Source organism: Quercus lobata, chromosome 5 (assembly GCF_001633185.2).
Source record: "Quercus lobata isolate SW786 chromosome 5, ValleyOak3.0 Primary Assembly, whole genome shotgun sequence".
Classification (NCBI taxonomy): domain Eukaryota; kingdom Viridiplantae; phylum Streptophyta; class Magnoliopsida; order Fagales; family Fagaceae; genus Quercus; species Quercus lobata.
Window position 1 is genome coordinate 61,111,871 of NC_044908.1, and position 72,089 is coordinate 61,183,959.

The following is a 72,089-nucleotide window of genomic DNA, read 5'->3' on the forward strand; positions in this document are numbered from 1 at the left end:
AGGAACAGCTCGGTCAAACTGAGGACACCGAGAAGGAGACTTCATAGTAATTACAGAAACCCCAGGGGGAAACTGGGGCGGACGTTGCCGAGGAGGTGTTGAAGGTAAGAATTCTTCCAGATACTGATAGATATTTCCAGATAGGTACAAGCATGAATGACCGGGAAAGGGTAGAGATGTTGTTGTTCCTGCTGCAAAACATAGATGTTTTCGCATGGAGCCCGTATGAAGTGCTCGGCGTAGATCCCGAGTTCATTGTCCACAGACTCAACGTGGATCCATTATTCCCCCCGAAAAAGCAGAAACCGAGAAGAGCGTCAAAAGAACACGTCGATGCAGTAGACCTGGAGGTACAGCGGCTGAAGGAGGCCGGAGTCATAAAGGAGATATTCTTCCCGAAGTGGTTGGCAAACACTGTCGTGGTGAAGAAGAAAAACGGCAAATGGAGAGTTTGTGTGGACTTCACAGACTTGAACAAGGCATGTCCCAAGGACCCATTCCCGATGCCCAAGATTGATCAGCTAGTAGATGCAACATACGGGCACCCGAGGATGAGCTTCCTAGATGCCTTCCAGGGCTACCACCAGATTGCCTTGGAGCCCGAAGATCGAGAAAAGATAGCATTTATCTCCCCGAATGCAAACTATCACTACGAGGTCATGCCGTTTGGATTGAAGAACGCCGGGGCTACGTATCAGCGAATGATGACGAGAATGTTCCGAGAAAAAATTGGATGCACGGTTGAAGTTTATATCGACGACATGGTGGTAAAAAGTAGAATTGAGTCACAGCACACCGAAGACCTCTGAGGAGTATTTGAGATACTACGTCGGCACAAATTGCGCCTAAATGCTGAGAAGTGCACTTTCGGAGTGAGGGCTGGTAAGTTCCTGGGATATCTGATCTCTACTCGGGGAATAGAAGCTAACCCCGACCAAATAGAGGCCGTGAACCGCCTCAAACCACCAAGCATTCCCAAAGAGGTGCAAGTGCTCACTGGAATGTTAGCTGCCCTGAACCGATTTATCTCCAAGTTTGCCGATCGCTGCCAGCCGTTTTATCAACTTCTGAAAAAGTGGAAGGGGTTTCGATGGGACGAGAGCTGTGATGAAGCTTTTCGAGAACTAAAGGAATATTTGGCAAAGGCGCCGAGGTTGATGGCCCCGGAGCCCGGGGAGGATCTGTTTATGTACCTTGTAGTCACCGAACATGCCGTAAGTGCTGTGTTGCAAAGGGATCGGGGAGTGCAAATGCCAGTGTATTACGTGAGCAAAACCTTAGTCGATGCCGAGACAAGGTACCTGCCCCTTGAGAAGTTAGTTTTGGCCCTGGTGCACGCCACGAGGAAGTTACCACATTACTTCCAGGCACACACGGTGTTCGTCCTCACCGAGTATCCATTGCAGTCACTGTTAAAGAGATCTGACTTCACAGGGCGGATTGCCAAATGGGGGACTCGGTTGGGATCGTTTGACATAAGATACCGACCTAGAAGCTCGGTGAAGGGACAGGTTCTCGCTGATTTCATCGCAGAATTCACACCCAAGAATGAAGGCAAGGTAATCTGTAGTGCGGAGATTCGCCCGTGGAGGGTATTTGTGGACGGCGCATCAAATGCTATGGGGGCCGGAGCTGGTATTGTCATAATCACCCCTGAGGGTATATGACTGGAACACTCCTTTAGATTGGGGTTCAAAGCCTCGAACAACGAAGCCGAGTATGAAGCCCTATTGGCCGGGTTGAGGGCCGTATTGCATCTGGGCGCAAAGGATGTAGAGATCTACTCGGACTCTCGACTGGTTGTTTATCAGATCACTGGGGACTTCGAGGCTCGGGACCCTCGAATGAAAGCTTATCTAAGTACGGCAAAGCAGATTATCAGTCAGTTTGGAACGGTAAAGATATCCCAGGTAGCCCGATCACAAAACAAGCACGCTGACTCTCTTGCCACGTTAGCCTCATCGGCCACCGAGGACACGCCATGGCTTATCACGATAGAACTTATAAGGGAGCCAAGCATTTATGTGAAGAGTGATCCTGACCAAGCCGGAGTAGAGGTTGCGCAGGTGGCAGTGGCTGGTCTATGTTGGATGAACCTGATCATAGACTTCCTTGCCGAAGATAAAGTTCCAGAGGATGAGGCCGAGGCCAACAAGATTTGCCGGATGGCTCCCCGGTACTGGCTGTCTTCGGACCGAAAGTTGTACCGAAGGTCCTTCGCAGGCCCTTACCTCTTGTGCCTACATCCCGAAAAAGTCAAAGAGCTTCTGACTGAGCTGCATGAGGGAGTGTGTGGCGGGCATGCTGGGGGACGATCTTTAGCACATAGAGTGATGACACAAGGGTTTTGGTGGCCACAGATGCAAAAGGATGCTGCCGAATACGTTCGGAGCTGCGAATAGTGTCAAAAGCACGCCCCAATGATCCATCAGCCTGCAGGACGTCTAAATCCTGTCAGTAGCCCGTGGCCATTCGTACAATGGGGGCTTGATATCCTCGGGCCATTCTCCCGAGCAACGGGGAACCGCCGTTTTGTATTAGTGGCTGTAGATTACTTCACAAAGTGGGCTGAAGCTGAAGCCTTGGCTAATATCCGGGATACTGACGTGAAAAAGTTTGTATGGAAAAATATAGTTACAAGGTTTGGGGTGCCGAATTCACTAGTAACCGACAATGGGCTACAGTTCGACAGCAACGCTTTTCGGACCTTCTGCAGCGAGCTCGGCATTAGGAGCAAGTATTCAACCCCGGCATACCCACAAAGCAACGGCTAAGCTGAAGCAGTAAACAAGACTATTTTGAACGGGCTCAAGAGAAGGCTGGATGGAGCGAAAGGAAGATGGGTAGAAGAGCTACCCAGTGTATTATGGGCCTACCGCACGACCCCAGGAGATCCACTGGGGAAACCCCGTTTTCTCTGACATACGGAGCAGAAGCAGTGATACCAACAAAGGTGAGCTTGTGCAGTGCACGAGTCACCGGGTTTGACCCCGTCCAGAACGCCGACCTGATGATGGAGCATTTGGATTGGCTAGAAGAATGCAGGGAAGCCGCGACCGTACGACTCGCCGAGTATCAGCAGAAGCTGGCCCAAAGATACAACCGACATGTAAAGGGGAGGGAATTCAGTGCCGGGGAACTAGTGTTAAGAAAGGTAGTAGGGAACATGCGAGACATGGCTGCAGGGAAGCTTGCGCAAACCTGGGAGGGACCATACAGAGTCACAGCCATCGCGGGTGCAGGGGCCTACTACTTGGAAGACCTTGACGAGAGGCCGCTCCTCCGACCATGGAACGCCAACAACTTGAAGAAATTCTACGCATAATCATCCGTGTAAGACAGAACTTGTATTCCATTGAAATTAAGAGCATGATGAACTTTTTTGTAAATGCTATTTTCGACTACGTGACCGCGCACCAAGAGAATTTCGAATAAATCTCTAAGGACAGAAACCTGACCCTCGGCTCGATCAAAATCGCCGAGCAGGTGGAAACCTTACAAATAAATCTAAGGACAGAAACCTGACCCTCGGCTCGATCAAAATCGCCAAGCAGGTGGAAACCTTACGAATAAATCTCTAAGGACAGAAACCTGACCCTCGGCTCGATCAAAATCGCCGAGCAGGTTTAAACCTTACCAATAAATGCTCTAAGGATGAAAAACCTAGTTCTCGGTCAAGCTAAAATCACCAAGCAGGTTTAAACCTTACAAATAAATGCTCTGAGGACGAAAACATGATTCCCGGCTAATCTAAAATCATTAAGCCGGATGAAAACCTAACCCTTTACAAATGCAAAGTCCATTAGCGCTCTCGGATCCCCCAAGGCACCGCACAACAGGTTTTGGTGGTATCATTCCATTAAGCGGCAAGAGCGCTAGCATGATTCAAGCAAACCATACGAATAGATATAAATTCATTCAACAGATTGAAGCGGAAAAAGAAAACGGGCTAACAATTAAACAAGTTAAGGCAATTGTTCAGTCACCACAACCCGGTGACATAGGCAAATAAAACCAACAAATTAAAAATAAGATAATAACTAAAAGTAAAATCAGCTGGGTGGTTGGGTCGGCGGTGTCATTTCCTGCTGGACGGCCACGGGGAAAGACGGGTCTTCGCCGAGAAGTTCCTGCACAGTTGGGACGCTGGTGGCTTCCATTTCCTCGGGCTCGGCGTGGGCGTCAATTTGTTCGACCAGCTCCCTCATACTGGCCGTCTCCTCCTCATCAATAGCAACCGGGGCTTCCTGGGCGGCAGGTGCAGGGCTCGGATACGGAATTTGGCCGGGGTCTCTCAGATGCGAATCTTCGGGAACTCCCATTGCTTGGAGAGCGGCAAACCATCCGGCCTCAAAACCCATATTCCGAGCCCGAGCCACCACCGGCTCTGCAGAATTCTCGGCATCAGCGAAACCTACGTCGTACCACTTTTGCTCTGCGGCCGCCAAGCCTGCCCTGAGGTCGGTTATCTCATCGGCGTTGGAAGTGTTAAGACTGATGGCTTCGGCTAACTTGACCTCCGTCTCATTTTGCTTGGTCAGGAGCTCCGCATACCTCTTTTCGGCCAATGCCCGGTTCTTCTCCGCGGCAGCAGCTTTCTTCTCAGCAGACTCGGCAGCTTTCAGCTTTTCCTTAGCCGATTTCACCGCTGACTCCCGCGCCCCCTTCTCGCGCTCGTTTTCCTCGGCAAGATCCTGTGCCCGGACAGCCACAATGTGAGCCAGTTGAGCGGCCTAGCAAGCACAAAGATTAGAAATGAAGCAAAAGGAGATCTGTATGAAGGAGTAGATAGACAAAAGAATTACCGCAATGGCGTGCCACTCTAACCGGCGCCCCACAGATTCCTCGGATCCATCCTCGAAGGCGTGCACATCATTGGGGAGTAGAAGACCCTCGGCCAGCGTCTGGGCAATCCGGCCACCCTTACCCTTCTCCCACATCCGCACGCAGGCGGTAGAAGGCAAAGGTTTGCCGTCCAGCAGGAACTTGGGTTTCCACGCTGGGGCCACCTGGGAGAAGGACGCAACCCCCGTTCCAGCCTGGGTTTCCGGCTCGCGAATAACAATTCCCCCTGCTGGTTGGGGAGGAGTATGCACGGCAGAATCCCCTGGGCCGGTTGAGGGTTGATCGGTGACTTTTTGTTTCTTTTTGGCTCGCCCTGCCTGGGAAGATGGTGGAGGATGAGACACCTGACCCCGACCCTGAGAAGGTGGTGGTTAGTTGGGTTGCCGGGCACCGGGCACGAACCGGTCTATTGTCATGACCTTCCTAGATACCATCCTTCCACCAGGTTGGATAGCTTCAGCTAGCAAGGCAGCCGCTTCTATCACTTGTTGTTGAGGCACGACGGCTGGATTCTCGGGATCGGGTTGCTGTTGGACTTGGTCTTCTTGCTGTATGGCTTCGTGGGCTATCTCCCTGAGGCGCCGGGATGCCCGTTCTGCGGACTCGTCTCGCAAAGGGGCTAGCTCGTCCGAGCAATAAACCGCCGACCAAATTCTCTTGCTTTCCCAGTTGTAAGCTTCGGCGGCAAAAAGTTTACATACCGGACGTCTATATACGATAGCAGGGGGCTGTCAACTATTAGTGCCTGCTTGAAAGGCTGCCAGGTAGAATAAACCGGCTCCACTCCAAGGATCAAGTGCGAGGTCCGGAGTTGTCCGTCCCAATGCACGTATATCTCGGAACGGAGGACGAAGTTTAAATCCTTGACGGGGACGGCTTTGAGGTCTTGAACGAACACTTTGCCGTCTGCAGAAAAGTAAGTGACGCATTAGTCTCTAACAATAAGGAGAAAGGAAAAAGTGGAGGAAAGCGATTATAGCAAGGGGATGGTACGAACCCACTTCACGCTTTGAAAGGGGGCAAGGGATGTCCCCGGCAAACCAGTTGCCGCTCACCCGAACGAACTCCCCGGCGGAGTTCCTGTTCGAATCAGGCAGGCATGATATCAGCCGTACTCGGGTATCTTTTGTCTTTAAGTAATAGTTGGAGGATTTGTTTCCACAGAGGCTGTACATTTGGTTAATGTCATGGTGGTTTAACTGTAAGTTAAAGGTGTGGTTCAACTTACTGACGCAGCTAACTACCTGGTAAAAGTTGGGGGGAAGCTGGTCAGGACACAGGCCGTAGTAAGTAAGTGTGTTTATCAAGAGGGGATCCACGGGGAATCTAACCCCACCTTCTAAAATTGTCATCAAAGGAAAGAAGGCTGTACCCCGCCCTCGGTGGAGTTCAATATCACTCTCATGGCAGTAAGCCACATCCACGTCATCGGGAATATTAAATTTACTCCTAAAGGAGGTCAAAGCAGCCGGGGATTCTAAAAGGTAAGAGTAACCCATCTACAACGCCTAAAACTACAAAAGGGAACTTAAAGAAATAACGCTGAAGGAACAGGAAGAGGAAGAAAAACTTACTTTGGGTTCTAAGGAGGAAAAGAACACTGGGCAAGCGAGTAAGCGCACAGAAATGTGGTCGGCAGAGAGTAAGCACAAAGAAATCTGAGGTGAAGGAAAAATGAAATGATGTTCAGAGGGGGACTATTTATAGAGCCAAAAAGAAATAGGGGAAGAAGAAACGCTTAATCAAGCAATAAATGGGCACGATTTACGAGTGACCCAGCGAATGTCAAACGTAACCGATTCGCACGCCCTTCGGTTCACGAACCGTCAGGTAATAATGACGACTACGCCTGGCACCGTGAAACGGCGCGTCTTTTGAGATGAGTATTAATGAGAAGTCACAGTCATAAGTCCCAGGCTATAAGACTCTCAAGGTCAAAAGGCCCAGACAGCTCCTTGATTCTTCTCGGTAACCGAGTATGAATCAAGGGGGGGCTATTGTACGGCACCGAGATCCCAGGACCATGCAGGCCCTGGGCCCAGGCCCATGCAGGCCCCGGGCCCAGGCCCATATCGGCCTTGGGCACAGGCCCAGCAGAAAGGTCCAGTTACCCTGCGCCCTTCTTGAAACTGCCTTAGTGTACAAACAAGTTTAGGGTATTGAATTCCAAGAGGTGATCGGTTAACCGTTCCCGATCAAGTATATGAGCCGTGCCCGGGAAAATGGGATATGCACGGGAAACTGAGTTGCCGAACATAATCGGTCAAGATGGAACCAAGTTCCAAGATCATAAATGCTGCACCGCCCTCTCACCTAAACATCCACTTTAACCAGATAATATTGGACCTTCAGTAGCACTAACGGTGACTGTAATCATAATCCCCCCACTAACCTTGGCTATAAATAGAAGAAAGTTGGGAGAAGGAGGGGTTCAGAAAAATTGAGAGAAAACAGTCAAGGAGAGAATATCAACTGAGTGTTGCTTTGAGTCTCTCTGCCGAGAACGACCCATAGTAGGAAATCCTTAAACCCACTACAAATAAATTGTGAGCCCAAGTGATCTAAGGCCCAGAAGTCTTATACTTGGTTCCTACAATTTCCATTCAATACTCTGCACTTGATAGAGCCATGCTCTTCAGCTTTTACAACCACCCCCAACCACTCTAGGTATGGACTGACAGGACAGGTCTTAAGTTCTAGGAAAGTGAGCTTATACGTGGACGCTGGTGAGAGGATAAATGCCCGTATAAAAGGATAAGAGAGGTAGTGTGAAAGGGGGGGGGGGGGGACAACCCGTCCTCCCAACCATGGTGTCCTAGAAACAAGGAGAATAAGAAGAGCATAGAGCTCCCTGACTCCTCGGACAAGATTCACTGACCGGAGCTAACCCAAACTACCGTCCGGTGAGTAAGGCCTAGCCTTTCAAATCCACGCTCTATAAGTGATATTGTTTGGGCCTTTTTACGTGCGAACCCAACATTATTATGGGTCGTTCCAAATTGTGTCCTTACACTAAGTATTTTTAACACACACGGGGAGAGGGGAAAATGTTAAGTTGGAACTTAAAATCACATTTTTAGTAATGTTTGTGTGTAGCATAATTTTTTCATTTAATTATTGGGGAATGTATATTACACACAATTACACAAACTTTGAAATCTTGACTTGAAGTAACTCAAGATTTTTTTTTTTTTTTTTTTTTTTTATTAATTTCATGCTCCTGTTAATGAGAGAGAGAATTAAATCACCAAATGCTGCTTCAAGTAAACAACTTCAATCAAGATAATAAAATATATCAGGGGCTATGTAAGAATAAGGAACTCGGCAAACGTAGAGCTTCAAAAACAACAGTATAGTTGCAAAACACATCAAATTTACAAGTCAATAGAAAAGTTCAGACATTCGGGCAGTAGGAAATTAAATGATTCATATAAAAGAAAATAGAGAAGGTGAAGGCAGAGGCAAGATAAAGTTGGAGATTCACTTTGACAAAATATTCCAAATGAAGTGCAGCATAAAAGGCTGCACAAGACTTAATCAACAGAAAGTATGCTAATTGAACTCATAACATCTTTATCCACATAAATTTGGTAAAAAGAAATTATATGCCCAATCAAAACTTGCAACCTGGCACCTGAAATTTAAAAATAGTTTCATGCCAACACACACAAATCTTCATAGGCTTTGAACATATGCGGGTCCTTTCCTAGAGAAGAATGAATATATAACTGGAAGCTTAAAGTTCTTTTAAATTATCAAGCTGCCACAATTTGTTTTCATGGTATTTAATTCCAATTTCAAGCACAAATGCACATATCCAGTACACATGGGTATTCAAGACACCAAGCAAACCAATTGATTTCAGCCAATTTCCTTATTTATCATGGTTCAGTACAATGTTTATTCAGGGGGGGTTGGGGGAACACCTATGATATCAATTCAGTAGTAGGTTCATGTACATCAATCTATGAATACTGTGTAGCATCCATCACCGCGAAAACTTCAAACTACATTTCAACATAAAAATATAACAGAACTAAAAAATCAGATCCATTTCCCAGTTCTATTCCTAAAGCAGTGCAAAAACTACTCAGCCACTGTGCTCTCGTTTTGGTTACTCCTAAATTGAAATGGAGAGGAGCATCCCTATCCTTGGAAATGTGATTTTGATAATTGATTGTGGTTAATCATTGGCCGTTTGGGTTTTGGATGGAGATGTCCAAGGACAATTCAGCTGATGTGGTGCTATTCCAATCCGAAATAGATTCCTTTGGCTCAAGCAGAGAAGCACTAAAGGTGTATTCAAGAACGGGATAGTTATATTGATCACTACCAGGATCCATATCCTTTCTCGCAGCATCTGCGCTCTCTTGCAACTCCATGCCTTTTCAAGGATTACCTCTACTTCACCCATTGTGGGACGATCTTTACCTTCAAATCGCAGACAAGAAGTGGCAATGTCCATGTATATCTTGAAACACTCTGGGGCTATCTTCCCCACCAGATACGGATCAATTATCTGACTGAAGGTCCCTTCTTGTACGCATATTTGGGGCCAGAAAGCTCGATCAATCTGATCCCTCTCCGATTCATGTTCCACTTCTTTTCTTCCACAGAGCACTTGCAACAATACCACACCAAAAGAGTAGACATCAGATTTATCTGTCAGCACCTTGTTGAGGAGACAATCGGGATCCAGCTATCCTAAAGTACCCACCACCTCCTCAGACTCTATCCTAAGTAAATCCTTTGACAAACTCGGAGGAACCATCTTGAAATACCCGAAATCGATCAACTTGGCCTCCAATTTCTCGTCCAACAGAATGTTGCTAATCTTCACGTTACGGTGGATGATACTATGCTTCACCCCGGAGTGAAGATAGTGTAATGCGCGTGCCACTCCAATGCCACTCCATGGTGGTTAGTGCCGCAGAGGTGGTCCCCCAGGTTTCCATTGACTATGAATTCAAAGACAAGAAACCCTTTGTCATCATCCTCGACACAATATCCGATGAGACGGACGACATTAGGGTGGCTTAGCTGGCAAAGCAACACCACCTCCTTCATTAACCCATCCAAACCCGACCATGACTTGATATTCACAGTCCTTATTGCAACGCTTATGGTACGGTTATCAATAAACCCCTCGTATACTTTCCCATAACCATAAGCCCCCTCACCTTTTAGTAAATTACTGTCCAAGTTATTGGTAGCAGTCTTGATCTCAGGGAGTGAAAATCGACGGCACGGAAGAACTGAATAAGATTCGTCTGATCTTCTATTCCAGGACTTCCTTAATAACTTTGATATAGATTCTGAAATAACTTTCATACCAACGAGCTTGAAATGATGCAGTAGGGGAGTAGATTGTGGCTGCTTGCCCCGGCGATCACAGGTAAGATGCCCTTCCAGAAAGAGACAAACTAACAAGTGGAGGAGAACAACGAAATATAGATAACTCACAGTCAATAAATGAGAATAAAACCGGGAGGCGAATTGGTGTGCTGACAAGCTGGCTGGGATAGGAGCTAACCAATCCTTAGATTTTATTATTTTCCAAAGTCCGCCTGTGGACATTTTAACTTCCCTTGAGGAAGAGGCTTCTGGTTTGTACCGCTCCAGGTTGTGTCCTGAGAGCTCTGTTTCTTAGTTTATGATAATCCTCTGTTTTACCAAAAAAAAAAAAAAAAAATGAGAATAAAAAGCTGTCTTTTACGCCATCCAAATCCCGCATTTCTAAGAGCATTTTTAGCTGTCTTTTTAAATATTTTTTAGTTTTTTGAAGTAGAGTTAGTTTATTTTTCAAATACAATTTTCCATAAATTCTCTATCTCTTATTTATTCTATTTAAATTTTATTTTTTTTCTTTATTTTTTTCATCTTCATTCATTTAATTCTAATGACTATATTTTTTTAAATACCCAACAACCATATTTTTGAATTTCCAATGGTAATATTTTTAAATTTATCCTAATGAGTGAGTTGTAGGTCATCTAATTTTAACTAATAATTTTTAAAAAAAATTTAATTACAAATGCTACATTTATAACATTTTTTAAATACTTTCACAATAAATTTTACTAGGTGATAAATTATTACTAGTTTTAATTTAAACTCACCAATCACCACTGAAATTAAGTTTTTCTCATCAATAATAATCGGTAACAACTTACCACTTAAAATTTATTTTGAAAATATTGTAATAACATTTCTTAATTTTAATTTTTTATTCCTTTTTTTCCCTTATTTTTTTTATCCATACGATTTCTTCTTTTCTTTTCTTTTTCTCTCTTTTTCTCCTCCACACACATATCCTTACTCTTTTCCTTTTTCCCTCATTTCCTCTTTTGTCCCCTACCACTTCATGCAAACTCCAGAACATACTAGAGCTCTCTCTCTTTCTTTCTCTTTTTTTTTTTTTTTTCCTCCTTTCCTTTTTTTTCTCCTACCACTTCGTCCAAACATGAGAGAATACCAGAGCTCTCTCTTTCTTTCTTTGTCTTACAAACAGAGATCGTGAGTGGATAACTCGTCTTCTCCACCACCACTCGTCCTTCTCTCCATAGTAGTTCAGATGGGTTAGACTTTTCTCATTTTTTTTTTTTTTTTCATTTTTTTGTTCTGATTTGATTAGTTTTAAGATTGTGATTTGAGTTTGTATTTTAATTGTGATAGAGTTTAGAGATGTTCGAGAGAGAAAAGATTTGGAATGGTTGAGTTGTAACCATTGTGATTGTTGAGTAAAAATTGAATATTTTAATGGGTGTGTTGAATTTTTTATTCCCATTAATTTTTTTTGCTAATGAACAGTAGGTCATTAGACCAAGAGAGCTACTGTTCATTAGCAAAATGAACAATTTTTTGCTAATGAACAATGAATTAGAGAGACTGCTGGAGCAAGCATTTGTGGGTTTTACTTTCCAAATTTTGGATTTAGAGGGCTTGTTGGAGACGCTCTTAAAACAAGATAAGGATAGGAAGGTAGCTCTGCGGTATACCACTATGCCACAATGAAATATATAGAACTCTTAATTAACTAAATTCCAGTGGGTGGGCCCCAAACTAAGATACACAATATAAATTTCAATAAATATTTATAACAATTAAAATATTATAATAATAATAATATTATTATTATTATTATTATTATTTGGTTTTATATCATAATTTTTCATTCATTCATCTATTTTTTTGCACTGAAAATGTGTAGTAAATTTGAGTTCAAAATGAAAGAGAACGTATAAAAAGCAAGAAAAAAAAATAATGTTTTTGCTTAAATTTAAAAAAGAATAAGAGATGAGGAGGAAAATAGAGTGCTTATGATTAAATTTCAAAAGGATAAGAAATAAGAAAATGGGTAAATTGCAAAGTACACCCCTAATGTTTAGGGGTGATTGGATTTTACACCCCAACGTTTCGGAACTTTGATTTTACACCCAATGTTTTGTTCCGTTAGCAAATCACCCCCCAGTTAGTTTCTACTGTTAACTGCCATGTCATATTGCTGATGTGTGTTTTTTTTTTTGCCAAATAAGCCCCAAAATGTCACAGTTTCAGCTAATAATAAAAACTTACCTGTCACAGTAAAAACGGTGGCGCTCTCCGCAATGCTAAAACACAAAAAATCTAAACATAAACTACACCGTTTCATCTATTTCTAAAATCCCAAACCAAAACTGAAAACCACGAAGGAAGCAGCTCCCTCCCAGCTCGCAGGGCAGAGACCCATCGTGAATCTACAACGGCGGCAGCCACAGTGAGACTCTTTTTCTTCTCTCCAGCTCTATTTCTCTCTTTTTTAGATTTCACTTATTCTTGTCATTGTTGGATTTGGATTTGTTGGGGATTCATAGCTGTGGTTTGCTTTCTCTTTCTTTGACAAATTTTTGGGGTTTCTATGTTCATTGTTGTAGTTTTTTCTGTCATTCTGTGCATCCAGAAACAAAAACTCAAACAAAAAAAAATTGAACAAAAACCTCAACAAACCCAAACAACAAAAGCCCCAGCAAACCCAATAAAAAACCCAAAATTCCAATCCAGCAATGGCAAGGAAAATCCAAAAAGAGAGGGAGAAAATGTCGATCATCTGGGTTTGTATCATGTGTATAACAAAATGGCTGCAAGGGAGGTGAGAATGTTAGTAATGGTAGTAGTAATGGTTGTAGCAATACCAGTAGTGGTAGTTCGGTGGTGAAGGAGATTTTTGGAGGTACGCTGCAGAGCCAGGTGAAGTGTCTTTCTTGTGGTAATGAGTCGAATAAGGTGGACGAGATAATGGACATTAGTCTTGATGTTTTGCTTAGTAATTCGCTTAGAGACGCGTTTCAAAAGTTCTTTCAGTTCGAAGTTTTGGATGGAAACAATAAGTACAAGTGTGATAAGTAAGTTCTTGTTGTTATTTTGTTGAATTCCTTATTATTCAAGTGGTTCTTGTTGTGTCTTTAATTGAGGAAATCATGGTTGTTTTAGTTGTAAGAAATTGGTAGCGGCAAGGAAGCAAATGTCAATACGTCAAGCGCCCAATGTCCTTGTAATCCAGCTCAAGGTGTTATTATTTTGTAATTGTTGTTTAAGTTTGTAGTTTTTCTGTCATTACCATAGAGAATTTTTGGCCTTACCCGTCGCCGCCGCTGCCGCCGCCTTGGAGCTAACTTGGAGCCTTCGATGAACTTAGGTCTGCTTCCTTCGTGGGTTTTCAGTTTCGGTTTGGGATTTTAGAAATAGATGAAACAGTGTAGTTTATGTTTAGATTTTTTGTGTTTTAGCATTGTGGAAAACGCCACCGTTTTTACTGTGACAGGTAAGCTTTTATTATTAGTTGAAACTGTGACGTTTTGGGGCTTATTTGGCAAAACAAAAAAAAAAACACATCAGCAATATGACATGGCAGTTAACAGTAGAAACTAACCGGGGGGTGATTTGCTAACGGAACAAAATGTTGGGGTGTAAAATTAAAGTTCCAAAACGTTGGGGTGTAAAATCCAATCACTCCCAAACGTTAGGGGTGTACTTTGCAATTTACCCTAAGAAAATTGTAAACTGTTGAGAATGTTGATCTAGTGGAGGGTTTTAAATTGAAAGCTTTTATTTTACGAATTTTTCCCCTTTAATTGAAAACCTGTAAATGAGTAGGGAGATGATATTTTTGTATATCCAGGAGTTAGAGTCCATCTTAATGGCTTAAAACCCCCTTAAATAGTAATAGCATAAATAAATTAATAAAAAATAAATATTGATGGGGACGCAAAAATCAGCCATTGTTGATAAGTGTCATCTAGAAGATAACGAGTAAACAACGTCCAAAGAAGAGTAGTTTGCCTAAGCAAGATAAATACTTAGCAAAATTTGGGAAAACTCCCACCATCCAAGAAGTTGGTTACATCACGATCACCTAGTATAGGACGTAGGGTGAATTTCCTAAAATTTGCTCTACACTCACCACTAAGTCCACCCATCTCTCACGATGGCAGCAGCACCTAACAAGTAGGTCCACTCAAAATCCTCTATATAAAGAACTAGACCTCACCATACTAAGGTATGCACAACAAAGCTTCTCATTTTTTGTACTTGAGTTCTTGAAAGAAATTCTGACGTAATTGTCGAAGGGTCTTTTGCTGGTACTACACAAGTACACCATGATTGTTTTTATTTATTATTTATATTTTTATGCTATTTATGGTATTTGGACTCTATAGCACATGCTTTCTTGGAGCAACAAGGGCGCTAAAAGTCACAACACAAGATCAAGGGGGGTGCTAATATAGGCCATTAGGGCAATGATGTCAGAAGTGCTTGAAATTTGATAGGTTAAAGGGAAACGACATTCTAATCCAAACTCAAGATTTCTCAAGCGTCACCTAAATTTAGGCAAATTTCTTTGTTAAGGCCCCGAAAACAGTGTTTTTGCTATTTATAGTAATATTTATTTTTTCTTAATAACTTTTAATTTAAAAGTTAGAATAAGGTCCCATATATTTTAGGACGTCTCTTAGAGATAGAATTTTTGATTTCCGCAATTGTTTCAATTTTGCTATTTTTGGCAAAAATCACTATTTTGCCGCTAATTACGTGATTAGCATGAATTAGGGGTTCTGAGCATTGCCCTAGCCTCCTTAGGGTTTCTTTTACTATTTAAACATATTGTAACTTTCAAGGCAATGGATTTTTTCAGATTTATAAAAATACAGACTTTGTCTATTTCTCTCTAATAGATTCTAGAACCCTATCACTTTATGGATTCAAGGAACCTCTCGTGGATTCAAGGTTTTCATTCAAAAGCTAATGTGTTTAGTTTATTTTTCCATTCAGAAGCAATGTGTTTATCTTCTTGTAGCTTCTGTGACATCACTATGACACTTTCATTTAAGGACCTAGCAATTTTATTTTTATTTTTATTGTAGGTGATGTGATATATTGTGATTCAATCAACATTATTTATACTTGGATAATTAACGCTATTTTAATTATGCACAAATCATATTATTTTACATAAAAATATATAAATTTACAAATGTATTTGTTAGTGTAGTTTAGAAAATTTATTATGTTTTCTATGTTTGGTTCTAGTTGCCCTTCATCAAATTTTGATTTTTGGAACCATCCTGTTGACTCTTTTGTCTCATCCAATAATGTATAATATCCTGGGCAGTGTAACTCATTATCTATTATTTCAATATTTTTTAGATTATTTACACAGTCCAGCTAACAATGCCCATAGGGGAATTAGTTAATGGAAATTAGTTATGGAAAATATAAAAAAATTTCAAAAAACAGTTATTTTTTCACATAAAAATTTTCTACAAATATACCTTAAATCAATGCACTTAGGCATCCATTAATTTTTCCCACGGTTTTATAGGCATAAGATATTGCTAAGGTGTGATAATTTTTGCCTTGATACTACTAGACTATAACTAAGTTTTTAAGCACACATTTTTTGTTTTTACGTAATTGAGATTCAAATATTATTTTGGGAGTGTACTTTGTCTTGAAAACAGTCTAGATTTTTTGGTCATTTTGGAGACTGCTAGATTATTGAGAGAATGATTCAATTAGGAGCCTCATTCTGCAATTTAAATTTTGGGAATAAAATACGGGAGCGTTATATTTAGGCTTTGTAAATCATTGGTCCAATGTCAAGTTAGGGGAGAAGAGTGCACATTTTGCCTACATGATTGGTAGTCTTATTGAGAACTTGCTTCATGCTTCTTTGAAGCCTTATTGTTTCATATGATGAAGTACCCAAGGAAACTCGTTCATATTGGCCCTAACCTTGCAGCTTTCACTAGAGCTGCACTTCAAATGCATTAGCGTGGAGATAGATGTGATAGATTATTAAGATGAAACTGGAATGCCCATCTCTGACGTCAATATGAGTGAGAACTTGAAAGCCGCTCTTGGGATAAGTGATGCATCTGCTTTTTGTGACAAAATAACTAAAACTCAGAGAAACAATGGTTCCTTCTACAAACTACCAGCATGCAAATGTGAATACATGTCAATAAATTTTATAAGCACCAGCAGCCTTAGCTACACGGAGAGGTCTTTGATATAATCTGCCAATCTGCATCATATCCTATTTTCTGATGAACTGAACTCCACTGCCACTAAAAATTGAAAGCAATGTGGAGAAGCAAGGTTTCTGTGAGCAAAATCCTAAGCCAGTTGCAAACTGGAATGGATTAATTATACCATTCAGAAAGCCCCTGATCAATTAATTTACCTTCCTTTGCCTAATGACAGTTCACACCACTTCACGGATGTAGATTTTCATAACTTTTGACTAAGGACATTGCCCTGGCTAATTAAAAGCATTGATCTTGCAGCCTTTGCCCAGCATATAGAATCTTAGGGAGCTGAATCAAAGTAAAAGTTCCAGCGTACATTCAAGACAATTGGAAAATTTTAAGCAATGGAAAAGATGCCATGGAATCTTGCTTCAAATCAATATGAGTACAAAAGCTTTCACCTAAAATTAAAAGCTTCATCATAGAGTTGGACAGATAAGGTTTCCATTTCATTCATCTCTGATAGAAATTTTTTTGTACTTCCACCAAAATATAATTAAGCAATCCCAATAATCATTCAATGATCTGATTTTAAGCTTCATGCGTACTCAAGCTCTCAAAGTCCATGCAATGATGAGCTTGAATCACTTAATTAGAAAGAGAAAATGTTCAAGAAGAATTGGCACTTAAGTCTTTTAATTATATGCTGCTAGTATTATCGATGAAAATAGTAAATGATATATATGTCCGTAGAGCACAAATTATAAACCGAAGGGGGGTTTTTTTTTTGGGGGGGGGGGGGGGGAGAGGGCGGGGAGATTCTTTACCTACATTGTGTTTACCAAGTGGTACCCATGATACATGTTGCAATTTGTGAACAGCTTGACTAATGTTAGGCATTTCAAGGTCCGGTCTCCTGTCAACTACTTCTCCAGTTGAATCCGCTGGAAATGCAACTGGATAGGTAGTTAAAATCCTTGATTTCATGCTCCTGCTAATGAGAGAGAGAGAGAGAGAATTAAATCACCAAACGGCACTAAAATCTGGATAGCCAAGAGACAACAACCAGTAGTTTAAACTTTCAAGTTAACAACTTCAATCAAGATAATAAAATAGATCTGGGACGATGTAAGAATGAGGAACTTGGCATATGCAGAGCTTCATAATCAACAGTATACTTGCAAAACACATCAACTTTACAAGTCAAATAAAAGAAAAGTTCAGACATTCGGGCAGTAGGAGATGATTCATCTAAAAGAAAATAGAGGAGGTGGAGGCAGGGCAAGATAAAGTTGGAGATTCACCCTGACAAAATATTTCTAAATGAAGTGCAGCATAAAAGGTTGTACAACTGAACTCATAACATCTTAATCCAAAGGAATTTGGATAAAAAAATAAAATAAAATTATTGCCCAATAAAAACTTGCAACCTGCCACCTGAAATTTAAAAATAGTTTTATACAAATACACACAAATCTTCATAGGTTTTGAACATATACAGGTCCTTCCCAAGAGAAGAATGAATATATGAATGGAAAGCTTAAAGTTCTCTTAAATTATCAAGATGCCACACACCTTGATTTCATTGTCTTGAATTTGGTTTTTTGATTATTGACTCCATGTGTGCCTGAAAGACATTCAATCCAATTTCAAGCATGAATGCACACATGCAGTACATATGGGTGTTTTAGACACCAAGCAAACCGATTGATTTCAGCCAATTTCCTCATTTATCATGGTTCAGTACAATGTTTACTCAGGGGGAGTGGGGGAACACCTATGATATAGATTCAGTAGTAGGTTCAAAGGTCTAAAGGACAAGTTTAAACCAAGAGAACCAATCAAATTATCTACTAATTCCTTATGATATGACTGTATAAGGGTGATATAAAAAAAATCTTGGGAATATGATCACACCTAATAAATTCTTTTATTTTAATTTTACATCCCAAACAGTCAAACCTCCTAATCTCTTGCTGGGAGCATATCACCTGCAGTTGGTGAATGTGCAATCCCTGCAATCATAGCTTGGAATTTTAGTTCAAGTTGTCTTCTATTACCTATCAAAATTATTATTTAAAAAAAAAAAAAAAACTTGTTTTTTATTACTTTACAGGCTTTTTAGTTTACCAGTCTAATTAAGGGTTTGTTTATTGTCAAAATAGGAGTTCTAGTTTTATTAGTAAAAGTTAAGATCTGGAGTCTATATCAATTTATGACTATCTTAAGTATTTTGCAGCATAAAAGCTATAACTTAGTGTTGGTCCTGCCAAAGTGGGCTCATTGGAGGAAAAAGGCACTTATCTCTTACAACTCAAGACCATCACCATTGCAACAAACAAAAGGCCCCTAACCTATCTTGCATCATAAATGTTGAAATGATCTAGTGGCAACTTGTGATTATTTCAAGTGTTCAACTTCCCCATCAGGAAACTCGAGAATACATTGTCATTGAAACAAGTGGCTCTTTAACAAAGAAAAATCAATCATTTAAAAGCAAGTGAATAAGACTGACCAACCTTCTCCAAGTTATCTTATGATGTTTTACCAAAACAAAAAAAAGTTTTGACAATGTTGAGATTGTTGTGGTTGTTAATTCAGGCATACAAAATAGTGAAATACAAACAAAGTTATGTACATCAATCTATGAATACTGTGTAGCATTCATCACCATGAAAACTTCAAACTATAATTCAACATAAAAAATCTAACAAAACTAAAATGAGATCCACTTCCCCAAAACAAGAGCACACCTTAAAAATTTTCCCATATCGTGGCAGTGATATCTGAATCTGAAACAGATTCCTCTAGCTCAGACTCAGGTGGAGAAGCACTACAGGTATATTCAACGATGGGATAGTTATAATGATCACCACCAGGATCCACATCCTTCATCGCAGCATCAGCACTCTCTTGTAACTCCATTGCGTGTTCAAGTATTACCTCTACCTCACCAATCGTGGGACGATTCTTTCCCTTTTTTTGCACACAAGAAGTGGCAATGTCGACGTATTTCTTGAAACACTCTGGTGCTATCTTCCCCATCAGGTACGGATCAACTATTTCATTGATGGTCCCTTCTCGTTTGCATTTTCTGACCCACTCAAGAAGATGCCGCTTCTCTAATGTTTTTCTGCCACAGAGTAGTTGCAGTAGTACCAACCCAAAAGAATAGACATCGGATTTATCGATCAGCTTCCCGCATACGAAATACTCGGGATCCAAGTGTTCTAAAGTACTACTCACTCCAATGTAAGCACTAATCAAAGCCTTTGACAAACTCGGCAGACCCATCTTGTACTACACGAAATCTGCCAACTTGGGCTCCCATTTTTCGTCCAACAGAATGTTGCTCAGCTTCACGTTACTGTGGATGATAGTATGCTTCAGCCCAGTGTGAAAGTAATGCAGAACACGCGCCACTCCAATGGAAATCCGGAGTCTTTGTTTCCATGGGAGGGGATTATCGTGGTTAGTGACGTAGAGGTGGTCGCCGAGGTTTCCATTGAACATGAATTGGTAGACTAGGATCATCTGTTGATCATCGAGACAATATCCAATGAGAGGGACGAGGTTAGAGTGGCGTAGCTGGCATAGCAACAGCAACTCAGTCGTTAACTCGTGAAAACCCGCCCTTGAATCGATATTAACACGCTTTATTGCAACGCTTATTGTAGTAGGGTCATCGATAAACCCCTTGTACACTTTCCCATAATCCCCCTAACCAATTATGAAGTATTCATCGAAGTTATTGGTAGCTGTCTTGATCTCAGCTAGTGAAAATCGACCACATAATCCCTCAGGAAGAACTAAATCAGATTGTTTTTTTTCGTCTGACCTTCTCTTCCTGGACGGCCTAAATAACTCTGAAATTCCATTCATTTGAGGCCTCGGTCACTGCCTTTTTTCTTGTTTTTTGAAAAAAAAAAAAAAAAAAAAAACCATATACACAGTGTGTTTTTAATTTTTATAATTGAAAATGTGAACAACACCCCTTTTTTACATTTTTGGTTGTTTTCTTTTTTTTTGATGAAACATTTTTGGTTGTTTTCATGAGCATATCCATTACCAATTGCATTGAATTTAATCAATGCAAGGAATTTGAACAAGAAGTAGCGCCATGTCGGTGTCATATGTACATGATTGGGCACGGGTCAAATTTGATGTGCTGCTCTTTCCAATTTGAACTCTACGTACCACTAGTATTTTGTCTTGTTATTTTATATTTTATATAGTTAGTAATTAGTAATTGATGTGAGTTCTAATTAGTTTAAATTAGTAAGTTGCCCATACGATGCATGGATAATGTTATAATGTTTTATGTAAGATGATTTTGAAGAATGTTGTATAAATATTATAACATAACTATTATAGAGCTTTATTTTTAATGAGTTTATTATAAAAAGTAACAATTATAAATTGTACACATATATTCATTATAATTATTCAATTGAAGTAGTGAAAAAAAAAAAAAAAAAAAAAAAAAAAAAAAAAAAAACTTTGGAGGAATATTATAGAATAAAAGTTAATATAGAATGTGGCTTTTTCTTTCTCTTTAATTCTAAAAACAAATACACATCCTAAACACTCACGGTCAATCACACCATTTACAAAACCTACAAATTCACAACGTTCGACCTTAGCGTCAAAATAGTAATTGCTGTTGTCATTCAATATAAAATGCAAGCCACCTTTCATTGGTTGTAGCCAACTCATACGGGTTAGGATAAGATGAAACAACAATGTTAGAGCTAGGTAGATGTCGTCGAAAGATTGAAGGTAAATGACATCGTTTTTTGTCTGTGTGTAATGTGTATTTGACATAAGATAAAATGAAGGGCTATAGGTAGGTATATATAAAGACGTAGAAGTAGAAGAGGTGAAAATGATGAATTAAAATGTAAAGAGGTTGTGTGTATGTATATCAAATGAAAATTCTTGAAACATTAAATCAAATGATATAAATAATATTTATTTTTTAATTAGAAAAGTCTTGAAACATTGAATCAAATGAAACAAAAAGTTAATATTTAATTTTTTCTTATTTTGAGAATATTTCAACTTTTTTTTTTTGCATAGAATGCGCTACTTGGTAGAATTTCATGCTTTCCACTATTATTTTTAGTCACAGTTAATCTATGAAGTTTTCTACTAAAACTAAATTTAAACTAAATACATTGTGGGAAAATTCATCTAATTCATGCAACCAAGAAATTTCATCAAATTACAGTTCATATTGTCACCTACAAACTTGTTGGTTCCTAAGTGTTTTTCTTGTATGATTTATGCTTTATATATCAACTAGCTATAGAAACTTCTAGAATTTCATGATAAAACAATAGAAAAAATAATGTCATAGTGATGCAATAATATCACAATTTAATTTCCAAATTTTAATTGAACTAAAAGTAGCCAAAAACAAATCCTTACCAAGTATATGCATCATACAAAAAACCAAAAATATAAATTGACACATAATATGAAAAACTAAGCCTAAATACATTACAATACTACATAAGTAAAAACATATACATAAAATCTAAGAAAAATATTTAAAACGAACATAATATTTTGAAAATTAACATACCTCATAGAAAAAAAACCAAAGATACTATGAGAAAAATTATGGAAGTTTAACCTCACAAAAAGAAAACCAAAGATACTATCAGAAAAATTATGGAAGTTTAATTTTTAAGTCCAATGGTAATGAGATTTAATTATATTAGACAAATAATATTTACCTAATTCATTGAATCTGACTCTTGCAATTCTGCATTGCAGTTAGTCTTATGCATAAAAATTGAAAAGTTTTCTTAATTCCTACATTTCTAATGACTTTTAAGATCCATCCATATCCATTCAAAGCAATAAGTTATAAATATATACAATTTTTTTTTTCCTTTTTCCATAAAAAAAAAAAAAATTGAAATAAATACATTTGCCATTAGTTAATACTTTGACATAAATGCTAAATGTAAATGAGATGGAAGCCTAAATGAAAAAAATGCAATACAATATGCTATTTGGCAGAATCTCATACTTTCCTATATAAGGTCTCTTCTTATATAAATATATATTGATGATTGTAAAATTTCTTAAATTTATTGAATCTATAAAATATAAAAAGTAATAAAAAAAAATTTTGGATTTTGATTTTTTTTTTGGGGGAACCATCCTTCTGACTTCTCATTAATGTCTCATCCAATGGTGTATAACATCCTACTTTATTGGGTTATTTAACTTATTTCAATATTTTTCATTTTATTTACCCTAGATAGTTTTATTGGTACCGTATATTATTAAGGAGTGATCATTTTTGCCTTCAAGTGCACTATAACTGAATTTTCAAACACACATTTTTGTTTTTTACATAACTGATATTCAAATATTGTTTTGGGAGTTTACTTTGTCTTAAAAGAAGTCTAGATGATTTGATCTTTTGGAGATTGTAGATTATTGAGTGACCGACTCAATTATTAAATATATTCAATTAGGAGACCTTATTTTGTATTTTAAATTTTCGAGATTAAAATATTGGAATGTTACGTTTAGGCTATGCAAATTATTGCCCCATGAGTCATGTCAAATTAAGGGAAAATGGGGCACATTTTGCCAACATGATTGGAGGGCTTATTGAGAACGTGCTTGATGCTTCTTTGAAGCGTCATTTTCTAGCCAGTCTTGGCCCTCATGGGCTAAACTTTGACGACCATATTACTGTTATTGGGGATTAGAATTGAGCTATCAGCACATATCCTGTAATTAGAATGTCTTTGAGCAACTACAAATAGAGGTATTGGTTTTTAGGAGCTCATATGGTGAAGCTCCCTGAAGATGTAGACTTTGAAAGGTAGCCAAGGAAACTCGTGCGTGTTGGAGCTAACCTTGCAACTTGCACAGAACCTGAACTAAAAATGCATTAGGGAGAAGATAGATGTGATAGATTATGAAAATGAAACTAGGATTCCCCATCTCTGATGTCAATATGGTTATATGGGTGAGAACTCGAATGCTACTCTAAGTACTCTTGGGACTAGTAATGCATCTGCTTCTGCTCTTTGTGAGAAAATAACTAAAACTTCGAAAGACAATGGTGGGCTTGAGATTTTTAAGAAGGGAGCATCAAGAAATCGTTATACAATGGCGCCTTCTACATAGTAGGAGAATTATCCTTTGTCACCTTCAAGATAATTTCTATGGTACCATGATAGTTGGAAAACTCTTCTTAGGAATGCAAATGTAAATGGATGTCAATAATTTTATAAGTATCAGCAGGCTTAGCTACTCACAAGAAGTTCGGAGAGAGAGAGAGAGGACAATGTGAGAGGTTTTGAGATGGTCCACAAAGAACCAATCTGCATCATATCCTTTTTCTTGAAGAACTAAACTCCTCTGCAACTTGAGAGTGAAAGTAGTGTGGGGAAACTTGGGTGCTGCTGACAAAATTCTGAGCCAGTTGCAAACTAAAATGGAATAATTACCATTCAGCTGGCCTCAAATTGGTTAATTTACCTTCCTTTGCTTGGTGATAGTTCAGGAATACAGACTTTCATAACTTTTGACTGAGGACATCGCCCTAATCAAAAACATTGATCTTGCAGCCCTTGCCAAGCATTCAAAATCTTAGGGGGAGTGAATGAAAGTACATATTCCAGATTGCATTCATCACAATTGAAGAGTATTTAAGCTATGGAAAAGATGCCATGGACACTTTGCTTAAAAAAAATATGACAATAAAAGCTTTAGCCAGAAAACAAAAGCTTCATCATAGAGTTGGAAAGATCAGGTTTCATTTCATTCATCTCTGATAGTAACGTTTTTATATACATTCATCTCTGGAATTACTTCCACAAAGACATAATTAAGCAATCCCAATAATCATTCAATGATCTGAAATTTTCTATGACAACCAATTAAGCTTCATGTCTTCTCAAGCTCTCCAACTCCATGAAGTGGTGATCTTAAATCACTTAGAAAGAGAAAAATGTTCATAAAGTACTGGTTACAGGCTTTTCCTTTTCCATATTTCTTTTTTAATTTATTCTCAATGCACTATGCATTTGCTATTTTATTGGTTTCATTTTGAATATGGATATTCAAAGTATCTTTTATAATTGTAAACTATTCCTGCATATTTCTACGTTTAAAAATGTTGTTAAGTTGAGATTCTATAATTTTCTGTTTCGATTAAATACATTCTGTTATTCAGTTTTGTTTTAGCCCCCTTTTGGATTATAATAGACATGGGGTAGGTATTCGGTTGGATGATGACTTTTGTGCTACCTTATTACAATTTCCAATTTGGCATCCGTGTTTGATAGTATCAAATTCCCTTGGTGAAACTAATCCTTGTACGGCAGATAAATGCACTCAAATCAATTTAACTGATAAATGTAAAAGACCTTGAGCAGTTTGATGAATAATCGAGCAGGGATCCCCATAGTAAAATACAGAGAACCAATTTATGACCGTCTTAATTATTTTGCAGCATAAAGGCTATTACTTAGTGTTGCACCATAAATGTGGAAATGATCTAAAGGCAACTTGTGATTATTTCAAGGGCTCAACTTCTCCATCAGGAAACAGAGAATACCTCAATAGCGAGGCAAACAGTCCAGTTTTGTTCCTAAAGCAGTGCAAAAACGATTCAGCCACCATGCTCTCATTTTGGTTACTTGGAGCATCCCTATTTGCATGCCAGTGTCCAAGGAAAATTAAGCTCATGTGGTCGTGCTATATATATATCCAAAATAGATTCCTCAGGAGAAGCAGTACCGGAAATATATTCAACAATGGTATAATTATGTCGATCCACACCATCCTTTCTCTCAGCATCTGCGCTCTGTTGCAGCTGCAGAGCATGTTCAAGGCCTACCTCCACTTCACCAATTGTTTTCGCACACAAGATGTCGCAATGTCGACGTATATTTTGAAACACTCTGGAGCTATCTTCCCTATCAGATACGGATCAATAATCTTATTGATAGTCCCTTCTCGTTTGCATTTTCGGGTCCAAAAAAGGACATAGGTACCAATCCGGTCCGGTTATGCCTACTACAAACTTTAAAAAAAGCAAGTTTAACCAGAATCTGTCATTCACCACAAAAAAACAAAGAACCGGTCCGGTTCAACCGTTCAAGAGAACGTACGAAAACTACGCCGTTTTGGCTCAAACGACGTGGTTTTTCTCTCTCTCAGGTCTTCTACGGTTTACTCTGTCTTTGCTGAAGGTTCTCGGTCTCTTTGTCAGTTGTCACCACTCACCGTTGCGGCATTGCCGGTTTGATTTCAATCCTTCAGTCCACTCACCACTAATTATAGAGAAATTAAATTTATAAAAATTTAATAGATTATGCTCTCTCTCTCTCTCTCTCTGCTGAACGGTCAAACCGCCATGGCCGTCCGTACTTCTGAGCTCCATCTAGAACCTTCCCAACATTCATAAAAGCTAAAGCCTTGCCGTAATAAACCACTTATTTCCATTCCAGGTACTACTCTCTCTCCCTTTGTTTGGTTGCTCGGAAACCGTGGTGATTTAAGCTTGTGAGTGGCTTTGTTTAGGCTTTGATTGCTGAGTTGATGGTTGGATTCACCAAAGATTCTGTGATTTTTAGGTTGGGCTTTGGCTGGTTGGGGTTTGGTCTTTTGTTTCAGAGGTATTTTGGGATAGGGTTTTTGCTTGAATTGGAGCTTGTGACATCCAATTTAGGACCTTGAACTGAAAATTGATAACCTTAATCTCAATCTTTTTCTGGGTCATAGTGATTTTAGGAATTTTCTCATGAATATCTTGAATGTATTTATTGGGGTTTATGATTTGATGTATTTGAAATGAACCAACTGTAGTGTCTGCTTTTATAAGCTAAAAGGGTGCACTTCGTTTTGGGCTTTGAAATAAATTTGGGGACTTTTTGTATTGAATTATATTCTTTGAATTTTATGACTTATTGTATTGTATGAGGGAGTTAATTGAGCATGTTACTTTCTAAGTATTCTGTTTGAGACATTGGTGTGGTTAGAAGTAGGCAGTGCCTTTTCTGTTTGATGAAATTCTTCAAAGAGGTAGAAAATACTTTACTTTTTTCTATTTTGGGGTCTCATGCCTCGCCAATACTGAGATGAACTTGTCCCTACGAAACAGAATTCCAATCCCACCAAATCCTTGTTCCTTGAAACGTATGCTTGGGCATGGCTGTGTAAAAGCCAGGAATGAGATATAGTTGAATGTTTGTTGTTACACTCTTTAGTGTCGCTGAAGTATCTGTGTGTGTATATATATCATTGTAGTATCTGTATGTATCAATATGTATATTTTTGATAATTCTGGACCTGCATTTGACGGATATTTTCTTTGGTTGATTATGGTCTTTTGTGTAGATCCCAAATTTGCAGTAGTTTCAATAAATTTGGCTACATGTTCTGTTATATTTTCTGCATCATTAGTACGGGACTGACACTATATGTCAACGATTTTCAGAAGTCCTTAATGTCAGATTCGGGTGAAAATCAACAGCCTGAACAAGGTATAATTCTTCTGCTGCAATCCCTTCTCTTTCATTGTGTATTTACCATTTGGATACTATTCTTACCTTTTGTTTTTGTGTTTATTTGCTATTTTCATCCCAAGATATGTCTAATCTTTTTGTCTTTTCAGTCTGCAACTTTTTCAGAAAGCCGTCAAGGAATAAAAACATCAGAAAACGAACAGTTGATGAAGATGAAAAAGAGGATGCAAAAACAGAAGGCTCATTCTTACACAGTCAGAAGAAAACCATAAAACCCGACAATAAGCTATTTTTTTCTACTGGATCCTCTAAGAACAAAATGTCTACTGAAGCAAAAGAAGAATCTGAGAAGCCAATTTTTCAGTTCGAGTCTTCAAAGGAAATTCAAGTTGAACATGATAGCAGAGCAACAGCAACTCTAGAAACTGAGACCGAGTTCTCAAGAGATGCTCGTGCATTGCGTGAGAGATCTCTTAAGCAAGCAGAGGAGGCTTTGAAGGGGAGAGGAAAAAGCTCTGGGGATGAAAAGTTGTATAAAGGCATTCATGGATATACCGATTACAAGGCTGGTTTCCGAAGAGAGCAAACATTTGCTAGTGAGAAAGCTGGTGGGGCACATGGGCCTTTGAGGGCTTCTGCTCACATACGAGTTTCTGCGAGATTTGATTATCAACCGGACATATGTAAGGATTACAAAGAGACTGGTTACTGTGGGTATGGAGATTCCTGTAAGTTTATGCATGATCGAGGGGATTACAAGTTTGGATGGCAAATGGAGAAGGAGTGGGATGAAGCAGAGAAAGCAAGGAAGAGAAATCTAGCTTTGGGATTAGATGATGAGGATGATGGCGGTGTAGATCCTGGTGAGGAAGATGACAATGATGATTCGTTGTCCTTTGCATGTTTCATTTGCAGGCAGCCTTTTGTCGATGCTGTTGTAACCAAGTGCAAGCATTATTTCTGTGAGCATTGCGCATTAAAGGTATCCCTTCTATACCAACTTAAATTATGGAGCATAATCAGTCTACTATTTGTGGATTTTTATGATGGAATTTTTTACACATTTGAAGAAGAAAATCAGATCACACATTTTAAAAAATAAACCTTTTTAAATTTTAAAAAAGAAGCTGGAAATGGATTAAATTGTAGACTTGCAGTGTATGAAACATGACAAAAGTGTAGGCTTGTTATAAAGGTTTATTACCTGTGCCGTCCCCACCCCAATACTAGATACTAGTAGCGCATACTTTCACATTTATGTACATATGTAAACTCGTTAAATTTCTAGATGAGGAGCTCTGCCATGAAAATTAACTATGCAATCAAATGCTATGAGTGACTTATACAGCAAGATGCTGACAATGGGTTTCAAATACACTAACAAAGAAAACTTAGAGCTGGTTTAAGTTTGAGATAAAATTCAGGTATCATAATTATTCTCAGAGTTTTGATGGTTGCATATCTGTCAAGACATATTTTGCCTAGGTCTGGAAGTGGGTTCTTATAATGGGCTTAGGTTTTGTGCATGGATCAAAGACATAAGGTTGTTATATGGGTGTAAATAACTTGATGATTATGGTTTATAAAATTATTTCTCAGTGAAGTCTTTCAAAACATGTGTTTTCTGTATAAGTAGTTTGAAGTCTTATTTATTAGAGAATTGAGTTATGCTTGTTTTTTTTTTTCTTTGTGGTTTCAATTTTGAGCCCAATTACTTGTGAAATTTTAGCCAACTGTTGAGTCTGCAATTTTAGGCATTCAATCCAAGTTTCTGTTGGGTCCATCAAATCAATGTAGTCATCAGATCCAGGATTTCCTTTTGATTGATGCCATAAAATCTTTCACTATGAACTTTCTAGCAAGATTTATTATGCAGCTGATGCCATGAGCTTTCAGCAAATTGCATTGTCAAAACAACTTAGTTAAAAATAAATATCATGTTGTCTTTTTTATTTGCTTTTGTTTGGTGCTTAAGCATGACCAAAGGTTTCCTACAAAACATATCAGTCTGATTTCTTTGTTGCCCATCTCTCCTTTATTTGAAAGTGTATTCTAACTGGAGGTTCTCTTTTTCAGCATCATGCGAAGAACAAGAAATGCTTTGTTTGCAACAAACCTACTCTTGGCATTTTCAATTCAGCTCATGAGATACGCAAAAGGATTGCTGCAGAGGGTAAATAATGGTTGCTCGGATGTTTGTCGTGCTCTTTGGTTTGTAACTTATTGGAATGAATATTTGTATTTTTGTTTTTGCTTTTGTTAGCATTTGAAAGAGGAAGTTTCCTTATCAGTCTCTCTTTTTCCCGGAAAATTGTAAACTGTCTGGGGAAATTCTCTTTAAATAGAGATCTTACTAAAGGAAAGTAATTTAAGTATGGAGTAATATTGTAGGCTTCTACAGAATTTAATTAGTATTGGGTATCCAAGAAAGCAAATAGATTTGCTCAGTTTAAGCCTATTTGGAACAATTTTGATGAACAACCAGCTATGGGATATGTTTATGATGGCATGTATAGAGCAATTGATGGAATAAAAAAATTTCAAGGACAAGAAGAAATTTTTGGAGCCCTATGTTAAATTATCAAGGATCGTTGGGATACTCAATTCTATAGAGATATTCATGCTGTAGCTTATTGGTTGAATCTTGCATTCCAATATGATCTATCCACTCTTGATAAGAGGCTAGAGACACAATCTGCTGTGACAGATGTTATTGAATCAAAAGTTTCCAATGGTCGACTCAAGTTGGTGGAGTAATTAAAGCTATTTCGAGAGCATGAGCAAACTTTTGGAACTCAAGTTGCACTAGAAACAGCCAAGACATCTCAACCAAGTAAGATATTGTTTACTTTAGCTAATAATAATATGAAATTATGTTTTGAAGAGTATTATCTTTGTATATTGATTGTATATTTTTTTTGTGTAGTATATGGAACTTAGATGAGTGGTGGAAGTTGTTTGGGTCTTATGCTCCAAACTTACAAAAATTGGCAATTCAGATCCTTAGCCAAACAACTGCCTCTTCAGGATGTGAGCAGAATTGGAGTGTTTTTTATTAAGTACATACCAAAAGGAAAAATAAATTGGAGCATCAACAACTTAATGATCTTTCTTATAGATCTTGTTCAATTATTCAAGTACTACTCTTACATTCTTTTATTGTAATACTTGGTTGGTTCGAATTATTCAAATGTTCATTTTACAGTATAGTGTCAAAAGTAAGAAGTTCAATTTTGATCCTATTGATTATGCAAGTATCGATAAAACAGGATTTTGGGTAGTGGAAGAAGAGGAACCTCCACTTCTTGATTATGTGCAATAAGAGAATACATTATACGCAGAAGGAGCTTATCCAATTGAAGAAAGGTCTTCTAGCTATGCACAAGGAGGTTAGTTTATAAGAAATTTTGTGAATTTTTTTGCCTAGTTGCATATTTTAATTGGACTATTATTAGAAATGATTATTAGAATCGTACTTTTATTTATTGTTCTTCATTGGTTTTGGAATTTGTATAGATATGAACAATAACATGATTGCGGATGATGACATTGATTTGGGATCATTTGGTGTTAAGATGATACTCTTGGATTTAAAGGTAGAAATCATCCTAATGAAGATGACGTTGAAGATGAAGAAGATGAGGGATGAGGATGATGATGATGGCGGTGGTGGAGCATTTGGATCACATGATGACACTAATTTCAAATATCTTTATAACAAATGAGACTTGTGTTGATATCCAATGAACCTTAAAACTTGATAGTTCTTTGTTTGAAACTTATTTGTTATTTGGATGTAATGAACATATTTATTTGGTTCTGTTGAAAGTTTATTATGCTTAGGGTGATTATTTTGTAATGTTAATTTTATGGATTATCCAGTAGGATGATTATTTTGTAACATTAATATGTTAATGTTTAGTACTCTTTCTTTTTTTACATTTTGGTATTTTTATTTTGTAAATGTAAGATGTAAAATGCTAAAAAACATACACAAATTCTTTAAAAAGATATATATTTTTTAAGTAAACATATTTATTACTATTAGTTAATTAGTGTATAAGAAAACTTATTTATTTATATAATTTAAAAATTATTAATTAAACTAGTAATCAGTCCATAATTTGGTTCTTTGACTGTACCCATTTTTAAAACTATGGTCAAGACCATTGCAACAAACAAAAGGCCCCTAATCTATCTTGTAGCATAAATGTGGAAATGATCTAAAGGCAATTTGTGATAAATTCAAGGGCTCAACTTCTCCACCAGGAATTAACTAGAGAATACAGTGTCTTTGAAACAAGAATTTTACTCTTTAACAAAGAAAAAACAATAATTTGAAAGCAATTGAATAAGACTAATCAACCCTCTCCAAGTTATCTTATGACTATTTACAAAAAACAGTATTTGCAATGTTGAGATGAGATTGTTGTGGTTGTTAATTCAGGCTTACCAAATACAAAGTCTTGTATGAAAACTTCAAACTACAATTCAACTTAAAAGTCTAACAAAACTAAAATCAGATTCATTTCCCAAAACAAGAGCAAAACACGCCCTTTAACAAAACTCCATATCGTGGCAATGATACCACTAATTAGCAGCCCTGTTTTGTTCATAAGGCAGTGCAAAACGCAGCCACTAGACTCTTATTTTTGTTACGAACTTAATCATTGGGCATTTGGGCTTTCTATGACGGCAACCAAGGACAATTCAGCTGATGTGGTGCTATCAGAATCTGAAATAGATCCCTCAGATTCAGGTGATCCCTCAGATTCAGGTGGAGAAGCAATGCAGGTATATTCAACAATGGGATACTTATATTGATCACCATCACTAGGATCCACATCCTCTCTCATAGCATCTGCGCTCTCTTGTAGCTCCAGTGCATGTTCAAGTACTACCTCCACTTTAGCAATCGTGGGACGATCCTTTACTTTATTTCGTACACAAGAATGGGCAATGTCCATGTATATCTTGAAACACTCTGGAGCTATCTTACCCTTCAGATACGGATCAATGATATGATAAATGGTCCCTTCTCGTATGCATTTTCGGGCCTAGGAAGCTAGATGCACCTCATCTGTCTCCAATTCATGTCTCACTACACTTCTGGCACAGAGTACTCTAAATAGTACCACACCAAAAGAGTAGATGTTGAATTTATCCGTCAGCTCCCAGTGCATGGCATACTTAGGATCCAAGTATCCTAAAGTACCCACCACCTCAGACACAATTCTAAGTAAGTCCTTTGACAGACTCGGAGGACCCATCTTGTACACCCCAAAATCTATCAACTTGGGCTCCAATTTCTCGTCCAACAGAATGTTGCTTGGCTTCACGTTACGGTGGATGATACTATGCTTCACCCTAGAATGAAGATAGTGTAATGCACGCGCCACTCCAATGCAAATCTGGAGTCTCTGTTTCCATGACAAGGGATCGCGATCATGCTCCTAGAAATGGAGGTATTTTGAGAGGGTTCCATTTGGTATGAACTCTTAGACTAGGATCGTCTGTTGATCATCGAGACAATATCTAATGAGAGGGACGAGTTACTATTGATTTGTTTTAAATGCAAATATTTGACTATTTAGCTACCAAAATTGATTTCGACTTTTCATTTTCTTCTTTCTAATTTCAAGTAATTGTTAAAATTGAATAATTTATTATCTTTTTAGTAGATATATGTACATGTTTGACTATTCAAACCTATTAATGCACTCTATTACTATTCAACATGTTATTATTTATTTGTTTTAAATGCAAATATTTGACTATTTAGCTAGCAAAATTCATTTCAATTTTTCATTTTCTTCTTTCTAATTTCAAGTAATTGTTAAAATTGAATAATTCATTATCTTTTAAATAGATATAGGCACATGTTTGACTATTCAAACCTTTTAATGGACTCCAATAATATTCAATATGCTACTATTCATTTGTTTTAAATGAAAATGTTTGACTATTTAGCTACCAAAATTGATTTCAACTTTTCATTTTCATTTTTCTAATTTCAAGTAATTTTTGAAATCTATATAGATTCAAAAACTGAGACATAGAATTTAATGTTGTTTTACTCCTGTTGAGTCACTTTATTAGCCATATCATACTTAAAAAAAAAAAAAAAAAAAATTCTTTTATGATTTTTCTATTTATTTTATATAAATTAATTAAATATAGTTCATGGATGAACATGTTAATGCTATTCATTACTATTTCAACATGTTACTATTCATTTGTTTTAAATGCAAATATTTGCCTATTTAGCTACCAAAATTGATTTCAACTTTTCATTTTTTTTTTTTAATTTCAAGTAATTGTTAAAATTGAATAATTCATTATCTTTTTAGTAGATATATGCACATGTTTGAATATTCAAACCTGTTAATACACTCTATTACCATTTAACATGTTATTAATCATTTGTTTTAAATGCAAATATTTGACTATTCAACTACCAAAATTGATATCAACTTTTCATTTTCTTCTTTCTAATTTCAAGTAATTATTAAAATTGAATAATTCATTATCTTTTTACTAGATATATGCACATGTTTGACTATTCAAACCCATTAATGCACTCCAATACTATTCAATATGTTATTATTCATTTGTTTTAAATGCAAATATTTGACTATTCAGCTATCAAAATTGATTTCAATTTTTTTTTTTTTTTTTGATTTCAAGTAATTGTTGAAATTGAATAATTCATTATCTTTTTAGTAAATATATGCACATGTTTGACTATTCATTACAAACGTTACTATTCATTAGATGCAAATGTTTGATTATATTCAACTACACTAATTGATTTCAACTTTTTGTTTTCTTCTTTCTAATTTCAAGTAATTGTTAAAATTGAATATTTAAACTTTTCATCTTCCTATTCTTAAAAAAAAAAAAAAAAAAACTCTTCTTCTCTTCCTCCAACCTTTCCTCTCCCTCTTTGTCTCTTTATCTCCCTACTACTCTTTACTTTACTATTAAACTTCCTTCATCATTTCCTTTCTTATATTTTGACTCTTCTTCTCCCCTCTCTTATTTTGTATAAATTTGATATCATTTATTCCATTTATTCCATATTTTTTCCACGCAAAAACCATTAGTACACACACTCTCTCTCTCTCAATTTTTGTTCTTTCTTATAATTAACTCTAATTTAGATTGATGGTTTTTTTTTTTAATTTTTTTGGGTTGTATTTTTTAAATTTCCTATCACAAATCAATTATAGATTTGGTTGAATTTTGGTTTGGGTTTATATGTACTTAAAAAAAAAAAAAAATAGAAATTTGAGTTTATACATAGTTATGAATTTGAATGTGCCTACCAATGGACTTCCATTGAGCACAAATGTATTCACAATATTTTTAGCTTCATATACTTCTTTGGTTTTATGAATTTGAGAAAGAGAAAAGGGTAGGCAAAGGATGTATGGTCTTTTATAATCTCCTATGTCTTGAAGAAAGTAGAGGGCCTATTAGTCTCCATTTTATTGGAATTTTGTATAGAAAGCATTTTGCTATAAGTTCCTTGACTTTTTGTTATTTTTATTTTGGTCATTTAATTACAAATAAGTAGCATCTCCATCATCAAATTTTTAGTTAATTTGAACTTTCTTGGGAAATTTTTACTTTGCTTAGTTGATCATCTTTATTGAAAATGCCTAAAAGAGAATAAGATAAAATATAATTTACTCTTTAGCATCATTATGCTATTAATGTTTTTTTGCATAGATACTTAAGGAATTTTATCTTTTTGCATTTTATTTTATTTTATATTTCCACTTTATGATATATGATTTATTGATAATGATCTATTGCATAGTTATCTTTATTTACTTTTTCACTTAGTTTCAATTGTGAGGAAGAAATAAATGTGGATCTATGTTTTGGAGAAAAATATACCTATAAGAGTTGAATTGCATACATCTGTATAGTAATAAAAAAAATATACATAGTTACAACTTGGTCTAACAGCTCTCACACTATCAATTTAAAAAAAAAATATATTATTGCATTGTATTTTCATACATATCTCACTATATATAATACTTGACTACAAAAAACTTCTAATTTAAAACATAATTTCAAATAACACATATTGAACTTTTAAAAATATACAATCTAATATATTAATTCAATAATCATCCAATAAAAAATAATCATATCAAATTTTCTCGTGCATCGTGTGGGTTTGCGACTAGTACTTGATAGAAATCCAAACTAACTACAAGTCTGCATCAAGCTACAACTCCTAAATGAAACGAACTGAAATCAATATATATATTATATATAAAAGCAAAGATCTCATGTGAGAGTGTATGAAGTCCTGCCAAGTGGAGCTTTAATTTTGCATCTAGCTTTTTTTTTACCTCTTTCATTAAGTTTTTTTCACTGTTATCCAAAAATCCACATCAACTTATTTTACAGTTATCTCATTAATGTCTCATTAATTGATTAAACTGACACCACACATTTTTCTATTCTTCATGTCTTTTAGCATACCCACTGTTTTAGTATTTAATAATAATAATAATAATAATAATAATAATAATAATAATAATAATAATAATAATAATAATAATTAAGGGCTAATAGTAATAACTAACCAGATAAGGCCTTGAAAAGAGATAGAAAGAAACAAAAATGTTATGGATTGTTAAATAAAATGCATTGTTTCACTATATGTTACCAAACTAAAAGACATGAGACTAACAAAATATTTGAAAGGGAGAGAAAGAGGAATCTAAGAGGTCACTACCTCTGTTATACTGACCGCCCACTACCATCAAGGCGCTGAAACCCCTACGGTTATAATTTTTTTTAAAAAAAAAAAAAATAGGGGCGTAAATATGATTTAGGTTTGAGTAATTTGGTTGGATGGTTTTTACTTTGGGTATATAAGGAGAGAAAATATTTGGTGCGCAATGCAAAGTCATATTCTACCATAGTTTAGTTTTAAATCATTGATAAAATACATGCATATACACTTACTCACATCATGTCTTAATGTTACACTATTGATGAGTAGAAGACGATGAGAGAGTTGGGTATACTTTCATTTTATGGTATGAAATATGTGAACATAACACAAATCAGTTGATTTTTATGATCCTGATACTTTTTTGCATTTATCTTTGGTTTCATGATTTAAAAAAATAATAATCTTACCTTGAGAATGCTACAAATATCTAGTGAAACTACTAAATTAATTTTTAATATCTCAAAATGTATATGTTTATTTACTCTAATTTAGTTTACTTTTTCTTTATAATATATGTACAACATTATCCAAAACCATCTTCTATAAAATATCTAAATGCATATATTAATTATCTATAGTTGTGTATTAATTATATATATTAAATGAATTTATATGATTATTTTTTATAAACTTTATAAAAGAGATAATTATTAGTTGGAATAATAATAATAAATTTAGAATATGACATTCTTACTCATGTTTAGTTGCTAATGCTTTAAACTTCCTAACTTCTTTCATATATATAAGTGTGTGTGTGTGTGTGTGTGTGTGTGTGTAATAGAATAAATATATTTATTTTGTTATAGCATAATGAAATTTTAATACTCTCTCTCTCTCAATTTGTTTGTCCTATTTGAAAAGTCAAACTTTTTAAAAAATGCCACATTAGCATCTAAATTAATTTTAATTAAATAAAAAAATTAAAAACAAAAAATTACATGAATTGAGATCTAAGAACATAAGAACTTGTTCTTCAATGTTCTTAAATCAAGAAATAAACCTAGCAATGTCATCAAACCTAGAATCAAAGAGAAAACCTAGAATCAAGAAATTAAACTACCATCTTGTTCTTCAATGTCCCTCTCATACGCTCTCTCTTCTCTCTTACCCATAACGGCAAAACTACCATCTTGCGCTCTCTCTTCGAATCAGTGCCATGAAAACTGTTGTCTAAGAATTTTCGAGCTTTTCCTCACCACCGCTACTGCTAGTTCCTCACTGAAGGCTCCGATCGGGTGCTATGGACGCTAGCTTTGGTGCTCCACAGCCATGGAAGAGAGAGTTTGCATTTGTGCTTCTGTTTGGATTTGGGTTTGAGTCTAGGTTTGTGTGCCAAACGTCAAGGGAACAAGATCCACGACCTCTGCAACTACCACAGGTAACGAATCACACCGGAAACGCCACCAATCGTTCTCCTCCTCCTTTGTTGGTTAAGGTCTTGGTTGGTTTAGGGATTGAGTTTTTTTTGGGTGGCAAAGATTTGGTGATTTTTTATTTGGGTTTGAAAGGTGGGGTTTGGGTATGGTCATTTGTGGGTATTTTTTTGATTTGGATTTTGTTTGAAAATTGGTCTAATATAGTGTTTTTGTTGGAGTATGAATGATTATGGATATGTTTGTATGCTTTGTGATAAGAGATTTTTGGGGGTTTAAAGTTTTATATGGCTAAGTGTATATGTTTGTATGCTTCTTGATTCTAGGTTTGCTCTTTGATTCTGGGTTTGATGTTGTTGTTGGGTTTATTTCTTGATTTCAGAAGAAAATCGAAGAACAAGTTCTTATGTTCTTAGATCTCAATTCATGTAATTTTTGTTTTTAATTTTTTTATTTAATTAAAATTAATTTAGATGGTGATGTGGCATTTTTTAATTATTATTTTAATGTGCCGTCAGCCACGTCAACTTTTTCTATTAGTTAGGTGACGATAAAGACTTAAATGTCACGCATTAATTGGTTTAGGGACTAAAAGTGGTAAAATGAAAATGTAGGGATCAAAATGGAAAAAAGCCAAAATGTAGGGACTAAAAGTGCATCTACGCCATAAATTTATCAGTTTTTTTTTAAAGAGTTATTCTTAAGGAGGCAACTAAAAAGGTTTCCCAATTAGATTGATTTTTTTAAATATTTGTTAGTTTTCTTTTCAAATAATTTTGAAAATAAAGTAGGGGTATAATAGGAACTTTAGTACATTAATGACTTTTATTTTTAGAAACTGGACAATATTTTGGGACATCCCAAAATAGAATAGAGGACAAACAAACTGGGACGAAGGGAGTATCATTTTTTCTTAGAATCATATGAGAAACATTTTTTTTTTTTTTTAATGTGAGAAACAATTGAAACACTGTATTTTGCAACAATTGATGCAATGCCCAACAAAAAGGGGGAAAATTATTAACACACAATCAAGAATGTTACTAAAAAAAAAGTATATATACAATTTTTTAGTAGGCATGAAACATACTTATCTATATTAACCATTATATCATGTAATCTTCAATTAGTGAACACACACACACACAAACACACACACACACATATATATAGTGTGATCAAATCACTACACTACTCTTAGTGTCTTTCTATTTTGTCTATAAAATAACTAAAGATTATAATTTTACAAGAAAATTTATTGAATTTTTTTTTTACACATCAATAGTTGAGGGATTTGAATTATAAATGTCTCTATTGGAAATTGAGTACCAACTAGTTAAGCTACAATATTCATTATAAAAATTATTGAAATATTGGTGAAAACTAATAATACGTTGTACCACACATCGTGCGAGAATTCAACTAGTATACATAGACTACATATATGCAGTCAAGCAACCAATGAACGACAATAAATTAAATCAAGCATCAAGTCAAGATTCTCTTTCTAGTGCCCCCATAACTCTTCCAGCTATAAACTTCAAATAATTATCTAGGCACCAAGTTATTCTTTCACCTTATCATTCTGTAGTTGCTCCCACTAACGTACCTACACATGAAATTGGTGATATTTTGTAACCATTATGAGTGATGTAATTTGCCATTTGTGTTAATGAGTAACAATTACACCCACTAAAACTTTTGACATTATACCTCTCAATATGTTTTTATTAGATACTATGTATTTTGACAAAATATTGTTGTGGGGGTGATAAACGGGGAAGCCCAGATCAATGTATATGTTGGGCCAAGGGCCCAACCAAAGGAAGAACTCCTCGGATAGGCCAAGCCGAGGAGAAAGGGAACGGTCAGCCATCTAAAGGTGACGCATCAGACCACACCATGAAAGACGATAAGTATTAAAGAAGAAAATGATAAAGAGAGGCATGAAAATATCTAAGAGAAAGCTACTACAAATGCATTAAGTGTTTTGCAACTAATTGAACCCTGCTTTCCAGCCTTTACAATCACTCCCAACAACTTTGGGGAGGGGCTGATGGGACAAGTATCAGCACCATAAATCTGAATCTACACGTGGGCGATGGAGATGGAAGGAAGACAGTATAAAATAGAGGATAGAGCGAAAACAAAGAGGGGACTGGTAACAACAGAGGAAAAACAACATATTAAGAATCAACCTCCTCCTCGGATAAGATCCCTAGTAAATGGATGTTATCTTTCTTTCTTTATCATTTGGACATGTTGGTCGCTTGTCTAACTCGTTAAGGCCCGAATTTCCAACCCATTCTCTACAAATTCATTGTATCGGGCTCATTAGACTAAGGCTCCATACATTTTGGGCTTGGGTCCCAAATTATGACCTTACAATTGTCATTTAGGATTGGGATCTATGATATTTATTTATCTCTCCCAATCTATATATTACTAAAAGCTGAAGTGTAGCATTTAATGTTGCTACGCTCACACTGAGCCACGTTAGCAGCCATATCATTCTTATCCTATTTTCTAAATTTTTAATTCAATTTTAAAATAGTGTTACCAATTTTAAAATATTAATAAAATTAAAATTATTTTCAACCCTATCTCTATTTTAAAGTCCACTTCTTATACATTTAAATCCACTATAAAGCCCAAGCCCACACCCAAAACCTTTTCAACTTACTCCCTTTGTCAAACCTTATTGCTTTTCACGGTTACAACTTATGCTATTCCCTATGGATTCAAATTCCTCTCTCCCACGTTTTGTTACATTGTTTCAGGTTTAGTTCCTTCCCCTTCCCCACCTTTTGATTATCACGGTTTCAGCTTCTATTCTGTTGTTTCACTCACGGTTTCATCTTCCTATTCTACGGTTTTAGCTTCTGTTTTGGCTTCTAATGGCAACCTCTCTGTCTTCCTTCTTCTCCTCACATCTATATAAATACTGATGTAAGCTGGGTGGTTCAATTGAGGTATCCCTACATCCTAATTTCTTTTGTACTCTATTCTTTTGCTTGATGGTTTTTTTTCCCCTTTCTACGTTTGTTTTTGCCTATTTCTTGCTGTGGTGTGGATGGTTGTTAGGGTGTTGAATTTTTTATTGCTGGGATATTTAATTGGAGCATTGCTTTTTGGGTATGTTCTTTTGGATTTCTTTTGGGGATTTTTTAGGTTGGGAAAACCCAGAAATAGTGTGACAATCATGTAGCAAAGCAAAGTTGACAAAAGCTAAAGGTGTGACAATTTGTGGCAATCACGTTGCCTTTGTTTTGTTCACAGATTTAAATCTGTCACCTTTTAGTTAATGAGACAAAATCTCATCAAAAATGGCTGTCCTATGTATGTGTCAAATGGGGGAGTTTTTGTGCAGTGGCTCTGCTGATAAGAGTATTGGTATATGGAAAAGAGAGGCTTATGGTAAGCTTAGTAAAGTTGGACTCATAAGTGGCCATGAAGGTCCAGTGAAATGCTTGCAGGCATCACCGGGTAATTTTGGTAGTGGGTTCTTGCTCTATAGTGGAAGCCTTGATAGTTTTTTGTCCACTAATTTTTTTCTAATTATTGTGCATTGGGTTATTCTTATTGCTGATTTTCCAAGTTTAAGAAGTCCACGGTAGGTTAGTACTAGAGAAATCTGAAAATTATTCATACGGTTTTGTTAATTAGCATATAACATTCACAAGTAGCATAAATAGACCATCACTTGGCACCAAAAGTTAATCAGCAATATGGATGGTAGAGAAACCCAATTATCGAGCTCCGGTACCAAACGTGGTGGTTGGATCACCTTCCCATTCATCATTGGTCAACCTCTCTCTCTCTCTGTCTGTCTAACACACACAAAATTTGTTCGGATCAATATATTTCTCATTTCTATTTATAGCAAGCAGGGGCGGCGGCAGGCTTCACACTTGGAGACGGGGGATGGATATTGAACCTGATCGTATATCTGATTTTGGTGTTCAATTTGAAAAACATAAATGCTGCTCAGATTTCAAACGTAGTGAGTTGTAGCACCAATTTGCTTCCGGTCATTGGAGCAATTGTTGCTAACTCTTTCTTTGCTACTTTCCCTGTTGCTGCAGTTTCTACCTGTATCTCTTTGCTGGTAATACTCTTTACAGTGTTGCAACTTGCAAGATGCACAGTCTATTGTGTGTGTAGTTTGCTTGCTAGACTCTCTGTTATGCGTTTATCTCGAGTTATATTTAATTTTTCAATATAATTGATTGATTGATATTTTTCTCTCGAGTGTGATTAGTTTATGTTCATTGTGTGTTTGTAAAGTTTATTATTTGGTAAATGTAAAAATTGATCATCTTCTATATATCTTTTCCAAGTAATGAAGTAATGATTTAACTTCAATATTCTTTTACTTTCCAAGAACAATATTGAATAACATGAACTTTCTTTTACTTTCCAAGAACAATATTGAATAACATGAACTTATCGCTGTGTTTCTATTGGCAGAAGATATACTTCTTTTAAAGAATGATGAATTTGGCTGCAACTCTGAAAATAATTTATATTGTTTGACTCAAATAAAAAATATTAATACTTTACATAGACATAGTAGTGACGGTTGTAGTAGTGAGGGCAATACTGATGGTATTGGTGATTGTGGTGTCCTTGATGACGGAGGTGTTGCAGATGGTATGGTGGTTCTAGCTATAGGCCCACTTGAGACAATGATGGTTGGGTTATAATAATTAATAGGATTGGAGTGGTTGATGTAAAGGCCTTTATTTTCATTTCCATTTACGATTAACTACTCAATTAATAAATTTGAGTAGTTAATCAATTTTATCTTTATATAAATAAATTATTTTTATTCAATTTTCAAAAATTGAAAAAAAAAAAAAAAAAACTACGTCCAAAGGAACCTGTATCTTACACTTCTATGTAACAGATACAAGTGATTTGCAGATAGAATTTTAGTGTTCAGGAGGGCGTGATATGGAAATTTTTGGTTATAAGATATATTCTGTTCTCATTCTGCTTTGTATTTTCTAATGACATTACCTCCATTTTCATTTTGTAATTGGTTGTTACCATTGGTGTAAGTTGTGACTTGAGATTGGTTAGCCTAAAAGTGAAACCAACTGGATTATCTTTGGATGGTTTGTTTGGTCCTTGGCTGAACACATGAACTAATAAAGGATAGTTTATTTTTGGGTTGTAGGAGTAGGATTATGTGACCCAAACATGTATAAACCAAGGTATGGCAATGAAGTGGGTTACATGGGTCTCCTCTTTGTTCAATCTTTCTTTAATTGTTTTTGGTCCCAAGACCTCTTTCTCTCTTTCATGTACCTTCATTATTCATCTATAAGAGATTATCATACCTTCTCTTTCCCCACATTATACTTAATTAAATTTCGAAAGTGACAGGCTTGTGCATCATGTCCTTGTGTAGGGGATTAGCATTATGTGTTGGTCTTTTAGTTCCTTTCATCTAATTGTATGTTTTCTTTTCATGTAAAACAAGGTTTGTTACTTTTTCTCAGTTTTAATTTTACCACATTATTGGACTAAGTTGGCAATATGACACAAAATTATAGCAGTTTGGAGCAATAGGTTGTCATGAGATACTTGCCCTATCATCTTCTCTTCTTCCACATATAGGTTAGTACCTCCATCACTCCATGTCTTGAGATATCGGTCATTCACTTATTTGTCCTGTATTACATTTAAGAAACAATTCTTGCTGCAAAATATATATTTGCATTTAACTTTAGTATTAATTTTTATTAGTTGTCTTGTAATTTTTATTAATTTTTACAAGACAATGGTTGTATGGAAGATAAACTACAGTCTAGTCCAGCGAAATTCTGGCTGCACATACTAATAAATAAATTAAAATTTTGTATTAATTTTTATTACAACTAATATATATTTAGTTTTTCATTTTGTTTTTTTATTGTAATTACCTTTCTTTGGAAGGAAAATGTATAACCTTTTGGTGAAAAAATAAGACTAAAATCATATGTATTTATTGTGACTTTATATACTTATTACTATTATTTGAAAAAACTATAGCAAAGTTTTACTGGTAAGACTAACTGTATGATACATTAGTAATGAGAAGAGACGCAATATAGGATGGGGGGTACTCCTCTACAGTCTACCCAATATCCTTTGTATGACTTGGGGGTATTTACAAATCTAAGAAACATTTAGAACACAAAATATCCTCACAAGGTATCCCAATACATATGGGAATCTTTGGGTTTCTTTTTTCCCTATTGGATTTTTTTATTATTATTATTTGCATTGAATAACTTGCTAAATACAGGTTTTGTTACGAAGCACGGTTTAATACATCAAGTTTTTTATCATATTTGCATTTTGAAGAACTGTGTGAGTGTGGTTTCTATGATAGGTTACTTTCCCTATATTAGTATATTGTCTTTGAAGGCAATCGAGTACTTACCTTAAACTTGACTTTAATGGAGTCCACTTCAGAGATGTATTCATGAAAATAGTATGCTTAAATGGCCATAAATATTTGGAGTCAAAATGTTTGCATCACCTTTGTGATTGTGGGATTAGAGTTTTCACTTTGTTGTTTGTCTCCACTTCTATCAAGTGTTCTGTGTTAGTACAGATTGCTACCCATGGTAATTGGATTAAAGTTTGGGATTTGTTGTCTATCAGTCCCATGTAGCCATATGTCTCCATCAAAGTCCCTCAAACGGTGCCTTGAGCAGTAAACTGTCTGTCTTAGTCATTTTTAGCCTTGAGATATATCCCAAATTATTTATTGAGTTGTTTGGAAAATTCTTTGGATCTTTTGTGATATTTTTTCCTAATGGGCACATCCTAAACTAATGCCGGTGTGATATTTTCCTCAAATTGAGAAGTTTTAATTAACTGCAGACTTTTTTTAAATCTATGCCTCTTATGTAATGTCACTACTATTTAAGCACGATGAGCTAAGGAAAAAGAAATCAACATTGAGATCAGTCTCTAGGACATTTTTCAGCAACCATGTCAATGCCTTAGAACATGGTTAATTAATTATTTCCTGAATGTAGCCTTACATACCTCATTAAGTTCAATAATTTAGTTGATTCTCAAAATAAGTTCAGTAATTTAGTCTTCTTGTGAGGTCCATTCTATGAAATGAAAAAATAAGGGCTATGGTTAAGAGCCTGCCAAATTGAAATGAAAAAAAAAATAGTTGTATCCTTTCTATGTCTAATTCCAAGACCAATACCTCCTATCATCATGAATCCTACAATACATTGGTCATACATATATAATGCAGCATAAGTAGTAATACATTGAAAAATATTCAAAATAATAACACAATCATATAAAAAATAAAAAATTTAACACGCGCAATGTCGGGTCTGCGACTAGTCTTCTTTATAACAAAAACAAAGGTTGCAGTGAAGTAGCTAAAGAATTTAGATAGTAATTTTATACAAACTTGGAGTTTGTTTTTAATTGTTAATCACCCTTCCTCGTATTCTAAGCTCAGTTCAGAAAAATAATGGAAGGCACATGTTGGACTTTGTAGAAATCATCTCCTTCTTCTTCAAGCCTATGTTTGAATGCTCTTGGCATCCATTGTATCTCCAGTTCCTTTAGCATGCCGACAAACTTCAATCCATGTGGAACTGTTAGCAACTTGTTGCAATCTGTAATCTCTAAACGGCAAAGACGAAGCATTGCACCTGTTTCCACTGTCCACTCCTGCAAATTAGGCAAGCCTCGTAGTAGTAAAGATTTGAGTTGAGGAAAACCTTTCTCAGAGCAAACCATTTGCTTCCCAATAAAGGCTTCCCATCCTCTTAGGACCCTCAAGTAAGGTAGCTTCTTGAGTATTGGCATTGGATCTTTCGCAAGTCTAGATCCCCACAAAGTTAACTTGGCAAGGTATGGAGAAAATTCTTGGTGATTTGGTAGCTTGTTAATCCACCCTTCTATGTGCAGCTTGTGAAGACGAGGACAGCCTTGTACTACATGTCCTACATCTACTACCTTATCAGGGAATGAAAGCATTTCAGTATTCATGGACAAGGATTGAAGGCTATTTAATTTTTTGTTAGGGTGATTGAAGATTTCCCCGAACTCTTGGAAGTCTCTTGGGTCATTTAGCACCAATTTTCTAAGATTCGTCAAACTAAGAAGATCTCTTACATCACATTTGTTGGTGGGGAAGTTTACTAGTGTCTGTAAATTACTCAAATTTGCTAGTTGCAGCTTATCATTAGTTAAATAGTTACACCACTTCAGAAGATAAAGATGTCTCAACTTTTTCATCTTCCATATCACTGTCGGTATTAGTACAGTTGATTCCTAACTAAGTTCTTCAATGGTTTCCAAATTTAGGGTCTCCAAAAACACCAAATTGACTATGGAGGAAGGCAATTCTCGTATACAAATTTTCTTCAAGCTTAAGAACCTCAAATGAATCAAGCTTCCTATTAGCTTTGGTAACTGTCCATCCAATGACTGGATTCCTTCCAGATCCAAAACTCTAAGCAATTTTGAGTACTTAAAAACTTATTTGACTTGCTGGCTATTTTCATTGAAGTATATAAGGGACCTGATCTCAGGATTCTCTTTGTAATAATTATTTACGAGAAGTTCATCAAAAAATATGGCAAGTCTTTGAATACTACCAATTGATGAATCAACTGTCTCATTTCCACTCCAAGGACTCACTATGTGGAGGAAATTTTCCTGCTTTGCCTTTGACAAGCATAGTCTCTCATAAGATCATGGAGACGACAAGATTTAATCCTTCCATTTGACCCAATTACACCCACTTGAACCATGCATCTATTTATCAACTCAACCAAGTAGCGTTCTACATAATCTTCTAACATTTCATCTCCCTCTAGTTCATACTTCAGTGGCACAAAGCCTTCTGCCACCCATAGTCGAACCAACTTCTTTGTTGGTATATTGAAGTCCTCTGGGAAATGGCTTAGATAAAGGAAGCATGGTTTCAATTCATAAGGCAATTCAAAGTAACTCAAAGCCAACACCTCGTGAACTCTTAATTGTTGTCCTTCACCTTGGCCTTTGCCTAGGTGTAATTTTATATTTCGATGCACAATTTCCCACTCATCCAATGTTTCTTTTGTTACTAAAAGTCCTCCAAGCACAATAATTGCCAGTGGTAAACCAGCACACCTTGCCACCATTTCCCTCCCTAACTTCTCCATATCTTTGAATATTTTGAATTCTGCTTGTTCAAAGGAACTAAATTAGAAAGTATTACATTTTCAAGTATTTGAAGTTTTATTGAAAGGAAAAGTGATGAGGATGAAAGGCATGGAAAGGGAGAATTAGGAAATTAGAGGCACAACAAGAAAAAGAAATAAATGGGACCAGTGCTTAACCAAATGACAATACTCAATACAGAATTACTAGTACAAATGCTAAATTTAGAACCCACAGCTCTACCATATATATAGAATTACTACAAGTGCCAATAATAAATTCTTTGATTATAAAGATGTGCTCGAGACTCAACAGGTGAATCTAGTAGCAACAAGGCTGTGTAGATATCTTCAAATTGGTGGGACAAAATTCAAGAAATGCGACTTCTCAAAGGATATCCGAGGTAACAACATTCAAGCCTTCTAGAGACACAACTACCCTCATAATTACTACAACTTCCAATAGTTAAATATACAACTCATAATACAAACTCAAATCACAAGACAATACACAACAAGATTTGATGATTATAAAACTTATTTTCAAGACAAAGATTAATTGACCAAGTCCACATTTTCAACTGAATTTTAATCTTCAAATGGCTCTATCTTGAATTCTTACTTTGGAAATTACGTATTCTGTTATGAAAAACTACAATATCCCACCAGATTAAAAAGAACTTGTCCTTTGGTTTAAGATGATAGCTTTTCCCTCTTTCAGAATCCCAATAAAATCATTCTAGTCCTTTTTAGAAAAAAAGACAAACTAACATGCTACTTCTCCCCCCTCAAAAAAAAAAAAAAAAAAAAAATGCTACTTCTCAATCAGGCATCACGCGTGATAGGCATGGCTGAATAAATTTGAATGCATAATCTTCTTTTCATTAATTGAAATTGAAACAGTTTGCACCTATTCACCTCATAGCTTTCAATAGTTGATTTGAAACCCTCTTCAAAAAGAAACCATTTGCATTTTCACAGCTTTTAATACCTTTGATTAAATAATAACTACAATAAAACCACTATTAATTAAAACACTCATCTGATGAATCTGATGATAAGATGTTGTAGATATGAATCAAGATTTCCACAATTTGTAGTGTGTATGTAGTAGTACATATGTATACAATAAAAAGTGGTTGGATGAGAATATACTTGGATCGTTTATGTGAAATGCCTTCTTTTGAAACAGCTCCCAACTCTGTTCTTCATTTAAATAGCCCGGCTCATGTAGAAAACCACTTGGATCTATATGCAAGGCTACTTCTCTATTGCAAGTTGTTAGTAAAATTTTGCTTCTACTTTCCTGTCCTAATGGGAAGCCTGGACTAAGTAAATCCCATGCCTCTTTGCCCCAAATATCATCCAAGATCACCAAACATCTCTTCTCTTTCTGAACTTGATTAAGCTTCTTTGCCAGCTCTTCATCTCTCATTTTCAAAATTTGATCCCTTTCATATTTGGTTGGAGAGGTAAGTTTGAATAATATTCCTTCCCAAACATCTCTTGTTTTGCATTGTTGAGATATGTTAGGTTCTAAAGACTTAGGAATTAATGTATTTAGAACTCTAATGTATATTGTTGGCAAACCATGATCAAAACAGGTTGTTTAGTCTTGTTTAGACTTGTTCAAAGTTGTGTCTTTTATGTAGAGTTGGATTCGAGCTGATGCAGAATTAATAATGCATTTCGGCCTGGTTCGATCAATCAAAGCTTAGGCTCGATCAATCGAAAATCGGACAGAATGCATTTTTCTGCAGAATTCCAACTCAGCCCTAGTTCATTAAAACGTTTAGGGTTTTATGTTTTTACCCTGAGTATATAAGGCAAACCCTAGCCACGTTTTAGATGTTGCTCATATTGCGATTTGTGTAAATCTCTTGTGAGATCTGTGAGGAGCTTTCCTTTACACAAGCTTAGGGTTATCAAGAGGAGATTCGTTCAAGAACTTGATGATCATTCAGTTGTTGCCATAAGAACTTAAAGAAACACAAACGGGTGTGCTTGTACTTGCTAGAGAATCCAAGAAAGAAGGAGTCCGTGGTCTTAGAGCTTGCACGTGGTCGTGTCAGTAGGTTTCTACTAGTGGGTAGCAATAGGATGTTAGTGGTCTAAGTCGCTATTGTAAAACTTCGATTCTTTCATAGTGGATTCAGGTTTACTTTGAGGATAGTTAGGTTAAATCCTTCCTAGGTTTTTACTGGTTTGGTTTTCTGGGTCATCATATCATTGTGTTATTTATATTTCCGCTGCTTTGCATGATATGATTATTTGATTGTGATAACCTAGATCTGGAATTTGGACTAAGCAATAATTTAGCTAATTAACTAGGTTAATTCAATTGTATTTTAAGGGGTCTAAAAACTCACAAGTGGTATCCGAGCCTCTGTCTGTTTCGATTGATCGAGTCTATTTTTTGATCAATCGAAATTGGTTCTAAAAATTTAGGTGAGCCTCTATTTGTTTCGATCAATCGAACTTAAGATTTCGATCAATCAAAAATCATATGAGAAGTTTTTTAAAAACTAATTTTTAGTTGAGTGGAACACTTTTTCAAAAAGTTCTTTAACTTTTCTCTTTACATACGACTCGGTCAAGGCACAATCTCAAATTTTTGTCGTTTTCGTCCATTCTTTTTGCAAGGTTTTCCTTTCCCAAGGCCGGTAAGACCTTTATACCCTTCCTTTTGCATTTATTTTCATGTTTTCATGCATAAACTCGTGCATTTTGTTGGGATTTTAGGACCTTTTCAAATTTGGAGTTTTTGTTGTTTCAAGCCAAATTTTCTGAAATTGATCAATGGGTTTTTGTTCTAGGATGTTATAAACTTGATCTTGATGTTTAATTTGATCAATTTGCTAAATTTTGAGAAATTGAAATTTCTAGGGCTTGTATGTACCCGATTTGGGGATTTTGTTCAAATTGAGTTTAATTGATGAAATTGGCTTGTTGAATTGATGTAATTGATCATTATATTCTATATTCTAACTTGTGTGATGATCAATTGGTCAATTTTTTACAAATTGAACAAGTGGTTTTTCAAATTTTGGGGTTTTTTTGTTAGAAACTCTATGCTCAAGCCAATTTTGTGAATTTAAACTAAAATTGAACTTAGTTTCACTGCATTAGAGCATGCATTATGACATTTAACTGTTCATGCATCATATAGATTTTTGTTCTATATTTTTTTTGTGCTAACTTGTAGTTTGCCCTTGGTTTTTTTTTTTTTTTTTTTTTTTTTTTTAAATTTATTTATTTATTTATTTATTTTGTTTTGCTTTGTGTGTTTGTCCTTATCCTAGCACCATGCCTAGGAAGACTAGAGCTCATAGGACACCCTCCACTTCCTCTGAGTCTCCCTCTAGGAGTGTGTTGTTTCGGAATGACAAAAGCAGAGAGGTTTATGAGAAACTGAACTGTAAGAGAAAGATATGGGCTGAGCGTTCGGTTGTGTTAGATGAGCTTGATCCCGCCATTAGGGAAAACTTTGAGAGTAGAGGTTGGTTGTCTTCATTAGAGGTAGATCATCCACCCCCAACCGCCTTGATTAGAGAGTTCTTCTCGAACCTCTCTTGCCACATCTTTGATTCCAACACCTTTGTTAGGAGTTAGATACGAGGTGTTGAGTTCACCATTACCCCTAGGATAGTGGCTGAAGCTCTTGGGGTTCCGGTCATTAGGCAGCTTGTTTATCCTTATGAGGAGTCTCCACCCCTTGATGACGTTATGTCATACATCACTGGGTCTTCTATCCAGTGGGGTTCTAATCCTCAAATCACGTCTGCTGAGCTTACTGAGACTACCTATTTTTTCTTTAGGATATTGTGTCATTCTTTGTGGCCTATTTCTCATCTCCACACCATCCCTCTTGAGCGATGTGTGTTTTTGTACACTTTTGTTTTTGGTGCGTCTATCAGTTTTCCTCATTTGTTTCTTCACTCTTTGAACGAAGTTCATAGGAGTTCAGCCGTTGCTCATGCTCTTATTCATCCTATTTTCATTCATAGGATTTTGTTGTTCCTCGGTTTAGTTGACTTCCCTGCCGGTGAGCCCATTCATGTTATAGCTCCCATAGGTGCCACCTTCCTTATGCAAAGGGCTGTTCACTTGAGAGTTGGCTCTACGTATCCTAGAGGTGAGTCTTCTGGTGCTGTACCCCTTCCTCTCTCTTCTATAGGTGCTAATACGGCTGAGGCGTCTGGTGCTGCTGCTGTTGATGCTGATGTTCTTCCACCGACTACTTCGGATGATTCAGACATTCGGCGTACGTTGGATCATGTCTTGACCGTTCAGGTGGCTCATGGACAGATTTTGGTGGATGTGCTCGATGAGATCCATACCTTGCGTGCAAAGTTGGCACAGTTTCGACGATCCTCACTGCCACCTCCTTTTGATGATGGATTTTGATTGCCCTTTGGCATTCCGTCACAAAAAGGGGGAGTACATTTAGATTTGAGACACTTGTAGAGTTTTTTTTGTTCTTAGGGGGAGAGTTTTTTGTTTGTTGGAGCTTAAGGAGATTAGATTGTATCTAGGTGCTTTACTTTGTATTTACTCTTTTTTAGCTCTTGATGTATTTTTTGTTGGGCTATTCATGATAGGGGGAGTTACATTTATTGTTTTATATGTTTCTTGTTTCACTATTTATTGACTTATATTTATGAGTTTTTCATTGATATATGTCTTTATTTTGTGTTGAGTGAAATCAAGAATTTATTTTGTTTACTTGTATTTTCCACACAATGCGGTTATGCGTCTTGTTTAGTGTTTCAGGAAATGTATAGGTTGATTCAATTGAGCTGCTGTCTACACTTGCAACTGATGGATAGTAGTTAGGATTGGATTTGTTATAATGAGCATTTTTTTGTAAAGGGCTTTTTTTTTTGTAAACTTTGAGCTTTTAGTTGTGTTTTGTCATGGATTGCCAAAGGGGGAGTTTGTTAGGTTCTAAAAACTTAGGAATTAATGTATTTAGAACTCTAATGTGTATTGTTGGCAAACCATGATCAAAACAGGTTGTTTAGTCTTGTTTAGACTTGCTCAAAGTTGTGTCTTTTATGTAAAGTTGGATTCGAGCTGAGGTAGAATTGATAGTGCATTTCGGCCTGGTTCGATCGATCGAAACTTAGGCTCGATCAATTGAAAATCGTGCAGAATGCGTTTTTCTACAGAATTCTAACTCAACCCTAGTTCATTAAAATGTTTAGGGTTTTATGTTTTTGCCCTGAGTATATAAGGCAAACCCTAGCCACGTTTTAAATGTTGTTCATATTGCGGTTTGTGTAAATCTCTTGTGAGATTTGTGAGGAGCTTTCCTTTACACAAGTTTAGGGTTATCAAGAGGAGATTTGTTCAAGAACTTGATGATCATTCAGTTGCTGCCATAAGAACTTAAAGAAACACAAGCGGGTGTGCTTGTACTTGTTGGAGAATCCAAGAAAGAAGGAGTCCATGGTCTCGGAGCTTGCACATGGTCGTGTCAGTAAGTTTCTACTGGTGGGTAGCAATAGGATGTTAGTGGTCTAAGTCGCTATTGTAAAATTAACTTCGATTCTTTCATAGTGGATTCAGGTTTACCTTGAGGATAGTTAGGTTAAATCCTCCCCAGGTTTTTACCGGTTTGGTTTCCTAGGTCATCATATCATTGTGTTATTTATATTTCCTCTGCTTTGCATGATATGATTGTTTGATTGTGATAACCTAGATCTGGAATTTGGACTAAGCAATAATTTGGCTAATTAACTAGGTTAATCCAATTGTGTTTTAAGGGGTCTAAAAACTCACAAGATATATAAGCCCAAGCGAAACCATCAAAGTGACGCCTGGCCTCACTATGATGGTAGACTTTCTTAGCAAGAGTGGTCTTTCTAGACCACCCATCCCACAAATAGACACAACTTGACAGTGTTTATCTTCATTTACCAACTGAGCAACTACTTCTTTTATATCTTCATCCAACCCCACGATATACTCTTCAACAATATGGGAATAAGACCATCTCAATTGCCTTTGTCTGTCCAGCGCAGAACTTGAGCCCACTTCTTTTATAGAAGTCACACCATAAGTTTGTAAACTTCTAGTAAGATCAGAGATTCTTGTTTTAATGTCCTCAATCTTGGACCCCACTTTGTAAAGCTTTCTGGCGTTGAAAATAGGAACATGTTTCTTGAATGTGCTGTCTCTATTCTTCAAAGCAATTTCAAGGGCGAAAGTTTCAATGACATCCTCAACTTCATAGGCAGCTTCCCGTATCTGTGAAACCCAAATTCGAACACTCTCATCTTCGTTTTGCCTTTTATCTGCATCTTTTAAAAAGCACTGCATCCGCTCTAATTCAATTTGTGTTTGCTTGACTTGTTGGCTCACCCCTTTTAAATATGTCGCTTCTTCAATCAGAAGGTTGCCTAGCCTTCCCACTGCATTGAAAACTACAGACTCGGCCATGCTATGCGCCTCCTCCTCCTCCTCCCCTCACCAGAACAAGAAGCAAATATCAAAGCAAATTTCTCTTCACTTTGCTCCACCAGTTTTTCATTTTAGTTTGTAATATTGGCTTTCATTTCTTTTTACTATTCTTGTAAAATAACCAAACAAATCACATATTATAATTGTTGAAGATTTGTGTTGCTTGTGCAAATTAATTAAAACAGCTACTCAGCTCTAATAAATTAATTAGAGCACATAACAACGACCCCATATATGCCGCCACCGGGAATGTCTCCTACAATAAATTAATTAGAGCACTTGACAACGACCTCAAATCTGCTGCCAGGAATTCCTCCATTCAAACCAATTAATTTATAGCACTGACAACAACCCCCTATATGTGCCAAATCCTCTTTTCAAACCAAGTAATTTAGGAATAAAGTTTGCACTGTAGCAATAATTTTACATAATATTACAATACAAGAAGCAAGCCATGCGGCACATGGCTATTCCAGTAATGCCTACCATGTTGAGGAGGTCCAGAGGAAGATCTCCCATGTATTGCGGCGATAATCAGCCGAGAACAGAACAATCTTTGTCTGCACATCTCCTAGTATGTTTTGTCTCTTGTTCCATGCTTCTGTTTTTTGCGCTCTATCTGTTGGTGTTGTAGTAGTTTCAGACTTTCTGGTTTGGCCTTTTACTCTCTCATTTACGTTCTCTCTTCATGTAGTGTACAATCGCACACATTTGCATGAATGGTGTACAATAATACAATATTGTACACACTCCTAAATAAAAACCTTAAGAAATAGAAAGATTTGAGATATCCATTTTCTTTTTTGGAAGCATCATATTCACCGATGTCTACTCTTACAAAGAAAACGTTCAATGCACTTCATGTGCAAATCAGTTTGACTGAAAAGTGTAATAGACCTTGAGCAGTTTGATGAATAAACAAGCAGGGATCCCCATAGTAAATACTGCGAACTAATTTATGACCAACCTTGTAAACTGCAGCATAAAGGCTATTACCGGGTGTTGTTCTGACCAAAGTCAGATCTTGGGAGGAAAAGGCACTTGTGCCTTACAACTCAAGACCATCTACGGATCTACCATTGCAACAAACGTAGGCCGCTAACGGCTAACCTATCTTGCAGCATAAATTTAGAATTGATCTAAATTGTGACAAATTTAAGGCTCAACTTTATCATGAAGAACAAAGAATACGGTATCTTTGAAATAGGATTTTCAGGAAAAAAAAAAAAAACAACCATTCGAATTTGGAAAGTAAATGAGTAAGACTTTTACAGGCCTTCTCCAAGTCATAACGTTTTACAAAAAAAAAAACAGTCAACAACGTTGAGATTATTGTGGTTGTTAATTCAAGCTTACAAAATACAAAGAAAGTCATTTACATCAATCTATGAATACTGTGTAGCATCCATTACCGTGAAAACTTTATCCAACTACCATTGACAAAACTAAAATCAGACCAATTTCCCAAACCCAAAAGAAGACCTCCACACTGGTTGTGGCAGCAATATCACTGACAAACAATCCATTCTCACCCACTTGGTTACACCAAACCTTGAAATAGACTTTGAAGTGGAGAAGACCCCAATCCAAATGTGAATTTGATAATTGTATGTTCATTAAGCCGTTTGGCATGGCGGTGCCCAAGAACAAGTTGGCTGATTCCTCATAGAAGCACTCACAGGTATATTTAATTTAACAATGGGATAGGTATATTGAATCATTGGTCACTACCAGAACCCACATCATCTTTCCTCGTCGCAGCATCTGCATACTCTTGCAGCTCCAATGCGTGCTCAAGGCCTACCTCCACTTCACCAATCGCAGGACGTTCCAAATTGTCTTCTCGCAGGCAAGAAGTGGCAATGTCCACGTATATCTTGAAACACTCCGGAGCTATCTTCCCTATCAGATAGGGATCAATAAGCTGATTAATGGTCCCATCTTCTACGCATGCTGGAGCCAAGACGGCCATACTCTGTTCTCTCTCTGATTCCATGTCCACTGATCTTCTCGCACAGAGCACTTCAAACAGTACCACACCGAAACAGTAGACGTCAGTTTTATCGGTCAGCTGACTCGTTCGAAGATAAGCGGGATCCAGGTATCCAACAGTACCCTTCACTACAGAATCAATCCTAATTAAAGCCTTTGACAAACTCGGGGGACCCTTCTTGCACAAGCTGAAATCTGCCAGCTTGGCCTCCCAGTTCTCACCCAACAAAATGTTTATCAACTTCACGTGGCGGTAGATTATAGTATGCTTAACTCCAGTGTGAAGGTAGTGCAGTCCACGCGCCACTCCAATGCAAATCTGTAGTCTTCGTTTCCACGGGAGGGGATCATGTTGGTCCTGGTGGAGGAGGTGTATGGCGAGGGATCCACCTACGATGAACTCAAAAACTAGGATCATCTCGTGTTTTTCAGTACAATATCCGATGAGATTGACGAGGTTAGGGTGGCGTAGCTGGCCAAGCAACACTAACTCCGTCCAAAACTCTTTGAAAGCCTGTCCTATCCAATTACGACGCTTTATTGCAACGCTTACGGTACAGTCACCAATAAATCCCTTGTATACTTTGCCAAAAGCTCCCTCACCAATTACTGAATCATCGTCGAAGTTATTGGTAGCTATCTTGATCTCAGCGAGTGAAAATCTCCGGCATAATCCCTCTGGAAGAAGTAAAGATTGTTTTGCTCTCTTCCCGGACGTCCTGAATAACTTTGAAATATACTGTGAAATAGCTTCCATTGACGCTTCGGTCATACACCATGCGATTGACGACAAGAGAATTATCAGATTCAATGGAGTGGAAAGTAGCAGCTTTGACCCGGAGATGATTGATTAGATTCAATGTAGTGCTTTTATAACTTCGAAATAGAAACGGGTGTTCATGACACCAAGCAAACCAAGGAAACTACCAAATTGAACAGATTGATTTCAGCCAGTTTCCAAAGTTATGGGTTCGGATTGAAGTTTGTTCAAAAAAAAAAAAAAAAAAAAAAACGACGTATGAGATTGATTGAGTAGTAGGTTCAAAATGTTGTAATAAACCAATTTTACATCCTAAACAGTCAAACATCCTTACCTCTATCCTTCCTGACCGCCGCTCATCTATCATTCCGTTTTTTCTATTCATTCTTGTTCTTCTCTTTCCTTTTCGTTCTCTATTTTTATTTTTTTATTATTTCACCGGCCAAGGTGCAGTTTACTTGTTGGAGTTTTGAAATGAGTTGGCTCGGTTCCCATTAGGAATTCTTTTGGATTACTTAATAAATAATACATGGTTTTCACCTTCTGGTAGGTGGGGTTATATATTCTGTGGTTCAATCCAAGGGGTGGTTCAAGGGACCCCTCTACCTTGTTAAGGTTCTAGGTCATAATATATATATACATATATATATATATGTATATATATATATTTATTTATATTTATATATTTATTTATATTTCCCTTTTCTGTTCATCTATTTCTTTTTTCTCCCTTATCTTTTGTGAACCGATTTTCTCTGCTTTTCCCTCTCCACTCACATCCAGTCACCAGAGATCACCGTCCCATTGCATATCTTCATCAATATCTGTCATCCCATTTTAGATCTTTGCAATCTCTGCTGATCTTGGTTTCCTTGACAGGTTAAGTTTCTTGTAGTGCAAAGGCCACTTTACCTATCTTGCAGCATAAATGTGGAATAGATCTAAATGCAACTTGTGACAAATTCAAGCCTCAACTTTTCCATGAAAGAACAGAGAATACGCTATCTTTGAAACAAGATTTTCGGAAAAAGCAACCGTTGGAAAGTAAGTGAATAAGACTTTAAGAGGCCTTTTCCAAGTCATAAAGTTATACAACAAACAGTCAACAACGTGATTATTATTGTGGTAGTTAATTCAAGCTTACAAAATACAAACAAAGTCAACTACAATTTCAATCTATGAATATACTGTGTAGCATCCTTCACCGTGAAAACTTGATCTAAGCATCTAAATACAATTGAACATATCTAACAAAACTAAATTCAGACCCATTTCCAAACTCAAAGAAAAAATCACTACAAATGAAGACCTCCATACCGTGGCAATGATATCACTGACAAACATCCCATTCTCAGTCAATCTGCACTTCTTTTGGTTGCTCCTAAACTTGAAATGGACTTTGAATCAACCCTAAATAGAAGCCCTACAAGTATATTTAACAATGGGATAGGTAAATTATATTGAATCATCCTTCCTCGTAGCAGCATCCGCACGCTTTTGCTGCTCCAGTGCGTGTTCGAGGCCTGCCTCCACTTCTCCAATTGTGGGACGTTCCATATGGTCTTCTCGGACGCAAGATGTTGCAATGTTCACGTATATCTTGAAACACTCTGGAGCTATCTTCCCTATCAGACACGGATCAATCATCTGATTAATGGTTCCATCTTCTACACATTTTGGAGCCCAGATGGCCAGACTCTGCTGTTCGCTCTCTAATTTCATGTCCACTGTTATTTTCGTACAGAGTACTTCAAACAGTACCACACCCAAACCGTAAACGTCAGTTTTATCAGTCAGCTGCCTCGTTCGAATATAAGCAGGATCCAGGTATCCAACAGTACCCTTCACTGAAGAATCAACCCTTATTAAGGCCCTTGACAAACTCGGGGGACCCATCTTGGACAAGCCGAAATCCGTCAGCTTGGCCTCCAATTTCGCGTCCAACACAATGTTGCTCAACTTCACGTCACGGTGGATGATAGTATGATTCACCCCAGTGTGAAGGTAGTGCAGTCCACGCGCCACTCCAATGCAAATCTGTAGCCTTCGTTTCCACGTGAGGGGATCATCTTGGTCCCGGTAGAGGAAGTGTTCCATGAGGGATCCATTTGCTATTAACTCGAAGATTAGGATCATCTCCTGTTCGTCAATACAATATCCGATGATATTGACGAGATTTGGGTGGCGTAGCTGGCAGAGTAGAAGTATCTCGGTGCCAAACTCTTCGAAACCCTGTCGTGACGTCGAACTCTTACGCTTTACTGCAACACTTACGGTACAGTCACCAATAAATCCCTTATATATTTTGCCAAAAGCTCCCTCACCAATTACTGAATCTTCATCGAAGTTATTGGTAGCTATCTTGATCTCAGCGAGTGAAAATCTTCGGCATAATCCCTCTGGAAGAAGTAAAGATTGTTTTGCTCTCTTCCCGGAAGTCCTGAATAACTTTGAAATATACTGTGAAATAGCTTCCATTGAAGCTTCGGTCGTACACCTAAGCTTGACGACGAGAGAATTATCAGATTCAATGGGAGTGGAAAGTGGCGGCTTTGACCCAGAGATGAGCAGATTCAATGTAGTGATTTTATCACTTTGAAATAGAAACGGTTGATACCAAGCAAACCAAGAAAAATTGACAAATTTTTCTTGGTTTGCTTGGTGTCACCCGTTTCTATTTCAAACGGGTGACACCAAGAAAACCAAGAAATAGAAACGGGTGACACCAAGAAAAATTTCCAAAGTTATGGGTCCGGATTGATTTTTATGTTCAGAGAAAGACATTAAAAAAAAAAAAAAAAAAAACATTTGATATCGATTCAATTGTAGATTCAGAAGGTCTAATAAACCAATTTTTCCTCCCAAACAGTCAAACATCCTAATCTCTTGCCTTCTTGACCGCCGCGCTTCTATCATTCCGTTTTTTCTATTCTAGTTTTCTGTTCATTCTTTGTTTTTCTCTTTCCTTTTCGTTCTCTATTTTTATTTTTTTATTATTTCACCGACCAAGGTGCAGTTTACTTGTTTGAATTTTGAAATGAGTTGGTTCAATTCAATTAGTAATTCTCTTGGATTACTTAATACATGGTTCTGGCCTTCCGGCAGCTGAGGTCATATGTCTATGGTTTAGTCCAAGAGGTGGTTCAAGGGAATCCTCTTCCTTGTTGTCATAAAATAAATAAATAAATAAATAAAAAATAAAACGCTTCGGTCGTACACCTAGAGCTTGACGCGAGAGAATTATCAGATTCAATAACGGGAGTGGAAAGTGACGGCTTTGACTCGGAGATGATCGATCATATTCAATGTAGTGCTTTTATTACTTCGAAATATAAACTGGTGTCCATGACACCATGCATGACGTTTTTTTTCTATTCATTCTTTGTTCTTCTCTTTCCTTTTCTTTCTCTATTTTTATTTATTTTTTATTTCACCGGCCAATGGTGCAGTTTACTTTGTTGGAATTTTGAAATGAGTTGGTTCAATTCAATTTGGAATTCTCTTGAATTACTTAATAGTTAATACATGGTTCTGCCTTCTGATAGGTGGGTTCATATATGATATATCTATGGTTCTGCCTTCTGATGGGACTGACGAACTCACCTTTCTTGGACGACCTCATCGAGACCGACGAGGCTGTCCTCTGAGACGAACTAACCACATGTCCATATCACTGACGAAGGTAACAAAACCATTCAATACAGCCAATAATGTCCCGAGCGGTTACAAAACCAGCTGTACAGACTGTTGGATGCCTCATTAAGGCACACATTACTAAGCATGAGACGTTACCAAAAGAGACATTAAAATCACATTAACAACCATAACGGCTAGGGGCTATGGGAGCATATATAAAGCACTCACAACACCAACACAAGGTACACAGACACACCTCAAAGTATTTCTAGTTATTCTGATACTCCGTTATTTTCTCAAAGTTCTCTTATACTGACTTTGGCATCGGAGACGTTGTGGCAGGCACCACACCGGTGTCCACCTTAAGGGAGCTACCTTACCAGTTTCACAGTGACACCGACGAAGATACGGCTTCATCTGGACGAACCTACAAGACTGATGATTTGCACTTCATCAATTTGGCGCCGTCTGTGGGGATGATATTTTCATATTCATATTTGAAAACGTAGTTTCCATCAACTTCTACGTTCAGATGGAACCCAATTCAGATTCTGCAGCCTTGGCCCAGCAAGTTCAAGCTCTTGCAGCCATCATTGAAGAACTCACCAAACAAAATCAGGAAATGAAGCTACGGCTTCAACAGGTTCAGCAGGCTCAACATGAGGAGAATCGTTCCAAGGATAACGTGGAAGGAGAAGGGGATAACCATAGGAGGAGCATTCATCAAAGACCAATTACTCCAGACGAATAGAATTCAGACCTCCTTCGAGAGATGAGGAAGGAGATGGACGAACTGAGAAACACCATCAAGGAGAAGACAGACCGAAGCGTAGACAGAATGGTAAGGGCCACGGATTCACCCTTCACCGCAACGGTACTTCAATGCCCTGTGCAGTCAAAGTTTCGTTTACCTCAGCTTGAGTCGTTCGACGGACTCAGAGACCCTCAAGATCACCTTAATACCTTCAAGACAATGCTAGGTCTTCAACAGCCACCCGACGAGATATTGTGTCGTTCCTTTCCCATCACTCTCAAAGGAGCTACAAGGGAATGGTTCACAAAATTACCGACATCGTCCGTGGACAACTTTGAGCAATTGAGCAATGCCTTCTTGTGTCATTTCATAGGGGGGCAACGTCCAAAGAGGCCGGCAGACCACTTACTCACCATTAGACAGGGAGAGAAGGAAACCCTAAGGTCGTACGTGAAACGCTTTACTCGGGAGACTCTAGAGGTGGACGAAGCTGATGACAAGGTGCAACTGATGACCTTCAAAGCAGGACTGAGATCCAAAGATCTCATGACTTCACTTGCGAAGAATCCACCAAAGACAATGGCAGAGATGCTCCTGAAGGCACAGAAGTACATGAACGCTGAATATGCTTTAACTGCGATAAAGGATGTGGAAAAGACCTTGCCCAAGGGAAGCTCGGCCCAACTTGGGAAGGACCTTACCGGGTCGCCCATTACTCCAAACAAGAAAGTTATCACCTGGAGACCATAGACGGGCAAAAACTACCGCAACCAGGGAACATTGGGCACTTGAAGAAGTACCATCAATAGATGTAACAGACAGTTGTATTCATTTTTGAAAGCAATAAAAAAAAAACTATTCAGCCAATGACTTAGCGCGAGCAAACCGAGCAGTTTAAAAAACAAAAATTGGCTAAGTAACAAGATTCCGCTTGGACGGATGTAAGTTACTGACGAAGCCAAAACTGGCTAAGTAACAAGATTCCGCCTGGACGGATGTAAGTTACTAACGAAGCCAAAAATGACAAGATCCCTTCAATGGGTGTAAGTCACAAAAAAACTGGTTAAGTAACAAGATTCCGCCTAGATGGATGTAAGTTACTGACGAAGCCAAAACTGGCTAAGTAACAAGATTCCGCCGGATAGATGTAAGTTATTGACGAAGCCAAAAATGACAAGATCCCTTCAATGGGTGTAAGTCACAAAAAAACTGGCTAAGTAACAAGATTCCGCCTAGACGGATGTAAGTTACTGACGAAACCAAAAATGACAAGATCCCTTCAATGGGTGTAAGTCACAAAAAAACTGGCTAAGTAACAAGATTCCGCCTGGATGGATGTAAGTTACTGACGTCCTCAAGATTTCTTTGTCTACGTCCTCAAGATCAAGGTTCCCCAGATTCGCTCCAGTTGGGTGCTTGACGAGGAAACCTTTCATCTTCTGGTGGTCGTCATAACACGTCACGACGACCACAGAACCTGGGGGCATTTGATGGGACTGACGAACTCATCATCTGATGGGACTGACGAACTCACCTTTCTTGGACGACCTCATCGAGACCAATGAGGCTGTCCTCTGAGACGAACTAACCACATGTCCATATCACTGACAAAGGTAACAAAACCATTCAATACAGCTAATAATGTCCCGAGCGGTTACAAGACCAGCTGTACTGACCGTTGGATGCCTCATTAAGGCACACATTACTAAGCATGAAACGTTACCAAAAGAGACATTAAAATCACATTAACAACCACAACGGCTAGGGGCTGTGGGAGCATATATAAAGCCCTCACAACACCAACACAAGGTACACAGACACATCTCAAAGCATTTCTAGTTATTCTGATACTCTGTTATTTCCTCAAAATTCCCTTATACTGACTTTGGCATTGGAGATGTTGTGGCAAGCACCACACCGGTGTCCACCTTAAGGGAGCTACCTTACCAGTTTCAGAGTAACACCGACGAAGATACGGCTTCATCTGGACGAACCTACAAGACTGGCGATTTGCACTTCATCATATATATATATATATATATATATATATATATTTTTTTTCATACAAGATAAAAATTATACTTTAAAATATTTTAAGTGTATATGTGTATGAAACTTCCTCCTAGAAACTTAAACTTCAACCCTTGCCTCCTACACTCCACTAGAACATATACTTGTAGAATGACCTAGGCAACAAGAGTGTGCGGTGGTGTGTATATATTATATATTATATATATATATATATATATATATATATACAATTTCTTGGACGTTCATTTTTTTTTTTTTTTTTTTTTTCCCTTGTCTTTTGTGAAACGATTTTGTATGCCCTCTCCTCTCTCCTCTTCACTCACATCCAGTCACCGGAGATCACCGTCCTATTGCATATCTCCATCAATATCTGTCATCACATTTTAGATCTTTGCAATCTCTGCCAATCTTGGTTTTCTTGGCCTTTTTGGTTGTTCTTGAAATTCGCAAACCGATGCACTGCACTAATGGTACTTGAGCTTGGTATAGCTTGGTTAGTTGACATCCAGCGCTATAGTTCAATTGGTGACTTTAGAAAACTGATGAATAATCAATTATAAATGTAAAAGACGTTGAGCACTTCGACGAATGATAAAGCAAGAATCCCCATGATAAAGGCTATTACATAGTGTTGGTGCTGCCAAAGTGGGCTCATGGGCGGAAAAAGGCACACTTGTGCCATACAACTCAAGACTATCACCATTGCAAGAAAGGAAAGGCCCCATAATCTATCTTGCAGCATAAAGGTGGAAATGATCTAAACGCAACTTGTGATAAATTGAAGGGCTCAACTTCTCCATGAAGAAACAAAGAATCCACGGTTCTTTGGAACAAGAATTTCACTCCTTAACAATAATTTGAAAGGAAGTGAATAAGACTGACCAAAAAAAAAAAAAAATGTTGACAATGATGTGATTGTTGTACATGTTAATTCATGCTTACAAATGCAAACATAGTCATGTACATTGATGAGTCCAAAAAATAATGGCTTTGTCATCTATATTTATATATATATCTAAAAGTTGAAACATAACATTTATTATTGTTACGCTTCAGTTGAGGCACATTAGCGTCTAAGTTATTATTTTTTTCTTTTCTTTTTTCAATTTTCCTATAATTGTTTTTAACATTTATTTTTTTTAATATTTACACTTCTCCGGTATTTCTCCCCCCTTACATTTTCATCTTCCTACTACCTTCTACATTAATATCTTTCTTTCTCTCTCTTTTCATCTTCCTTTATTTTAGTCTTTTTTTATTCACACCATCTTACTATAAATTTGTTATTATCTCATCCATTCTGTGCATAGTTTTTCCTCACAAAAAAGGTGCTCTCTCTCTCAATTTTTCGGTGAATTTTTTATTTTTCTTGTTTCTTTGCTTTAGGTTGATAATTTTTTATATTCTTTAAAACTCTACTTTAGGTTAATGCAATTTAGTTTTGTTTTTTAAATCGATTTTTTTTTTTGTTCTTTTTGATTGTTAAATTGTATCCAATTGTGTTATAAAGAACTAAATATAGCATATAAAAATATAATATTATTCTATTACATAGCATAATTTGGATAATTTGGTATTTATTGTTTTTTTTTTATAAATTTTTTTTTTTTTTTTTTTTTTTTTTTTTTTTTTTATGTTCTCTTTGATTGTTAAATTTTATCCTATTACATTATAAAGAATTAAATATAGCATATAAAAATATAATATTATTTTATTACATAGCATGATTTGGATAATTTGGTATTTATTGTAATTTGGTATTTATTCTATTACACATCATTATTTTTTATAGTGCTCAATTTAGATGTTAACTATGAGACTCTACTAATTTTTGTTTATTTTTTAATCCTTTGTGGTGGACAAAGTACTCTTAATAGTTATATTAGAAGTACTCTATAATGTCATTTATTTAGAGAACAGCAAAGGTTAGCCAAACGAAAATAATAAGATGGGTGACAAATTTTAGCTTTTGCAATTTTAGTTTAATTGTTATTATTATTTTATAACAATGCATATATAGAAATTTAATTCTTAGATTCTGCTTGACGGGAGTGACGAGATTACGTTCCCTAGACGAAGCCAACGCTTATGATGAGGTCATCTTGATTGACGAAGAAACCAGTCATCACTGACGAGGATAGAAAAATCATTCAATGAAGCCAGCCAGTAACTTGGGCAGTTACAAAGCCAGCCAAGCAGACCGTTGGGAGTCTTTTAAAAGCCCCATTATTGGGCGGGAGGCATTACTAAGAAGGGCATTTACATCACAATGGCTAGCAACTAAAACCACATATATAAAGCCCTCACATTGTCAACAGAAGTTACATATTCACACTCTAAGAAAGCACCTATGATTATCTTGTTCCTCCATTTTCATTTCACAAAGTGCTTTTCTATTCTAACTTTGGCATCATAGGCGTTGTGGCAGGCACCACACCGGTGACCCTCATAGAGGATACATTCGCGCTGACAAGGAGTTCCATTTGCCCACCTCGACTGACAAATTCACGCTTCATCAGTTTGGCGCCGTCCGTGGGGAGGTGACATTTTCAAATTCATATTTGAGAACATAGTTTCCATCAACCTTTTACATTCAGATGGAACCCAATCCAGATTCCGCAGCCTTAGCCCAGCAAGTTCAAGCTCTTGCGGCCACCATTGAAGAACTTACCAAGCAAAACCAGGAAATGAAGCTACACCTCCAACAGGTCCAATAGGCCCAACAGGAAGAGAACAGGTCCAAAAATAACCCGGAGGGAGAAGGGGATAGCCACAGGAGGAGTACCCATCAGAGGCCAACCACTCCGGACGAGCAGAATTCAGATCTCCTTCGAGAAATGAGGAAGGAGATGGATGAACTGAGGAACACCATTAAGGAGAAGACGGATCAGAGCATAGATAGGATGATAAGGGCCATGGATTTTCCTTTCACCATGGCGGTGCTTGAATGCCCTGTACCGTCGAAGTATTGCTTACCTCAACTCAAGCCGTTCGACGGACTCAAAGACCCTCAAGATCATCTTAATACCTTCAAGATGACTCTAGGTCTTCAACAGCCACCTAATGAGATACTGTGTCGTTCCTTTCCCACCACTCTCAAAGGAGCTGCAAGGGAATGGTTCAAAAGTTGCCAACTTCGTCCATAGACAACTTCGAGTAGTTGAGCAATGCCTTTTTGCGCCATTTCATAGGGGGGCAACGTCCAAAGAGGCCAGCAGACCACTTACTCACCATTAGACAGGGAGAAAAGGAAACTCTGAAGTCGTACGTCAAACGCTTCACCCGGGAGACTCTGGAGGTGGACGAAGTAGATGACAAGGTGCAGCTGACGACCTTTAAAGCGGGACTGAGGTCTAGAGATCTCATGGCCTCCCTCGCAAAGAATCCACCAAAGAGGATGGCAGAAATGCTCCTGAAAGCACAAAAATACATGAATGCTGAAGATGCTTTAGCAGCCATAAAGGATGCAGAAAGGCCAGGAGACAAAGCAAAGAAAGAAGACGACCGTAGGGGTCAAAAGAGAGAGTGCCTAGACCGTCAGAACAATGATGGGAATAGGAGGAAAGATGATAAAAGTCCTCAGACGGTAAGATTTACTCCTTTGGTTATGCCTGTTGACAAAATTTTATCGTAGATCAAGGATGAGCATTATCTCAAATGGCCCAGACCATTGCATTCATCCCCCAATGTCCGTGACAAGAACAAGTACTGCCAGTTCCACAAAGATCACGGCCACAACATGGAAGATTGCAGAGACCTAAAAGAGCAGATAGAGGAGTTGATACGGAAAGGGAAATTACAGAAATATGTGAAGAAGGGAGAATATAGTAAATTCAGGGACGATAATAAGAACCAGCATAGGTCCTCTTCCCGGGATGACGACCGCCTGTCCCAACCTTCACACACGGTGATCGGGGAGATAAAGACGATTACAGGAGGGCCATTTTCAAGAGGATCATTTAAATCCCTCAAGAAGGCATACCAGAGGCAGGTAAATAATGTCCATACCATACCTCCGTCTAAGCAATGACGAACAGAACGGGACATGTCCTTCAATGAAAGAGACGACATGGGAGTGAAGCAGCCCCACAATGATCCATTGGTCATAATACTGAATATAGAAGGATTCAATACCAAGAGGATCCTCGTCGACACGGCAACTCCGCAGACATCATCTACCTCCCTACCTTCCAGCAGTTGAAGCTAGATCTAAGGAGACTGCACCCATTTGACTCTCCCCTCGTCAGTTTCAACAGAGACAGGGTATACCTCAAGGGCATAGTGACATTGATAGTGACGGTGGGGGCCTACCCAGTGCAGTTGACCTGTCAACTAGACTCCTAGTGGTGGACTGCCCCTCATCCTACAATATCATCATTGGCAGGCCCATACTCAACAAATGGAAAGTAGCCACATCCACCTACTGTTTGAAGGTGAAATTCCCAACAGATAACGGTGTCGGCGAAGTAAAAGGAAATCAAGTCCTAGCCAGAGAATGTTATCAAGCCGTCCTGGCTGCAAAGGAGAACCACACATGGATGATCGAAGAGAAGGACGAAGACAAAATAGAAGCCCTGAAAATAGTGGAACTGGCTGAAGGAGAAGCGAAAAGGACAACAAAGATAGGGACTATGCTAAGCCCTGAGATGAGAACAAGGCTTATCCAATTCCTTAAGGAGAATATAGATGTCTTCGCATGGAGCCACGAGGACATGCTGGGCATAACTCCAAAAGTCATCTAGTATCAGTTGAATGTGGATCCGGAGCGGAAACTCGTTCAGCAAAAAAGGAGAGTCTTCGCCCCAGAACAAGATCAAGTAGTTACAGATGAAGTTACCAAACTGTTGGCAGCAGGGTTCATCCAGGAAGTGTACTATCCTGAATGGCTCGCAAACATCGTCCTAGTGAAGAAAGCAAGTGGAAAATGGAGGATGTGTGTAAACTTCATAGACCTGAACAAGGCATGCCCAAATGATAGCTTCCCTCTACTGAGAATAGATCAACTTATGGACTCTACAGCTGAGCACAAGTTACTAACGTTCATGGAAACTTTTTTGAGATATAACCAAATAAGGATGGCTGAGGAAGACCAGGAGAAAACTACCTTCATCACAAGTCAAGGACTCTACTGTTACAAGGTCATGCCTTTTGGATTAAAAAATGCCAGAGCTACATATTAGAGGCTGGTGAACAAAATGTTCGAGCAACAGATTGGAAGGAACATGGAAGTATACGTGGACGATATGCTCGTCAAGAGTAAGGAACAGCTCACACATCTAGACGACCTGAAGGAGACATTTGCCACCCTTAAAAAATACCAGATGAGGTTGAATCCAAGTAAGTGTTTTTTTGGGGTAGCTTCAAGGAAGTTCCTGGGATTCATGGTGTCCCAAAAAGGAATAGAAGCAAACCCAGAGAAAGTACGAGTTATAATCAACGTGGCGTCACCCAAGACCGTCAAGGAAGTTCAGAAACTCAAAGGAAGGATAGCAGCTTTAAATAAGTTCGTCTCCAGAGCTACAGACAAGTGCCTACCCTTTTTCAAGACCTTGAAACAGGCTTTCGCCTGGACCGACGAATGTGAAGCAGCGTTCTAGGAACTAAAACGTTAACTGAGTAGTCCACCCCTCTTAAGCCCATCTAAATAAGGGGAAGACTTATACTTATACCTGGCAGTGTCAACTTCAATAGTGAGTGCAGCCTTGATTATAGAAGAAGGCACAAAGCAGCTCCCAGTTTACTACGTCAGCCAGGCCTTCCAAAGAGCTAAATCCAAGTATCCACGAATTGAAAAGATCATGTTTGCATTAATACTAGCCTCGCGCAAGCTAATGCAATACTTTCAGGCAAACCCCATCCTCGTAATGACGGACCAACCGATCAAGAAATCAATGAACAAACCTGAGGCAGCCGGAAGAATGGTCCAGTGGGCAATTGAACTTAGTCAATTTGACATTGAGTACCATCCCAGAATAGCAATCAAGGCGCAAGCTCTGGCGGACTTCATCACAGAGTTCACCCTTTCGAACGAAGACAGCCTTATCGACGTAGTTGAGAGATGGACAATACAAACTGATGGTTCGTTAACCTAAAGGAGGGGGGGGGGGAGTAGGGGTCGTCATAACCACCCCCAACGGAGAGACACTCAAATATAGGGTTCAACTAAAATTTCCAGCTACCAACAACGAAACTGAATACGAGGGGATACTGACGAGATTGAGGCTTGGTAAGGCACTTGGAGCTAAGAACCTATTAATCCAAAATGATTCAAAGCTGGTAATCAGGCAAATCAGAGGGGAGTACGAAGCGAAGGAAGAGAGGATGCAGAAATACCTCAGGCTGACGAAACATCTGACTTAGGAGTTCGATATAGTGGAGTTCGTGTAGATCCCAAGAAGTCAAAATATGGGGGCAAACGGAGTCTCAAAGCTAGCATCATCAGAAAAGTCAGAATATGGGGGCAGACAGAGTCTCAAAGCTAGCATCATCAGAAAAAGGGGAGATTAGCATGGATTTGGCGATGGAAGTCCAGAAGCACCCCAGTATTGAAGAGGTTCCAACATTTTCCATCCAGAGTGCAAACGGCTGGATGACACCCATAATGTCTTTCCTCAAGGACGGGCACCTCCCTCAGAACACAGAAGAAGCTAAAAGGATCAAGAAGAAGGCGGCTAGGTTCACGATCCTTAATGACGCCTTATACAAGAGAGGATTTTCCATGCCTTACTTGAAGTGTGTTGACGAAGAAAAAGCTAGATACATACTGGAAGAGATCCATGCAGGAGTTTGCAGCGACTATACCGACCCCAGATCCCTATTAAACAAGGTAATACGAACAGGTTATTTCTGGCCAACTATGCAGGTGGACGCTGTTGAAATCGTTAAGAGGTGTGACAAGTGCCAGTGATACGGGAATGTACAACGGCTTCCAGTAGAGAAACTGACGACGATATCCTCCCTGTGGACATTTGCATAATGGGGGATCGACATCGTCGGCCCACTACCCCAAGATAAAAGTCAGGTAAAATTCCTGCTAGTTGCTTTGATTACTTCACAAAATGGGTTATAGCAAAGGCTTTAGCAACGATCACCGAGACAAGAATCTGGAGCTTTGTGTGGAAGAATATAATTTGCAGGTTCGGGATTCCCTCGATGATTATATCAGATAATGGGAGGTAATTCGACAACCAAGGCTTCAGAGACTTCTGCTCAAACCTTGGAATCAAGAATCAGTTCTCGTCCCCAGGCATCCTTAGGCAAACAGACATACAGAGGTAACGAATTGAACGCTGCTCAAGATTATCAAAACCAAGCTGGACAATGCGAAGGGTGTCTAGCTAGAAGAATTACCTAATGTCCTGTGGGCTTAAAGAACCACGACAAGAACCCCAACAAGAGAAACCCCCTTCAAGCTCACCTATGGCACTGAAGCAGTAATTCCGGTCGAGGTAGGAGTAACAAGCGTCAGACGAGGGACGTTCAACGAAGAGTGCAATGACGATGAACTACGACTCAACCTAGACTGTTTGGACGAAGTAAGAGACAAAGCCTCCAAGAAAATGATGAAGTACCAGCTGAAGATGGCCGAATACTACAATAAGAGAGTTAAACTCAGACGACTGGACATAGGAGACCTCGTCCTGCACAAGACCACCACAACAACTAAAGACCCTACCTAAGGAAAGCTGGGTCCTACATGGGAAGGACCCTACCGAGTCATTCACTACTCAAGACAAGGTAGTTACCACCTGGAAACCATGGACAGACAAAGACTTCCCCGACCATGGAACATTGAGCATTTAAAGAAGTACCACCAATAGATGTAACAAACAAATTCACTCATTCTTGAGATTAATAAAAGAGTTATTCATCTAATGCCTTTGTGTAAGTAGGTCTAGTTCATCGTAGGACATGCAATGACGAAGTAACAAGATTCTGCATTGACGGATGTAAGTTCCTGACGATACTTATAAAGATTGAAGGCCATAAAATGGCTAAGTAACAAGATTCCACCCTAACAGATGTAAGTTACTAACAAAGTCACAGGCCTAACAAAACCCCTTAAATGGGTATAGGCCAAGTAACAAGATCCCGCCTTGATAGATGTAAGTTACTGACGAATCAGTAAACCTAACAAAACCCTTGAATGGGCATAGGTCAAGTAACAAGATTCCGCCTTGACGGATGTAAGTTACTAGAGAGGCCACAAACATGTCGAAATCCCCTTAAAAAAAAAGCTAAGTAACAAGATTCTACTTTGACGGATGTAAGTTACTGATGCAGTCAGAATATTTTGGCAGGCACAAGTACTGACGAATCCATACCCCAAAAAAAAAAAAAAAAAAAATGGGGACAAGAACCTTGCAACAAATCAAAATAAAACTTAAGCTGTACTCAAGCCTCTCAGTAGGATGGAGAGTTGCAGACTAAGTATCGAATCAGTGACGAAAGGAGGGAAAGGGTCACAGTTAAAAAATTTTGCTAAGGGCAAGATACGGACAATCTCAAAACACTTTAAACATGTCAGGTACCAACAAAGTACAATCATATAAGCAGGTAAGTGCGAAATCATATAATCAATTAAAGCCCAAAAACAGGGGGCAATTATCCCTGTTCTTCCTAAAGACCCATAAACACTGGGCCAAGAAACATTGTTCCCAAAATAGATTTAAAAAAAAAAAAAAAAAATTGCTATCAAAAAGCCCAAAACATAACGGGCACATACAATAGATAAAATTTTTCACAAGTGTCAAGTCTGGGCATCAGTGGGAGCGTCAACAGTAAGATCGTCAATGGCAGGGGCGTCACTAGGTGGAGCGTTATTATCAGGAGTCTTCTCAGGGACATCACCTTCAAGGGCCGAAGACTGGGCAGCCTCGTCCATTACTATCTCTTGATCCACCGCTTCAAGGTCTAGGTTCGGCAAGTCAACTCCAGTAGGATGCTTGACGAGGTACCTCCGCAGAAGCTCGAATCCCTTGAAATACCAATTGAAGAGCACCATGGCGTACTCCTCAGGATGCTGGAAGGCTTCGACGGACCTAGTAGCAATGGTCTTGAGCTTTTCTTTGGCCGCCTGAAGCTAGTCATCCTTCTCCAAGTTTAACTGACACTCAACCCTAAGATCCACATTCAAGGCCTTGACGTTTTCTTTCAAAGTCATAGCTTCTTCCATCGAATCGATAAGCGTCTTCTTCAACGTGGAGTTCTCCTTCTCCAAAACCTCTATCCTGGATGCTAGAGATGCCACCTTAGCCTCTTGAGTAAGACACTCTAAAGCAAGGTGAAGACTCTTCCCTAACACCTAATAAAGGAAACTAAGTCTGTCGGTAAAATAAAAAAAAAAAAAATTATAGAAGGGGAACAAAGAGAATGCAGAAGTTTTTTACCTAGACGATCCTATGCACATGCTGACTCGCAACTATGTTGAGTGGCACTTCGGAAAAGACCTTGAGGTCCTCAGCATTCACAACACCGTGTGCCCGCTCCATGGCCACACCCTCGTCACCCCAAACGGACGAACCAACTTTCTCCTTCTCTTTCTCCTTATCCAACACTCGTTGCCTTTTGGAGGAAGGGGTAGGGATTTCCTCAACCGAGGTAGCAGGAGAAGCTGTCCGTACGTTCTCAACTCCAAAGACGATGGGAGTGGCATCTGTAGTTAGGAGAACAGACGGACCCTTCCCCGTAACATGAACCCCCTTCTTCCCAATATTTGCCAAAGGTTCGTCCTTCTTGGACCTCATCTTAGCGTACATGTCCTTGTTAAACCTGGTCATCATCTCTACAAAAAAAAAAAAAAAAAAAAAAAAAACCTTAGAAATCCAAGTACACACGAGAAAATCAATACTGACGAAGTCAATACTTCTTTTCCTCAATATTGATGCTGCGCAAGACATAGGGAGATGGGTCCGGGCCTAAGTAGTAGAATGCAAGCGTCCGCGGGTCCACAAGGTCCTTCCAACTTTCAATTGAATTGGCATATTCTATCGCCTTTTCAACACGACCTTGTTACTTGCTTTTTAACTTGGGGCGTCTTTTAACTCCCAAAAGAAATGACCAAAGGGGTTAGGAACGACCACATAAGCAAGATGAAGATTAACAGATGAGGAGAAACATTGACGCACCTAAGTTTGGGGTTCCCCACCGATGGAGCAACCTTGGGATATCACCCTAAGCCTCACTAGAAGGGGTCTCAAAATCGTCCCTGGACACGAAAAAGAAACGGGACTTCCAATATCTGAATGACAAGGCTAACCCTTGACGATTCTAGTCCTC

At 37.7% G+C, this 72,089-nt stretch overlaps 6 protein-coding genes, 1 long non-coding RNA gene and 1 pseudogene across 8 annotated transcripts; 2 read left to right on the plus strand and 6 right to left on the minus strand.

Annotated features, from left to right (window-relative positions):
• Positions 1-9,708: 9,708 nt before the first annotated feature.
• LOC115990851 (receptor-like cytoplasmic kinase 176) lies at positions 9,709-10,176 on the minus strand. The gene has a single exon (XM_031114622.1). It carries the CDS (start codon positions 10,174-10,176, stop codon positions 9,709-9,711), a length of 468 nt encoding a protein of 155 aa, XP_030970482.1.
• An 8,930-nt stretch (positions 10,177-19,106) lies between these two features.
• On the minus strand, positions 19,107-19,646 carry LOC115990852 (receptor-like protein kinase ANXUR2). The gene has a single exon (XM_031114623.1). The coding sequence runs from the start codon at positions 19,644-19,646 to the stop codon at positions 19,107-19,109; it is 540 nt and encodes a 179-aa protein (XP_030970483.1).
• A 5,847-nt stretch (positions 19,647-25,493) lies between these two features.
• On the plus strand, positions 25,494-30,685 carry LOC115993122 (zinc finger CCCH domain-containing protein 1-like). Of its 2 annotated transcripts, XM_031117401.1 has the most exons (7): positions 25,494-25,840; positions 26,830-26,875; positions 27,007-27,839; positions 28,934-29,690; positions 29,784-29,994; positions 30,127-30,246; positions 30,374-30,685. In XM_031117401.1, exons 2-4 carry the CDS (start codon positions 26,839-26,841, stop codon positions 29,036-29,038), a joined length of 975 nt encoding a protein of 324 aa, XP_030973261.1. In that variant the 5' UTR covers positions 25,494-25,840; positions 26,830-26,838; the 3' UTR covers positions 29,039-29,690; positions 29,784-29,994; positions 30,127-30,246; positions 30,374-30,685. The 2 variants fall into 2 exon arrangements, with proteins under 2 accessions (XP_030973261.1, XP_030973260.1); XM_031117400.1 differs by having other exon boundaries at positions 29,784-30,246.
• An 839-nt stretch (positions 30,686-31,524) lies between these two features.
• LOC115990853 (receptor-like protein kinase ANXUR2) lies at positions 31,525-32,127 on the minus strand. Its single transcript, XM_031114624.1, has 2 exons — positions 31,933-32,127; positions 31,525-31,857 (listed from the first exon to the last, which is right to left on the minus strand). Exons 1-2 carry the CDS (start codon positions 32,125-32,127, stop codon positions 31,525-31,527), a joined length of 528 nt encoding a protein of 175 aa, XP_030970484.1.
• Positions 32,128-39,704: 7,577 nt separating this feature from the next.
• Positions 39,705-41,237, plus strand: LOC115993035. The gene is made up of 2 exons (XR_004092752.1): positions 39,705-39,966; positions 40,885-41,237. It is a non-coding gene; the product is annotated as an uncharacterized LOC115993035 (long non-coding RNA).
• A 3,227-nt stretch (positions 41,238-44,464) lies between these two features.
• LOC115988701 lies at positions 44,465-52,617 on the minus strand (annotated as a pseudogene).
• Positions 52,618-54,355: 1,738 nt separating this feature from the next.
• On the minus strand, positions 54,356-55,389 carry LOC115990854 (receptor-like protein kinase FERONIA). Its single transcript, XM_031114626.1, has one exon. It carries the CDS (start codon positions 55,385-55,387, stop codon positions 54,356-54,358), a length of 1,032 nt encoding a protein of 343 aa, XP_030970486.1. The 5' UTR covers positions 55,388-55,389.
• Positions 55,390-56,492: 1,103 nt separating this feature from the next.
• On the minus strand, positions 56,493-57,975 carry LOC115988602 (receptor-like protein kinase FERONIA). Its single transcript, XM_031112165.1, has one exon. The coding sequence runs from the start codon at positions 57,866-57,868 to the stop codon at positions 56,846-56,848; it is 1,023 nt and encodes a 340-aa protein (XP_030968025.1). The 5' UTR covers positions 57,869-57,975; the 3' UTR covers positions 56,493-56,845.
• Positions 57,976-72,089: the final 14,114 nt, after the last annotated feature.

Excerpts from the sequence above, each read along its gene's own strand:
- LOC115990851 (XM_031114622.1), bottom strand. The coding sequence starts at position 10,176 with ATGAAAGTTATTTCAGAATCTATATCAAAGTTATTAAGGAAGTCCTGG.
- LOC115990852 (XM_031114623.1), bottom strand. The coding sequence starts at position 19,646 with ATGGGTCTGCCGAGTTTGTCAAAGGCTTTGATTAGTGCTTACATTGGA.
- LOC115993122 (XM_031117400.1), top strand. The coding sequence starts at position 26,839 with ATGTCAGATTCGGGTGAAAATCAACAGCCTGAACAAG. Across the intron at positions 26,876-27,006 it reads AAATCAACAGCCTGAACAAG|TCTGCAACTTTTTCAGAAAG; the intron begins GTATAATTCTTC and ends TTGTCTTTTCAG. Across the intron at positions 27,840-28,933 it reads GTGAGCATTGCGCATTAAAG|CATCATGCGAAGAACAAGAA; the intron begins GTATCCCTTCTA and ends TCTCTTTTTCAG.
- LOC115990853 (XM_031114624.1), bottom strand. The coding sequence starts at position 32,127 with ATGGGTCCTCCGAGTCTGTCAAAGGACTTACTTAGAATTGTGTCTGAG. Across the intron at positions 31,858-31,932 it reads ATGAATTGGAGACAGATGAG|GGTAAGATAGCTCCAGAGTG; the intron begins GTGCATCTAGCT and ends CCGTATCTGAAG.
- LOC115990854 (XM_031114626.1), bottom strand. The coding sequence starts at position 55,387 with ATGGAAGCTATTTCACAGTATATTTCAAAGTTATTCAGGACGTCCGGG.
- LOC115988602 (XM_031112165.1), bottom strand. The coding sequence starts at position 57,868 with ATGGAAGCTATTTCACAGTATATTTCAAAGTTATTCAGGACTTCCGGG.